The sequence below is a fragment of the Thrips palmi genome, unplaced genomic scaffold (assembly GCF_012932325.1).
Source record: "Thrips palmi isolate BJ-2018 unplaced genomic scaffold, TpBJ-2018v1 HiC_scaffold_12, whole genome shotgun sequence".
In the NCBI taxonomy this organism is placed as follows: Eukaryota; Metazoa; Arthropoda; class Insecta; order Thysanoptera; family Thripidae; genus Thrips; species Thrips palmi.
Window position 1 is genome coordinate 8313703 of NW_023144623.1, and position 67589 is coordinate 8381291.

At 57.5% G+C, this 67589-nt stretch overlaps 6 protein-coding genes across 11 annotated transcripts in view; 4 read left to right on the forward strand and 2 right to left on the reverse strand.

Moving 5' to 3' along the window:
• Nucleotides 1–5328: 5328 nt before the first annotated feature.
• On the forward strand, nt 5329–14750 carry LOC117640150 (ubiquitin carboxyl-terminal hydrolase 47). 5 transcript variants are annotated; one of them, XM_034376422.1, is made up of 24 exons: nt 5329–5480; nt 6803–6868; nt 7150–7361; nt 7442–7682; nt 7918–8040; nt 8204–8379; nt 8463–8637; nt 8736–8857; nt 8927–9120; nt 9213–9477; nt 9562–9789; nt 9897–10064; nt 10191–10370; nt 10454–10658; nt 10737–10963; nt 11056–11179; nt 11270–11489; nt 11583–11745; nt 11819–12178; nt 12282–12397; nt 12487–12733; nt 12810–12964; nt 13047–13133; nt 13213–14750. In XM_034376422.1, the coding sequence occupies exons 3-24, from the start codon at nt 7173–7175 to the stop codon at nt 13352–13354; spliced, it is 4107 nt and encodes a 1368-aa protein (XP_034232313.1). In that variant the 5' UTR covers nt 5329–5480; nt 6803–6868; nt 7150–7172; the 3' UTR covers nt 13355–14750. The 5 variants fall into 5 exon arrangements, with proteins under 5 accessions (XP_034232313.1, XP_034232317.1, XP_034232315.1 ...); XM_034376423.1 differs by having other exon boundaries at nt 5351–5480; nt 6776–6868; XM_034376425.1 differs by lacking the exon at nt 5329–5480 and adding an exon at nt 6663–6681.
• Nucleotides 14751–16507: 1757 nt separating this feature from the next.
• Nucleotides 16508–21343, forward strand: LOC117640706 (tubulin beta chain-like). 2 transcript variants are annotated; one of them, XM_034377522.1, is made up of 8 exons: nt 16508–16831; nt 19261–19336; nt 19443–19551; nt 19831–20057; nt 20144–20272; nt 20338–20787; nt 20921–21138; nt 21208–21343. In XM_034377522.1, exons 1-8 carry the CDS (start codon nt 16797–16799, stop codon nt 21341–21343), a joined length of 1380 nt encoding a protein of 459 aa, XP_034233413.1. In that variant the 5' UTR covers nt 16508–16796. The 2 variants fall into 2 exon arrangements, with proteins under 2 accessions (XP_034233413.1, XP_034233414.1); XM_034377523.1 differs by lacking the exon at nt 16508–16831 and having other exon boundaries at nt 19249–19336.
• Nucleotides 21344–25017: 3674 nt separating this feature from the next.
• On the reverse strand, nt 25018–28021 carry LOC117640707 (tubulin beta chain-like). Its single transcript, XM_034377524.1, has 6 exons — nt 27786–28021; nt 27017–27125; nt 26622–26848; nt 26406–26534; nt 25658–26325; nt 25018–25579 (listed from the first exon to the last, which is right to left on the reverse strand). The coding sequence occupies exons 1-6, from the start codon at nt 27840–27842 to the stop codon at nt 25432–25434; spliced, it is 1338 nt and encodes a 445-aa protein (XP_034233415.1). The 5' UTR covers nt 27843–28021; the 3' UTR covers nt 25018–25431.
• A 2363-nt stretch (nt 28022–30384) lies between these two features.
• On the forward strand, nt 30385–34178 carry LOC117640516 (antifreeze protein Maxi-like). The gene is made up of 4 exons (XM_034377037.1): nt 30385–30388; nt 30778–30848; nt 32793–32954; nt 33046–34178. The coding sequence occupies exons 1-4, from the start codon at nt 30385–30387 to the stop codon at nt 33910–33912; spliced, it is 1104 nt and encodes a 367-aa protein (XP_034232928.1). The 3' UTR covers nt 33913–34178.
• Nucleotides 34179–35055: 877 nt separating this feature from the next.
• On the reverse strand, nt 35056–38170 carry LOC117640079 (uncharacterized transmembrane protein DDB_G0289901-like). The gene is made up of 3 exons (XM_034376310.1): nt 38011–38170; nt 36060–37923; nt 35056–35975 (listed from the first exon to the last, which is right to left on the reverse strand). Exons 1-3 carry the CDS (start codon nt 38062–38064, stop codon nt 35101–35103), a joined length of 2793 nt encoding a protein of 930 aa, XP_034232201.1. The 5' UTR covers nt 38065–38170; the 3' UTR covers nt 35056–35100.
• Nucleotides 38171–66062: 27892 nt separating this feature from the next.
• The window catches only part of LOC117640291 (discoidin domain-containing receptor 2-like), a 61980-nt gene continuing 60453 nt past the window's right edge, over nt 66063–67589 (forward strand). The window contains exon 1 of the mRNA XM_034376659.1: nt 66063–66474. The gene's annotated coding sequence lies outside the window, so the exon portion shown is untranslated. The remainder of the gene's footprint in view (nt 66475–67589) is intronic.

Consider the following 67589-nt stretch of genomic DNA (forward strand, 5'->3'; position numbering starts at 1 on the left):
GGCAAAAAGTAACGCGTCGCGAAAACAACTTGGAAACATTAAAAAAAATAATTAAATTTGGCTCGCGATTGGCGCGGCAAAGTGTGATTGTGCGTGATTGCTGATGGGATTCACACAACACGTCCATCATCTCGGACATCTCGGACGCGGTGCGAACCGCCACGGAGGCGGAAGTGCACACTGATTTCGTCGCTCTGTCTCTCTCGCACCTGTACGGGACGCCCCGCGAGTGCGAGAGAGACAGAGCGTACGACTCCCGGAATCAGTCTGCTGCGTCCTGCGAATAACGATCATTATTGGGCACGGCCGGCCGGTGAGCCGTGTCGCGAGGAAGCGAGGAAGTGACACTCCACTGCCGCACCGCCACCGCCGCACCGCTTGGCCTGGCTTGGGTGCGATGCAGTCACCGCCGCCCCCTTTTCCGGGCGGTTGCAACCACCAGAACCCCCGCTGTCTGTCTGTCTGTCTGTCTGTCTGTCTGTCTGTCTGTCTGTCTGTGTGTCTGAGTGTCTGGCTGTGTGTCTGAGTGTCTGTCTGTCTGTCTGTCCGTCCGTCCGTCCGCTGGCATTTCCAACAAAAACGAGGAAGAATGCCCCCGCCGCGGTGACCGCACGAGGCCGGCCGCCTACAGAGTAGCGCGCGCCGGCCGCGCTGCGGATAGTCAAGGCCTCCGCTATTTACACCGCAGTGCGCGCGGCGGGCGGCGCGCGGACTGCAGGGCAGCGGGACTGCAGCGCGTAGCGGCGTAGCGTGCACTGACAGAAAAAAAAGTACGGAAAAAGAACGGAACGTGCTTGGTCGATTTTTTTTACCTGGACCGTCCGTGCCATACGGAGGTTCCGAACCGGTTTACATGCGGACTACGTACGGAGAGCCATTTCCCCTTTCCGAACCCCATATTTTTCATACATGTTTCGCACCAAAATAACGATTTTTGTTTTTTGCTGTGTGCCGCAGCGAGGCAAGCGAAACGCACGAGTGTGTCCAACAATTGCAACAATTGCGATCCGTACGGGTCGCGTAAAGAGCTTCACCTTCTCTGTCCGCCTGCCGCTGCTGTAATGAATGGCATCCCATTGAGAGAGACAAAGCGAAGGAGAGAGAGAGAGAGAGATCGCGGCAGAGGTACCGCAGCCGATCAAGATAATTACAGCCAGCCGCACACCACACACATTAGTTAACCCGCAAAATTACAATCCACCATCGGTGAGTATGCGATTACCGAGCAAAGGCAAGCACAAGAACGGTCTGCCCGTAGATGGCGCACGATTGGCTACGGCTTGGATTGGACGCCGTGGGCGCTCTAGGTGAGCCCAAATCCCTTGTCTGGCAGCGATCCTTCCACGGCGTTACATGGCGCGGCCGAGACAATGATGCTGTGTGCATATGCGTGCAGAGCATTGCAGCGCCAACCCGGCGACAGGATCGTCATCCCAGCACCCCGGCACGCCAACCGCCACTTTCACTCAGGACACCACACTGTGTAAACCGGGCCGCTGGCATCGAGCGATGTTTTCAGGTTCGGTTGGAGCCTAGAGGAGGAATCACGTGTTTGCTCTGCCGAATGCAGCGTAGCGCGGTGCCGCGCTGCCTGGTGAGTTGCACGCAGGGCGGGGCGCCGCCGGAAAATTGCATCAAAAACGGGGCTCTCGGGGGCGCCGGGCCGCGCCGGGCCGCCACTGGAGGACCGTTGCGACGGCCCTGAAATTAGGACTCCCTCTGAAGGCGGCGCCCTGTGGTTGGCGCCTTGCTTGCTGTGCTGCGCGGCCCCTCGGATCTAGGTCGCGGTCCGCAGTCCGTGGGGCGCAGCGCGCAGGGCTCAGGGCGCCCGGGGGTGCCTTTGCCGCCATTCGGCCATTCGGCATGGGGGCCGCGTGCGGTGGCCGCGGCGGTGGCCTCCCCGCTGGCCTCGTTTCGGACCTCCAGGGCGCCGAGGCCGCGGCCCGGCCACCCCTCCAGTGTGGGTCAGCAGGGGAGCCGTTGAGGTAAGGGTCGGCAGTCGCCCAGTCGCCCAGGGGGAGATAAGGATCGAAAATTACACCCGGCGCCCTAATCCATCTCTACATGCGAGACGGAGTGGCGCGCTGCGCGCACGTCTCCAGCAGGGGGCCCTCCCTGACCACGACAACGCACTCTCTCTCTCGCACTCATGGCGCAGCCCGTCGGGCCCCGTAGGTGCGAGGGAGAGAGACAGCGGCGAAGCGCTCTGCTCGGAATGAGCCTGCAGGGCCTCCAGGGCGCGCGTGACGGCGGCCGCCTTGCGTCGCCGGCGTGGCCGGGCAGCACCTCGCCGTGGTGGTGTCACCGCGCTTCCGGCCTCTTTCTCTTTCTCCCCGTGCGACGCGGAACGCCCGCGGAACGCCCGCGGAACGCCGCTGCCTGGAATAAACGCCCCGCCCCGCCCCGCCCCGCCCCGCCCCGCCGATGACGACGCCGCCGTTACGCCGAGCAGGGGCTTAAATTCCGTGAAACAACGGCAGCGACGTCGGCGACAATGGAGTGCCGTATTCAGGGGACGACGACGACAACGACAAACATTTTCGTTTTTTTTAAATTTTAATACCGAAAAATCTTGCTCTTAAAAAACCCACAAAGGCATTTGTCTACCTCGGCTCGGCTCCACCCCGAAACAACAACAACAACAACAACAGCGGCGACTGGGAAATAAATCAAAGGAAGGGTTGGCGAGCAAACAACGGCCGCGAGGGGCGCTGCGGTCGTTAGCGCGCCGTTACAGTGCCGTGCCGCGTGCCGCCATGGCGCCGCGGCGCCCGAACGGTATTTAGAAAGAAATACAAATTACAGCTCGGCTCTGCCACGCTGCTGCGCCGTGCTGCGCCGCGCGGCCGGGGGCGTCGGCCAGGCAGAACAGAGCCGGGGCGTCATCAAAATCATCGTCGCGATGGTCCTGTCTCTCTCGCACCCGCGGAGCGCCCCCTAGGGCTGCGAGGGAGGCAGCGCCGGGAGGGGGCGTCCTCTGTGGGTCCTCCGGGCAGGTCCTCCGGGGCGCTGTGTGGTCTCAGCAGGTGTCTGCACGGCCCGGCACGGCCGGCCACTCCAGCCGCCTCGCGCGGTGTGGCGCAGTGTGGTGGTCACACTTCGTGGTTCCCAACAAAAGCAGTCCCCCCCCCCTCACCGCGCGGTGACGTCACTGACGCAACAGTACGGCGGCAGCCCACTATGCACGGCGGGGCCTCCGTCTGCACTGTGTCGCCGTCGGCATGCCGTCGGCGTCCCCGGCCGGTAAAACACCTCTTCCTCGACGCGGCGAGGCAGGCAAGGCAGGCAAGGCCGGGGAATGACCCCAGCGCCGCAGATTCCGAGCGGCGCCCCATGAGTGCGAGAGAGACAGAGCGACGCGACGAGGGCTCTGTTATTCCGAATCGAGCTGCAGGCCTCGTGACGTCATGGGTTCGGACTCGCCCCCGCCCGCCCGGCGCCGAGCGTCCACTGCCGTGCTTTACACCCCCTCCCTCCCTTTTCTCTGGCTGGGGTTGAAAGTTTCCTCGTCCATGCACCCCTAGATGCAGGCGGCGCGATACCGTTTTAATACCGCACGCAGCCGTCCGACCACGCCGAGGGGGGTCTTGACCTGCCGGCCCGACGGGCCCGACCCCGCCCATTTCCTCGGCCATGCCTCGGCCATGCCTCGGCGCGGAGTGGCGGAGTGGCGCACCGAGAGGGTCTTGAACCCTTGAACTTGCGGCTCGCGGTGCGGGTCGAGCATGCCGCCGCTCGACGCCAACCCCAACAACCGCCCTTGCCCGATAAAACCCTGGGCGCCAAACGCCTCCACGTCTCTACGTAAAAAATTATTCAAACTGTTTCCAGTGTCGCGGACGCCTGGCCGCCTGGCGTAGCCTTATCGGCGACCTTCGAGGCTGATGCCGCTGCTGCAAGCCGGGCGGCTCTACGCGTTAAGGTGCCGGGCGGCGGGCCAGGGCGCGCGCGCTCGGCGGTCCGTGAGAACAACAAGAAGTGGATGCGGCTGGACGAGGCGGGAGTGCGCGCGGACCTCACAAGGAAGCCCTCTGTATTCTGCTCGGCCAAGCAGCACAGGACTGCGCCATGACTGCATCGGCACGGGGCCGAGCACGCCGAGCCGGGCTGGGGGCTGAAGAACGATCCCACACTGCCGGGGAGGACGTTGGCCAGCGGCAGGCAGCAAGCACGGTCGGTGTGTTGTTGATTGCCTCGGAATCAATCGAAGTGTTTGCCTGGCCGAGATTGAAGACCGAGGGCTCACTGCGCTTGCTGCTCGCTAGCTGCTCGCTAGCTGCTCGCTGGCCTGTTTGCCGGGCGAAGCAGCGAAGCGTGGTTCGAGGTTCGAGGGAAGCTCCGTGGCGATGGCGTGGCGAGCCTCACGGACATGCAGTGTCGTCTTGTTGCTCTGTCTCTCTCGCACTCACGGTGCGTCCCACAGGGGTGCGAGAGAGACAGAGCGGCCCCAAGAAAGGCGAGCGATGCGCGATTCTTTCGGAAACTAGTCCGCACGCCACCGTGGGGGACTGACGGGGAGCAAATATTTGCGCGGATGGAGAGGGAAAGAGAGCGCCTGCAAGCGCCGGCAGTGACCGGGCCTGGCCGAGGGCCTGGACGACCACGGCGTACTCACCGCTCTGGACGAACGCGATCCTCGAGGACCTCGTCGAGGACGTCGTCGAGGACCCCCTGTCTCTAGCACGGCCCGATCACAAGCACGGCCTCGTTGGCGTCCTCGGTGGTAATCCAGTCCGGTCGCATCACTGCTGCGCTGCTGCGCCACTACGATGGCGGTCGGGCCGGGGCTGCACCCACCGCACGCACGCGTCGTCGGGCGGTACGTTCTTCGCGGGGTGCGCGGCGCGTAGCGGAGCGCGTGGCGGCCGGCGGTCGGACTCGGAGCGGAGCCTGCTTCGCGTAGCTTCGCGCTTCGGCCGCGGAAGAGTGGCGAGTGGCGGCTTTTCCTGGCGCTCCGGCGCTCCAGCGGCGGCGGCTAGCGGCGGCAGGGCGTCCGGGGCGCCGGGCCGTGGTGGGGACGCCCTGGACGGGACGCCCCCTCCCCCACTTCCACTTCGCCCACGGCGCGGTCTAGGTAGGTCTAGGCGGGGCCAGAGCCGTCAGCCTGCAGTCAGACTGCCGCGGCCTGGCACCCACCCGCACCCACCCGACGCTTCTGGACTTTCAATTAACCGTTTTCCTGGAAGATGCTGTATGGACGAAGAGGCGAACGCCTTCTGAGTTTGAACGGATGGGCGCGAAGACCGGGTCTCCAGATGAGCCAATCACAGCGCCGGGAACCCTAGCCTCGCCGCTGGGTGCGACGCTTGAACTGCAATGTTGCTCCAAGTGGGGATTCGGGCCGCCCCCTCTCATCCATGTTCACTGGTGCACTGCTGCTGTTAGCTGGTTTTGTCACGACAATAACAATGTATTTCTCTCCCTAGAAATCTAAATCCCGAGGACAGATTTCGATTTTCAGAAACTGTCAATAGACTCAGGTAACCGAACGAATCCAAATGTCGAAACATTTTCACGATGTTTTGGTATGCGTCAAGAACTTTGTGGCATTCCCGGTCGTCTAAGCTTAACCTTTACCATAATTATATTGTCTTTCCTTGATGTTTCTTGCTTTTACTGACGACAAAAGACACCCGTTGTGTTTTCATTTGATACTTATTTATTCAAGAAATTGCACTATCACTTCTCTGTCTTGAAAATTGATATGATTCATTCAACTTTCATTTGAAAATTAGAATAGAAAACACATCAAGAAACAGATCAATTTAACTTAAGTCTGCCTCGTTATTTCGATATTATGAATGATTTAATTTCTTTCCCAACTGAAGCAGTCTGAATACCTGCTTAAGAAAATCTTAGATGGACTGGGTTTGTCAGTTCACTATCAAGCTTTCGATACGATACACCTATTACTTTTATCTTACTTGCTCACTGGCACCTAATTCTAACATAATTTGAATACTGCCGAATATTTTTCATTCCATTTTTGAACATTGTAAAAACTAAAGAACTGAGTTGGCATTGCGCTGTTTGGTTCCTGCCTATAAATGGGGTACAGGCCCAGGCTAAATTAAAAATATTGAGGAAGTGGTTTGCTGCCAAGTAGAAGCAGGAAGATGGAAAGGAGAATGGTGATGTCACTGCTCACAAAAAGACAGGAAAATTTTATTGGTAGCTCTCTTAAATAATTCTAGTCTCACCCTTAATTTTTTGAACATTCAGTGCTCTTAATCTCTTTCTTGGTAACAATTTTTTTGACTTCATTTTTCCCTCTTTCCCTTATTTCTTCTCCCTCTCTCTCTCTCCCTTTCTCTTTCTGTCTCTCTGTCTTTCTCTGTGTGTCTCTCTTCCTCTCCACCATCACTTCTATTCTATTTTTAGAATATCCTTCCTCCTGCACATGTATGTCTACTATTTAACATAGTTTTGTTCAAGTTAAAGGTATCATCAATACCAATTAAATCAAATTTTCAGGAATAAAAGGGGGAAGCCTTTACAATTTAGAGGTAGTTCGATTATTTAGTACATTGTTGGAGGGTACAGTAGAGCAGGATCAAGACTGTTTTGTAGATTCTATTTTTAGACTTTTGGTGTTAGTCCAAGATGCCCCCACTTCCCTCAGAGCTCTCCCCTCTGGTTGGCTGCAAGCCTTCCGTCTGTGTAAATCTCAGTTGTGCAGATGTGGGTGTTGAATTTTTTTCAATTGTAGAATTAAACCTGAAACATATTCAAACAAACTCCAAGTTCATCACAGTTCTCTGTAACATTTTGGTAGGGAAAACTTTTTACTGTGTGTTATTAGGTTTGAAGGTGTCATATGAATCTCATCTTTTGGGGGAGGACATGTTACTACGCTGAAATACCTGAGGTAAACATTTAAAATTTTACCACATTTTCCCATGACATTTTCTGCAACTATATGCATTTCACAACACTCGATTGTAACTCATATTCACTTACATTTCATCTGCATTTATAGAAAAAGGATTTTGCCCCTTTTATGAAGTCAAGACCTTTTGTAAAATTAGTTCATGCAGGAAATGCTTTAATAACTATATATCAAGCTTGACTTAAGATTGGAGCTTCTGTAAAAATCCTCAATGTAGTTAAACCGTTAATTTGTTGAAATTTGTTTCTCTGTTAACTAAGGAAACTAACGCTACCATTTCATAATGGTACTACTTTTGGAAGATGATCCTGCCATCATCAGGGTCATGGATGAGATGCCTGAGGGCTCTTGCGATAAGAAATCCTACTCGCTGCCGCCATCCTCATCAGTTCAAGAACTGTACACTACTGTTATGAATGGATGTGATTATAGTCCTGACTCTTGCACTTTATTGGTTACGAATGATCATGTGGTAAGAATAGTATCCTTTTGTTTCTTCCCAGTATGTCCTCATGCAATTACCAACATTAACACTTTATTCTTTACGAAAAGGAGTTTGAAGTCAAGAGAGATGATGAGCAAAGTTTGAAAGACGCAGGTCTCTCATTGGGATCTTCTAAACAAAACATTTTAAAGATAGTCCCACGTGAATCTACAACACCTCCATCCATCGTTATCAGCTTGGCAAACAAAGGGGAAGATAGTAATGACGCTAATGCAGATATTGTAAATGGCAGACAGACTAATTCTTTGAGGGCGAGGACGAGGATGAAGATGAGAGAGAGTGACAGAAGTGAGTATGATATGATCTCCTGAATGTAAAGCTGTTTGCTGTGTGTAGAAAATGTTTGTCTTGGCCCTAGTTAACCAGTTAACCATGACTAATGTTAAAATAAAAACATGTACATACATTTGCATGTGTGGTGGTTTGTTTTTTCTGTAATGTCTTTCTGAAACCCAAGCTTTTGTCTCACTTGTATGTGTAAGCGTGTGCTGCTTGTAACACCCTTGTGATTTCTTTTCTGCAGGCTTTTCTGCAGGTTGTAGAAGAATATTAGAAATGAGATACCTTGAAAGTCATACAAATGTTCCTGCTCGAGACAAATTGCTAGCTACAAATGTTTCTTCTTCTTGTAGCAATTGGAGCACAGGTACAAGGCTCTGTAGATCTTTCTGTTTTGTCTAGTTTTGGTGTAGAACCATTGCTTGGAATGTGTGCTGCTTTTGATTAATAATTCCTATTTCAGAAAAGTTCCTTGTGCCTTGTCCAACTACAGTAGTATGATAAATTTTTCTTCTACATTTGTGTTTCAGGTTACGTCGGTTTAGTCAATCAAGCTATGACATGTTACTTAAACAGTTTGCTCCAAGCCTTGTTCATGACTCCCGAGTTTCGCAACTCACTTTACAAATGGGAATTTATTGGATCTCCTGAAGAAACTCCTAAGTCTATACCATTTCAACTTCAAAAGCTGTTTTTAAGTCTTCAGGTAACTTTGTCTGAATGTATGATTATTTATTTTTACTTCTCCATCTGTTCCGAACCACTTTTTCCCCTTATGCTCCTTTATAGACATCTTCTCGCAGTGCTGTAGAGACAAGCAAATTGACTAGAAGCTTTGGTTGGGATGCCAGTGATTCATGGCAACAGCATGACATTCAAGAACTGTGCCGAGTAATGTTTGATGCTTTAGAACAGAAGTTTAAAGATACAGATCAAGCCGATTTCATCAACAATCTCTATCAGGGTTAGATAAGAGTTGATATATTTGTAGTGAGCTATTTTTTGTTTTGTTTTCTTGAGTATCATTTTCTAACAAATTTTACTTTTTGTATAATCTTCCAGGCAAACTAATTGACTATGTCACATGCTTAGAGTGTAAAACTGAGAAAACTCGTATTGATACTTTCTTAGATATACCTCTGCCAGTCCGTCCATTTGGCAGCACTGTTGCATACAACAGTGTGGTGAGTGACTTAAGTATTTAAATATACATTACAGTTGAAAAGAAAGTCCAGCAACATTTCTTTTTACAGGCAGAAGCTATGCATGCTTTTATCCAGCCAGAAATTTTAGATGGTAATAACCAGTACTTTTGTGAAACATGCAACAAAAAGTGTGATGCTCATAAAGGCTTGAAGTTTTCCCACTTCCCATACATTTTAACTCTTCACCTGAAGCGGTTTGACTTTGATTATAATGCAATGACTCGTATCAAGCTAACTGACAGGTATGTGGGTAAAATTCAGTTTTCAGTCTCAAAGAATGTTCTCAGATCTGTTTTTCTTTTTTTCAAACCTGCAATGCTTGTATTGATTTCAGGGTGGAATTTCCTAATTTCTTAAATATTAATGGATACCTTTGTGAGGAAGCAAGGACTTTGCTTGTCAAACAAGAGTCAACCGTTTTAGAGCAGCCTCCAAGCCCAGTCAATGATGAAGATTCAAGCGACCGTTCAGTGAAAGGGGATGACACAAGCACCACAGATAGTGCATCCACAGTTGAGGATGAAGGGTGCCAGGCAGCAGGGACTTTGCATGGATCAACAAGTGGCAGCAATAGCAGTGGCAGCAATGTAGACATGCAGGTACAATTGAGTGGAATGTAAGAATGGTTAAAGAATGCACTCAAGGTATATTTACAGTGTATCCTAACAAAAGCCACTTCACAGGACTTTGATGAAGGAATTGACCTAAGAAATGGAACCAATCAAGATGACAATGAAAACAACCGACGTCAGACAGAAGGAAGTTCATCTGGACCACCTGGACCTTATGTTTATGAATTATTTGCTATAATGATTCATTCTGGCAGTGCTTCTGGTGGCCACTATTATGTTTACATCAAAGATTTTGAAAAGGATAAATGGTTTTGTTTTGATGACCAATCTGTTACCAGAGTGAGTACCAAGTCAATACAGTGTGTAGACACAGGTTACTATTCAATTTGACATTCTCACTTTTGCTTTTTGTTTTTTGCTGTTGTTTTAAATTTTTAAACTCAAAGATAACAAATGAAGACATATCTATGACATATGGTGGTGGAAGCCATCGTTCATACTATTCCGGGGCCCATAGCTCAAGCACCAATGCATATATGTTAATGTATCGTCAAATTGACAAGAAAAGGAATCAATCAGCAATGTTAATTGATGAGTTTCCCCCTCACATTAAGGTACAGTAATTCTGATTTCAAGTGCACAATACTTGCACAAAACAATACTTGTTTTCTTCTGATGCACTTCTAACTATTAGTATTATTTTCATATACATTTTTGTATATGTAAATTTTTTTAAATAGGCCCTAGTGGAAAAAATGCAGAAGGATGAGGAAGAGGAAAAAATGTACCGTGAACGAGATAAAGATCGATTGAAAATAAAGGTGTTCTGTTTCAAGCCTGGGGAAAAGACCAGATCTGAGACTAAGTTAGTCATTGATGGCGACACTACTCTTGCTGATGCAACTGCCATAGCCCATCAAGTATGTTTGCATACATGTCATCATAAACATAATGTCTTGACATTAATACCAAACACTTGTACAAATTGACAATTTTGTTTCAGTTATTTTCGTTAGAGAGTGTGGTTCCTCTGGAACAGTGTCGCCTTGTTAGCTATGACAATGTAAATGAAGCCATAGACATTAGCTTTGATGGTCAAGACGGAGAAACAATGAATTCTATCTACTTAAGCATGCCCCCATGTGCCCAAAGCTTGTTTCTTGAAATAAGGGACCCTGACTCTCAATTTGAGCCTTACTGCTCAGGAGGTATGGAAATCAAGCTTCATGTGGTTAAGTACCTGATTTTTCTGTTATATGCATTTCTTGTGTTTGTATCCCCTTAAGGTGTCAGTGTGAAAGTTCATAAGGTGGACATAGGTATGAAGGAAGTTGCTCTGCCTGTTGAAGTACGGGTGAATAAGAGTTCATTTGCGGAGATGAAGAAAAAGATAGCAAGAGCTCTGAAACTCTCTTCAAACATCAAAGTCATGGTAGAAGAGTATGGGAGAGGCCTTGTTGAATTAAATTATGAGGACTCCTTTCAGAATTCTAATTTCTATTTGACGAACAAGGTAAGAATTTTTCTGTTTCTTGTTTCTTCCTTTCTCAAAGTATAATAAAAATATTGTTTCCATGTGATTATTGACTTTCCCGTTTTCTACAGGTCTTTGTTGCTGAGATACCAGAGCATGAAGCTGAATCAGATTTCTTGGAAAAGTTAACGGCCATCATTGAAGGATACAGCAACACAATCACCTTTTATTGCACATTGCCTAATACTGACAAAGGTAAGGAGTGAAATGTTTATCACATTATCATTTCCATGAAAACGAAAATCATTTGTACTTAATTGTTTGCTCTCTTTCTTTTTCCCAAAGAGAGTTTGGCAAAGCTGGGAATCACTCCGATGTCAGGAACAGAGGAATGCAGAACTCTAAAGTGCGAGGCATCAGGCGACTCAAACGGAGTGAACAAAGGCGTGTCTCGGGGAACCTCTCCTCAACTTCCCCCATTAGAAGGTGAAGAAGAATGCCAAGGGGCCACAGGATTCAGTGACCAAAGTACCAGTGAAGACAGCAGCCTCACAGACAGTGACAGGTCCATCTCATTTCTATTTTTAATATTTTTTGTTCCTTTTTTTAAATCTAGATGGCATGGGCTGATTATTGGTTTCCTTGTATTGTGCTCTAGGACTATTGTTGGTGATGAAGCTGACTACTGTCTAGCTGAGCTCTCTTCTTCCAGCAATTCGCCACCAGGATCAGATCAAGCCTGTGTGTCGTCTCCTGAAGATAAAGATCTACCACCTTTAGTTAGAATGAGAAAGCCAGAGAAATTGTCCACTACACAGCTGGTATGTATGTTGTTATTAAAGTTAATTCTTAATAAAATCCATTTTTATTTAAGTAATTTTCTTGTTTTAACAGGATAATGGTTATATTAGTGATGAAGAACTTTGGAATGGTGATCAGTATCAAATTAAAATCTTTCCCTGCAACCCTGATAAGCATGACAACCAAAATGTTGTTGGCATTGTTGCGGACCATCGTATGGTGTTGGGCACAGTACGATCTGCCTTAGCTCGTCACATGGGTGTATCTCCTGAATCTGTCAAACTTTTCCGCCATCTTCCAAGGAGCAAAGACTGGATTCGATACGCCTCTCTGAATTTAGGTTTGCCTTTAACTTCCCTTCGTGACGAAGAGAACTTGATTGTACATTTGGAGAGAGCTCTCAAGAAAGGCGAATATCGGGGAAAAGTGTATCAGCTGTTAGCTGATGATGAGGTATATTTTTACACAACCACAATATACTTTTGTATTTTTAAGCAAGTGATCTTGGGTTGTAAATTTTCTATCTCACACTTGTGTGACAATTTTCTTGTTTTAGGCTGTCAAATTTTTGTGTGATTGGATTGTTGCCAAAGACATGCTTGTTGGGGAAGCTAAAAAGGAGATATTGGATGAACTCAAGAAAAAACATGATTTAGACATTCCCTTTGACAGGTAAGAATAATGCATTTTCTCCTGTGATTTCTGGTAGCTCTTTTTTTTTATAAAATACCTAATGGAATGTTTTTTATCATCAATTTTAGGTGTAGATTGCGTGGCAAGAAGTGGAAGGACCCTGGAAAAATTTATCTGGATTCTCAATCATTTCAAGACCTCCAATTCGATTCCAACTGGGAAATGTTTTTGCAAGAGTTGGACGAGCCAGAAAATGTCACAAGTACAACTCAGGTCACTGTAATGTTGAAGAGGTTCAGCATTACAGGTCGATCTGTTGATGATTTCCATGAAATCACTATTCAGAGTCCTTCATTTAGTGAACTTAAAGAAATTGTAAGTGTACACTATAATAAATTGGAATTTTATTCAATAAAATTAATGATGATCTAATTGTTTTATTTTCATACAGGTTAGTGACATTAGTGGTATTCCATTAGAATCCTTACAATTTGCATGCCCTTCAGGGAGCTTCCCATTTATGCAGTGCCAAACCAAACAAAGAGAAATCAAGTGGGATTGTGAATATTACAGCAAATTAGAAGATGGAATTGTTTTGTACTACAGGTGAGGAATGGGAAAGATCTAAATCAAAACTCTGGATATTTTTTTTCTTTTGCATAATACAATATGCTTATTCTTATTGCAGAAACAAAGATGAGGATGGTACCTCCAATACATTCACCGATGGTGTATCCTCCAACAGTTGTGTGAGAATGCTCTGCAGGAAAAAGAGGTGCTTAAAGTTTTATGTTGGTTTGATATACATTTGATACACAGTTGATACACAGTTTGAGTCTCTGTTCTCTTTTCAGGAACAAGGATGATGCAGTTTCTTCTGACTCAAGAGAAGCGGGTTTACGTAAAAAGACCGATAAGTATAGGAGGGATGGAAATGCACTTAGAATTGTTGTTAGCCCAACTCCATCTAAAGAAACTTCAGGACTAGCTGAGTAATTCATTATATTTTACTTTGTGTTAAAAGAATTTGTTTTATCCTTCTCAAAACTTTTTTAACTGTCCCAGGCTCACGGTCTTTTGTTTTTCCTACAGTTTAAACAGTTCTGTGCATTTATCAGTATTTTTTCATCCAAATAGCCTAACATATCTTTATTTCCTGCACTTGTAATGGCACAGTGTAATCACCTTAAATGCTGTGTTGCTTGTTCCTTCGTTTCCTTGTGATATATATGGTCATGATGTTGTTATGCATTTGTCAGTTCCTATTGGAAAGTTTTGTTAAGCAATGAAACTCATTTATTTAAAACATTTTCCCTGTCCCTTTGAGTGGTTCTTCTCCTTTCTCTCCCATCGCCCAATATTTTTTTTTTCTTTTTGTGAAGTATGTATTAATTCTGTGGATTGGTAAGATCATGATCAGTATTAATTTCTCAGTTTCTCTCTATCCTGTATTAACTCAGTGTAGGTTTCACAGGTAGGAGGCAAGTACTGTTCCTGCTTGACATGTTACCACAATTCTCTTAATACTGTCTTATTGTTTTGTCTATTTGTCACATCAATAATACTAATGAGTGATTTATGTTAACGTTTATGTATCATTGTGATTTTCAACTGATGTGTGTGCTGTGATGTGAGTAATAACTATGCATTGTCTAGTGCACTTCTGTCTTAAGCATTTTGTGTAAGATTTTGTTTGTGCTTTACATCTTGTTGACCTTCAGAAGTCAGTGAGAAACAAAACTAGTCGTTCTTTGCATTAATTGTAAGTTAAGAAGATGTTTTTAACTAATCAAACGAAATAATAGTCTTTCACAGTGTAATAGAAGTCAATCGATCACCTAACATATCTTTAATGATTGAGGTAAACATCAGTTAAGTTTTACTTGTGCTTCTTGATGGACGCAGAAGCTTTGTCCAGTAAAGACCTGATATTTTTTGATTGCATTTGTTGTGCACCCTTGTTACTCTTTGACTACTGTCTAACTTACAGACTGACTATTTATATGGTTAATGCTAAGTTTGCCATTTACCATTTTGTTCGGTAATTGGTCATAATCCAAATTGACTGGGATCCATAATATCCTGTTGGCAAAGTTCAATTGTTCCTTGAGATCTGATTCACATCACTATCTACCTACAATAATATTTAAACAATTTGGCTTGCGATTCCGTGCTGTACATATCAGATTATGTGAATGATCAAGACACTAGCATCATAAGAGAAACAGTAGACTCTGCTGTTAGAAAATGTTGGAGGCACAATTTTAGAAGAATGTCCAACTTCTGTCGCTGACTTAAATGAGTTGCTACATTATTTTCTGTGAAAAGATTCAATATGTCGTGATATTTTACTGTCCTCTGTAAATAAATAAAGTATGTATTTCCTTGTTCATTACGCTTCTTTAAAACTTACCTACCCGCTTCTCGTACATGGAGATATCAAAATTGGCTTAGCCCTGCCACCAGATGATGTGGGATCGATGGCCTGGGCCGACCCGACTCTCCACCTCTGGGGGAAGTTCCGTCCATGGTTCCGTCTTGCGCAGCCGGGCGGGCGCACCTTCCCTCGACCCGAGGGCCGAACGGGCCGAGCGGGCCGAGAGGAGGGGGTTGATCGTAAAGCCTAATTAGGAACTTCACCGCCAGCAGCGCTAGCAGCGCGGTGCCGGGCCGTGGCGGCGTCCTCGTGGTGGCCTTCAAGCACTTCAAGGCGGGGCCTGGGGCCTACAGTGCAGGACTGTGGACCACGCAACGGCTGTGTCGGTCAGGTCATCGCATTGCCGCCGTGTTTCCATTTCACCGAAGCTTTATGACAGTTATGCAGCCCGGAAAAAAAAAGCACAGCTGACACGTCATTATCTGCGGCATTATTTCTTTATGTTTTTGCGTGAGTGTCTTTCCGCGGGATGGGTCAAGGCCCACAAGCCCACCACGTGTGGAGAGTAGAGGCAGGGAGCTGGCATGTGCCTGGGCCCCGACAAGCCCCAAGCCTCGGGGCAGGCTGTCTCAGGCCAGCCCCGGACAGACCACAGAGGTGTCATCCCTGTGCACTTTACTCACACGCACGCACACACACACACACACGCACACACACACCTCCGGAAGCGCCACCACGCCCCACCACGCCCCCACGGACAGGGCCGTTGCCTTAAAAGCAAGACGCTGTGTGGCACATCTCGTAAACACTTGAAGGGGAGTATATTAATAAAGGGGCGGGGAAAAGAGGAGGGGGGGGGGCGCGCTTGCTAATGGACAGTCGTGTGTTTACACCGCTTCCCTCTCTCACTCTCTCACGCTGGCGAGCGACGCTACACGACGCCGTAAAGTGTCTCACCTGGTCCCACCGAGCCGTACCGAGCTGGGCCGTGCCAACGGTGTCGCAAAGGCAGCCGCAACCGGCACTCTGGAAAAAAAAAGAAAGAAAGAGAAGAAGAATGGGAGACGCTGGGCGGCAACGAGGAGGCCGACGGGTTGCCTACCCGCGCAGGCGCTCAGCGCGCCCGCCGGCCGCCGGGTCGGCCGCACGGGGACGGCCGTGTGCGGCGTGGTGCCTACCCGGGCGCGGTCGGGCGTTCGGCGAGTCGCTGTCTCCCTCACACTCACGGCCTCACGGGGCGAGTCGTGAAGGTGCGAGAGAGACGGAGCGAGGAGACGTCTGGAGGCTGCGCCGCTTGGCGCCGCTGCGGTGTCGTTGCCATAGAGTCGCTGAACGTTGTTGCGCGGTTCGGGAGGCATGCTCGCTCGGTCCGACCCGAGTGCAGAGAAGCTGGCGGGGGCGGCGGCCTGTGCGTCCCAGGGCCGGGCCTTGCCTTGCCTTGCCGCGCCTTGCCTTGCCGCCATTCCGAGGCGGGGCTGTTGTAACGGCGGTTGCCTGCAAATTGGATTGTGTAGCGGCGGCCGTGGCGTGGCGCGGCGCAGGAGGACGACCTGAGGCGAAGGCGGCTGGGCTTGCCTGCCCGCCCGTTGTGGTAGGGGTTTGACCTCGGGGGTCTTGGGGATCTGGAGAACGGACGGCCCGCGCTGCCGTGCTGCCCCGCGGGACGGGGGCCAGCGGCATGGCCAGGGGCCAGCACCCCTCCGGCCTCCACATTCGAGTGCTGGTGGACTTGAACGAAGCCTCCGTCCCGGTTCAATCTATTGACACCTGCCTGCCACCGGAACCAGAGCAAGGAGAGCGCTCTGCGCCCGCTGGGAGACACACACACAGACCCCGCCCCTCCACACACAAACACACACACTCACACAAAAAGGCCTTTTTCGGTTTCAATCTGGCACACCTGGGCGGCGGGAGTCAATTCGCTTCAACACGGACACAGGCACACTTGTTCACGCTCCGCGCCCCAACCTGCTGTTCAATAATAAATGAGGCCGGGGCAAAAGCACACTCACACACAAAGAAAGCGAAACAACAGCAACAAAAAAGAGGTTTGTTGCAGGAATGCGTACTTGGGAACGATTCGACAGCAAACAAACGCGTTGTGATATTCCACTGTTTTTATTCGCAAATTCCGGAAGAAGAGAAAAAGGCGGGGGCAAGATGGCAACTCAGAGAGGGAGAGCGGACAGTGCGATAGCCCGTCAGGTGGTCGGCCCGCTTTTGTCCGCTTCGCTTTGAGGCCACCAAGGCACCAAGGGCGACGGAGCACCTCTTAATAACAATTTTATAGGGGGCGTGTGACCCGTATTAAATTTGTCGCGGACATGGGGCGGCTGGCCGACCGGCTGGCTGCGGGGCAACCTCCGACACAAGAGGAAAAGAAACCAACAGAAACAACAAGTTTCAAGAACACGAACAACAAGGGGTTGGGACGTCTCGGCGGAAGGTCCACGCAGCAGGTGGCGCGCGCCGTCTCTCTCTCTCTCTCTCTCTCTCTCTCTCTCTCTCTCTCTCTCTCTCTCTCTCTCTCTCTCTCCTCTCTCTATACTTACTCATATATTATATATATTATATATATATTATATATATATATATATGAGAAGAGAGAGAGAGAGAGAGAGAGAGAGAGGAGAGAGAGAGAGAGAGAGAGAGGGAGAGAGAAAGAGAGAGCAGAGCAAACGGCATTAGCGGCAACCACCCTTCCATTTGTTGCTGGAAGATGGATGGGCGTCTGTGGACGTCTCCCACCCCCGCCCCACCCCCGCCACAGCCACCACCAGTGCCTCTCCTCAGCTCTCCTCTCATGCACAGCCACAACACAAAAAAGGCGAAAGGAAAAAGAAAAGGTTCTGACGGGGTTTGAACCCGCACCCTTACGAATTAACCATTCTCGTCCTCGTCTGCCCGGTGGTCCAGTGGTCGCGGAGACGGCCTTGAGGTTGCGGCGAGGGAGTGTGAGGGCCGCCGGGGAAGGCGGGCGGCGAGGCGGCGGGCATGGCGGCGGCTCTCCCCTGATTCATTAGTGCGTGCGAGAGAGACAACCTCACGGCTAATGCACGCGTGCTCCCTCACCGCCCGCAGGCACGCCAGAGCGGGCCAGGGCAGGCGAGGCGGGCCGCGCACAGAGGGAAGCAGAGCAGACCGACCGGAGAAATCCCATTTTTCAATTACCAATTGTGTTCCAGGTGAAACAAAGTGCCGTTTCATTATTTTCCGGCCCTCCCCGGCTGTTTGTTGAAGTTTCATAATTTTATTTTTGCGCGCTTTTTTTTCGTGGCTGACGTTTGGCGGCCTTGGCCCGGAGGTGCATAGCTTGAGGTGCCCTGTCCGGCCCCGGCCCCGCCCCGAACCCTGCCTGCCCCTGCCCCCTGCCACGTCGCACAGCCCGTAAAGCAGCAAAGCACAAACGAAGGCGACTTTTACGGCGAGCGAGGGCGTAATTGGAGTTTAATGCTTGCGTTTCATTGTAACGCAGTGTTACGCCCCGTTTAACGAGAGCCCACCGCGCTCCTGCCCTCTCACTCCCCCGCATTGCCGCTGCAAATGTTTTCTTTCTTTGCCCCCTCCCTTTTTTTTCACGCGCCGCCGGGCCGCCGCCGGCTGGCGAGGACGTCGTGGCGCAGGGGCCGGGCACGCCAGGAAGGCCAGGAATCGGGAAATTACTTTCCGGGGCGATTATTCAAACGGCCTGGACACTTTGAGGTGAGAAATCAGCGAGGCAGAAGAGGGGCCGGCGAGGGGGTGGGGGGAGACACGAGTAGTACGTGTCCTTGGCGTACCCCTTCGGGGCCTCGCCGCGTCTTGGCGTGGTCCTCTCTGGGGCCCGGGGGGGCTGGGGGGGCCTCGGGGGGAGGGCCCCTATGTCGGCACGTCCCGTGGTCTGTTTGCAGGGGACATTTGTCAAAGTGATGTGGCTGTGGCACTGGATGGCCTGGGCTGGGCCGGGCTGCCCCAGGCCCGCTCCACCGCTCCAGGCCCTCCAGGCTCGAGGCAGTCACAGGTGCACAGCACGCCGAGGCGCGCGAGGCGTCGTGACCGAAGCCAAGCGGAGCCAAGCGGAGCCAGGCGAGGCGAATAGCAAGGCGAAGCCTCTAACTGGCAGCTGCGGCTCGCACAGTGGCGTAGTTACGGCAGGTGGGGGGCCAGGCCCAGGCGGCCCGGGCGGGCTGGCGTGCGTGCAGCTGTGGCAGCTGCCTCTGCGCCCCACCTGTGCAGTGCGGCCAATTCCAGACGGCGTCGCTACACTTACACTGCACCCTCTCCCCCCTCCCCCCACCTCGTGCCGGCTGTTTGAAAATTCATACCCGGAGAAACGCGGCGGGCACGACGGCGGGGAAGTCCGGGCGAGGGGAGGCGAGGCGGGTACCGGTAGTCCCGCCCAGGACCGCTGCCACAAAAATACACCGCCTGGCAACAAACGCACTTGCCGCCCCCTGACGACTCCCGCTCTTTCGGCCATACCCATGTTCAAAATTTTAAAGTGAATTTTAACTAAAACCTACATACAAAAGCAACAAAAAAATAGACAACTACGGTTAATTAAGATGCGGGAAATCACTCACATCCAGGTCGGGCAGTGCGGCAACCAGATCGGTTGCAAGGTACGAGTCGCCGAGGCCATGTCACGCCAAGGCCGAGGTCGAGGGTTCGAATCCTGGCGTCGACGAGCAGCGTTTTCCTTGCCCTCTCTCTCCCTCGACATTGCAGTTCTGGGAAGTGATATCCGACGAGCACGGCGTGGACCCCTCGGGCCGGTACTGCGGGGAGTCCCCCCTGCAGCTGGAGCGCATCAACGTCTACTACAACGAGGGCCGCGGTAAGGCGCCTTACTGCCAATGGCGTTCCGTGGCGTTCCGTGGCGTTCCGTGGCGTTCCCTGGCGTTCCGCCGCGCCTCGCGGGCGTTCCGTTAACCCGACCAGAGGAACGCCAGCCATTCCACCGACGGCGCGCTGTGTGCTGTGCGCTGCGCGCCGTGCTTGTCGCGAGACTCACTTTGGGGGAAAAGCCAGGGCAATGCGGTCTCCCTCGAGTACTCGCCGCGCAACTCAAACCGAGTCAAAACGACTGGGTCGGCAAAGTGTTTTTGGAAAGCAGGCTCCAAGTACGTGCCGCGCGCCGTGCTGGTGGACCTGGAGTCCAGCACCATGGACACGTGCCGCTCCGGGCCGTACGGGCAGCTCTTCCGGCCGGACAGCTTCGTGTTCGGCTCCACGAGCGCGGGCAACAACTGGGCCAAGGGCCACTACACCGAGGGCGCCGAGCTCATGGACGCCGTGCTGGACGTGGTGCGTCGCGAGGCCGAGGCCTGCGACCTGCTGCAGGTGCGTGCGTCACGGAGCCCCGTCACGGGGCGCTCCAACGAGGCCGAGGCCGTGACTCAGGGCGAATCACGTCCCGGTCGGCGCAGGGTTTCCAGATGACGCACTCGCTCGGCGGCGGCACGGGCTCCGGCATGGGCACGCTGCTGCTGGCCAAGATCCGGGAGGAGTACCCGGACCGGATCCTCAACACCTTCAGCATCGTGCCGTCGCCGAAGGTCAGTCAGGCCGCCCAAAAAAGTGACGCCGCGAGGTTTTGAACCGAGCGCCCTGTGCTTGCCAGGTGTCGGACACGGTGGTGGAGCCGTACAACTCGGTGCTGTCGGTGCACCAGCTCGTCGAGAACACGGACGAGACCTTCTGCATCGACAACGAGGCGCTGTACGACATCTGCCACCGCACGCTCAAGCTGGGCTGCCCGTCGTACGCCGACCTGAACCACCTCATCTCCGCGGCCATGTCGGGGGTCACCACCTGCCTGCGCTTCCCCGGGCAGCTGAACGCCGACCTGCGCAAGCTGGCCGTCAACATGGTGCCCTTCCCGAGGCTGCACTTCTTCATGCCGGGCTTCGTGCCGCTCACGGCCCGCGGCAGCCAGCAGTACCGGAACGTCACCGTGCCCGAGCTCACGCAGCAGATGTTCGACAGCAAGAACATGATGGCCGCCTGCGACCCCCGCCACGGCCGCTACCTCACCGTCGCCGCAGTCTTCAGGGGCAGGATGTCCATGAAGGTCGTGGAACGTCTGCCGCCTAGTCAGAGCGCCGCGTCTTGTGGCGAGCCTCTGGCACGGCCTCTGGCACGGCCTCTGGCACGGCCTCTGGCAAGGCGGCGCGAGAGTGAGAACTGCAACCCTGCATTGCCAGGAGGTGGACCAGCAGATGCTGAACGTGCAGAACAGGAACAGCCCGTACTTCGTGGAGTGGATCCCCAACAACGTGAAGACCGCCGTGTGCGACATCCCGCCGCGCGGCGTGCGCATGTCCGCCACCTTCATCGGCAACACCACCGCCATCCAGGAGATCTTCAAGCGCATCGGCGAGCAGTTCTCCGCCATGTTCCGGCGCAAGGCCTTCCTGCACTGGTGGGTACCGCGCCGATGTCGCCGTGGTGGCCATCTAGTGCGTCTTCAAGTCGCCTCCCCTGCGCGCAGGTACATCGGGGAGGGCATGGACGAGGCCGAGTTCATCGAGGCGGAGAGCAACATGGGGGACCTGATCGCCGAGTACCAGCAGTACCAGGAGGCCGTGCCCGACGACGAGGACCTGGACGTCGGCGGCAAGGAATAGAGCCTCCCCCTCCCCCTGCCGCAAGGCCCTTTGTCAGACGTGAAGCAGCATTCGTCTTACCATGGACGACATTCCCAGATTTAATTTTCACACTTGGCTGCTCCCTCGGCAAACAGCGTTTTCCCGGTCCCAAATGCTGTCTGCCCGCCCCGGCTCCAGGCCCGGCTCCAGCCTCGGCTCCAGCGGCGTTGTTTGCCAAGGCAGCAGTCGCAGCGCCGCCCGACGGGGCCGACACCATCCAGCAGGCCGATTGCGAACAACAGTGCTTTGTCGTCGCGCTGTCTCTCTCGCACCTAGACTGGGCGCCCCGTGAGTGCGAGAGAGACAGGGCGACGAAATCTTTGTTCGGAGTCAGCGGGCGGAGGCGCAGCGCGCAGACAAGGCGACGGCAAGGAGCGCGTTATTCGCCCTCGACGTCGACGTCGTTCTGCCAATAACGCATCCCGTGAGTCGACGTAACAACGCCGCTCGGACGGAAAAACGAAAACACAAGTATCCGCACACCTGCTAAAAGTAAACAAAACCAGTTTTGCATTTTAATCCCGCTAGTCCCGGCCTCTTGCCGACGCTAAGCACGCCCCGGCCTGGCATGGGCACGGCCCGCCACGGCCCGCCCTGCGGAAGACATCTTTAATAAGCTGAGGGGAAGAAACTGATGGCCGAGGCGAGGGGCGGGGCGGGGCGGGGCGCGCGGGACGAGACGCGGCCCGACGGGTGTCCGCGGGGACGGGGCGCGGCGGGGCGGGGCGGGGTGAGGCGGTGGAGTGGGGCGTGCTGGAACAATACGGACACAGAAAAGTTTGCAAGTTTCGGTCAGAATAAGGCCAGCAGCTTCGGGGAGAGGCGGCGTGGCGGGGGTGGCCGGCGGGGGCGGCCGACGGGTGGAGTACCTGCACACTGCCTGCCATGCGGCGGGGACGGCCGACGGCACGGCGCTGGCTTTGCACTGGGTCAAGGTGGGGCCGCCGCGGGGCACGCCGGGGGAGGAAAGCGAAGAGAGTTAAGACATTATGCAAAAAAATTTTTTTTAAAAAAAAAGAGATACTGTACCTTGGCCGACGTCCGTCACCTGGATGCGCCTGAGGGCGCCGGCCCGGGGACACGACCACGGCGTCGAGGGGCAGCGGGGAAGCGAGAGCGCGGTGAGGCTGGCGTCAAGGGACAACCATCCGGGGGTCGTCTGTTCTCGCCCTCCCCGCCCACACCCCGCCAACGGCTCGGACAACGACCGCCGGACGGGCGGGGCGGGGCGGGGGGGCACGGCGGCGAGGCAGTGTCGGAAGGTCTCGGGGACTCTCGGCGAGCAAGCTAAGGATGACCAGCAGCTACCCCCTCCACTCCGTGACGCCCCAGACCGCCTGCCGCCCGCCTGCCTCCGGGGGTTGCTTCTTTAGGTGACCGCATGACAAACGACCGGGCTGGCGGGGCTGGCCACCCCGAACCGCCGAACCCCGCCGGGCCGAGGGGCGAGAGGTACTGCCAGGTCGTCTAAGTCCAGCTCCCAGAAAATAGAAATAAATAAATTTAATATCCACATTTTTCTTGGTATGAAAACAAGACAGTTCGAACGCTAAGGGTCGAATAGGATGATTTGAGATGTCAAGGATTGAGACCGCTTGACCGTCGGCCACACAGGTTAAGTCCTCAGCCAGCCTATGATGTGGAGAGTTCGGGCTGAAGATCGGCACACCATACACCTGTACGACGGAACTTGCCTACAACCTAGTTACTACGCTAACCTAGGTCGCCACCGCGAGCGTGCGGCGGCTCGGCGCGCGCAGCGCCATCTCGCGGTGACTCGCGGAACCTCGTCCGCGCGCGAGGCCAGTTTGAGCGGTGACAGGGTGTTCGGTGAGCGACCTCAGGACTGTCAGGCGCCACACTGTCTTGACGCAACATTTGACAGTGGAGCAACAGCAGAGGGCTTTGGCGTCCCCCGGACTCAGCATCATTCATCTCGAGCAGCTGGTGCAGCTTTTCTGGTGACGGTGCGCCCGTTGCTACCATCTCAGTGCAGTAATCTGGCTTACCACCACCGCGCGCGTCTGTGTGTGTGTGTGTGTGCGTGTCTGTGGTGGTTCATCCTCTCCGGAGGGCTGCCGAGTCTCTCCCAAATGACGAGGTGATGGTAACAGCAGTAAGTGACACACACGCACGCACACACACACTCACATCCAGGCAGCGCGCGCACACCGCACGCTCCAGACACCAGCCCGCTCTGGTTACAAACTGGGTGTAAAGTCTGACGCACCGCAAGTCGTGTTGCTTGCGCGGGTTTGCCGACAGCGGACGGATTCCGAGAGTCGTCGCTCTGTCTCTCTTGCACTCATGGGGCGCTTCGTATTGGTGCGAGAGAGACAGAGCGACGGAAACCTCCGACGTCCCCAAAGGCACGCGGACACACCGGGGGTGCTTCCAGCAGCTTCCAGCAGCTTCCAGCAGCTTCCAGCCAGGACGCTACTCACGCGACCTTCTTCGCTGCCCCATCAAAGATTTTATCGCTGCTCCATACTCGTGAGAGTAGTGCGAGTGTGAGGGTGTGTGTGCGCGTGTGAGACTAATGTGTGTGTTTGTCACTTGCTGCGTCGTCGCCCCGTCATTTGGAGCAGATTCAGCCCCCGAGCCCCTATCCACGCCCCCCGGCAAGCACACAGATCCTCGGGACGTACGCGAGTAGGGAGAGGGAGAGAGAGGGAGAGGGAAAGAGAGGGAGAGAGAGGGGGGGGGGGAGCGAGCGCCCTGTTTGCTCTACATTATCTGCGGGGTAATTTGTTGCCTGTGTTTGTTTTTATCCGCTCACGGCGACAAGCAGGCAAGCAGGCCGACTGGCGTGAGCGCGCGATCCGATTCCGAATCCACTGCAAGTCACATTCACATTACGGGGAAACGCGCGGGCAGGCATCGAAAAGAACACAAAGACATCGTTGTTGGGGTTGAAGGCAGGCGCGTTGCGGTGAGTCTGCACGACAGTGGAGCGGTGCCGCGTCATTTCGATTCTCGGGAAGCCGGCGCTGCATTCTGAAACCGAACCGCGGCAGAGGCATGCGATGCGCGCTCGTCCCGTCCGCGTTCCGAGTATGTCAACAATTACAATTGTGATTCCGCGAAACCGCCACACACAGGAGCACCGGCGCTTTTCCGCGATTTCCACCCGCGCGTTCCATCGACGCCGCGGCGTTCCGAAACTACCCCCTTCCCTCCCCCTCTAATAGTGGCGGGCGACCTTTCCAAATTGGTTCCCGGGACGGCGTCTCCGCCTTCCAGTGCCCCGCCGCCTCGCGTTCGCGCCACTGCTATTACTCGACGCGCCCCGAAGGCGAAGCGCCGAGCGGGAACCCAAAGGCCGAAGCGCCCGAAGGGGCCGAAGGTCGGGAAAACGTGAGACAATTACTTTTCGCGCATGAATTGCAACTGGAGACCGTGGTGCTACTTCCGCCTCTCTCTCTCTCTCCAACATTAAATCCATTCATTTCATCCGAGACTAAGAGCCCCGGCCGGATTGTCGGGCCCCTCTCGGCTAATGTGCGGCCTGGATAATAAATGACAACTCCCCACAAGAAGTTTTCGCCAATTCCAGGAGAATGAGCGACTCGGGGGGCAATTTTCTCTTGAGCCAATATTTGCGCGCGACGAAGTGGGGGGGGGGGGGCAACCAGAAAACAGAGGGGCGAACATGCGAGACTGGTCTTACTTTATTAAAGACACAATGGCAGTGGAAAAGCCCGAACACACGACGGAGACCGACACAAAGTAAACACGACGACAGGGAAAAAAAAAATTTCGCGAGGAGAATTGTTCAACTTAGGCCTAAGAAATTATTCAAGTCACGTGAGCGGCTGAAGCAGCCCCGGACGCACAGTACAGTTAAGACGACGACAAAATACACACAAAAAACATAACAGGGTTCAGTGAATCACATGTCACAGTACATACACTCGAAAGTAAAATACACCTAGCCTAAATTAAAACTTAAAACGACGCATAATTAAAGGTTAAAACGGCCCGGAATCCCACCGCCCAGATTCCTCGAGCTAATAGTCAAAAGACCCTAAACCTAACAGGACACTAGTGGATTCCAATAAAAGGGTCTACTCCTCTTCCTCCTCCTCCTCCTCTTCTTCCGTCTCGTAGGTCTCCGCCGTGGCCTCCTGGTACTGCTGGTACTCCGCCACCAGGTCGTTGAGGTTGGACTCGGCCTCTGTGAACTCCATCTCGTCCATACCCTCACCCGTGTACCTGCAACAAGAATTTTTAGAAAATTAACAAACGGCCAAAATGTTGACAGCCCTTCGGGCAACTGCCCCTGGGACTCACCAGTGCAGGAAGGCCTTCCGCCTGAACATGGCGGTGAACTGCTCCGAGATGCGGTAGAACAGCTCCATGATGGCGGTCGAGTTGCCCATGAAGGTGGCCGCCATCTTGAGGCCGCGCGGCGGGATGTCGCACACGGCGGTCTTCACGTTGTTCGGCACCCACTCGATGAAGTACGAGCTGTTCTTCAGCTGGATGTTGAGCATCTGCTCGTCCACCTCCTTCATGGACATCCTGCCCCTGAAGACGGCGGCGACGGTGAGGTAGCGGCCGTGGCGGGGGTCGCAGGCGGCCATCATGTTCTTGCTGTCGAAGAGCTGCTGCGTGAGCTCGGGCACGGTGATGGCGCGGTACTGCTGGCTGCCTCGGGAGGTGAGCGGCGCGAAGCCCGGCAGGAAGAAGTGCAGCCGTGGGAAGGGCACCATATTGACGGCCAGCTTGCGCAGGTCGGCGTTCAGCTGCCCGGGGAAGCGCAGGCAGGTGGTGACGCCCGACATGGTGGCGGACACCAGGTGGTTCAGGTCGCCGTAGGTGGGCGTGGTGAGCTTGAGCGTTCGCAGGCAGATGTCGTACAAGGCCTCGTTGTCGATGCAGAAGGTCTCGTCAGTGTTCTCCACGAGCTGGTGCACCGACAGCGTCGCGTTGTACGGCTCCACCACCGTGTCAGAGACCTGAAAAGAAACAACAGCAAGTTGAACACTTCGGCTGCTGGCAGCGGCTTGCGCTGTGGCCGAGGAGGCTGTGGCCTCACCTTGGGGCTGGGCACGATGCTGAAGGTGGCCATGATGCGGTCGGGGTACTCCTCGCGGATCTTGCTGATGATGAGCGTGCCCATGCCGGAGCCCGTGCCGCCGCCGAGCGAGTGCGTCATCTGGAAACCCTGCGGGAACCAGACCCTTGCGTTACACTACGCGCTCAACAGAACCCTAAAAAAGCAATTAAAAATTAAAAAATAAAACGGCTTTACCTGCAGGCAGTCGCAGCCCTCGGCCTCCTTGCGCAGCACGTCCAGGACGGACTCCATGAGCTCGGCGCCCTCCGTGTAGTGGCCCTTGGCCCAGTTGTTGCCCGCGCCGCTCTGGCCGAAGATGAAGTTGTCGGGCCGGAAGATCTGCCCGAACGGCCCCGAGCGCACCGAGTCCAGCGTGCCGGGCTCCAGGTCCACCATGAGGGCGCGCGGGACGTACTTGCCGCCTGCAGCAGCGACGACACAGCGTCACGACAAACTCATGCATGGCAATGGCGGCGGCGGTCAGGGCCGCGCAGAAGTGCAGCGCGCGAATTCTCATACCTCTGTCCCTCTCGCACCTCTGCGGCGCGCCCAAGAGTGCGAGAGAGACAGAGGAACGAGTTGCAACGTACCCGTCGCCTCGTTGTAGTACACGTTGATGCGCTCCAGCTGCAGGTCCGAGTCGCCGTGGTACGTGCCGGTGGGGTCGATTCCATGCTCGTCGGAGATCACTTCCCAGAACTGAGAGAGAGAGAGAGAGAGAGAGAAGAAGCGATACAGTACTGAAATCCCGTGCAGCGCCGCGCGGTCGTTCCGAGAACCGCCGCCACAGCGCGCGTGCGGCGCTGGGGCCGCGGTTTGGCCTCAACAATGCGGCAGACCGATTCCGAGCTCTGCTTGCTTGGCTCTGCTCTCTGCTCTCGTCGTTCTGTCTCTTTCGCGCTCATGAGGTGTGCCGCAAGGGTGCAAGAGAGACAGAGCGACGAGCAGTGCGCGGAATGAGCCTGCAGGGGGCGGCATGTCGAGAGGGTCAAGAAAACGGGCCGGTTATTCGATTGCACAGAAACAAATGGCAGAAAAAAACCCAGAAAAAGACCACAACACGACTGGGAATCAGAAAAGAAAAGGACCTGCACAGAAACAAAGCAACGGAAAGCGTTTCTGCTTCAGTGAGTGATGCTTCTGTCGGGAGTCGAACCGCGGCCAGGTGGAAACGCAACATCAAAACAAAACCCCCAACTATTTTTTAAAAATTGAAAACATGCCACTCATAAACTTTTGTGGATGATTTCGCCATCCGCTCGCCCACGAGGCTACACTCAAAACGATGCGGCATCATAACCCACAACCTTTCATCCGAAAGGGTAATGAAAATAAAAGTCCTCACTGAGAATTACTTACTTTGGATCCGATCTGGTTCCCGCACTGGCCGCTCTGGATGTGCACGATCTCCCTCATCGTCAATAACACTTGCCGACAATCACACGACCAAACAAGCTCTGCCGCGTAACTCGGAAACAGACTGCCTCTGGCGGACGCTCGCTGCCGACTGTTGGACTTTGTTGGGTCAGCGCGGAACCAAACTACCGCCGTTGTCGTGGCGACCAGGACCGGCGCCCTGTGCCAAAAATGGGAACGTGTCGCTGGCCCCGCCGCGACCACCACCACGACGGGGGCGACGGCCTCCTCCCCGTGTTGCTGCGTTTAAGGTTTTTCCCTCGGCGAGGAGGGCGAGCTTGGCGTCTATGAAGCCTGGTTAAATGATTGATTAGTTTATTAATGATTCCGCGTGATAAATGAAGGCGGTGCGGCGCCAAAATAAATAATGTGGCAAGGCGGGGCGGCGTCCGAAAGGTCCGAAACCCCGCCGCGGCGTCTTTGGCTTCTGCTGCGGCGCGGTGCGGCGTGGTGCCGGCGGCCGGCCCGTTCGCACGCGGCCCGTTCGCACGCGGCCCGTTCGCACGCGGCCCGCCAGACCGGGACTCAGCCAGACGTGACGTCGCCGCCGCGGGGCCTCGCCAGTTTAAGCGCAACCTTTCGGGAAAATGGGGAAAAGCGGGCTGCTGCGCTGTCTCTCTCGCACTCACGGGGCGTGCCGCGCGCCCAGCAATCAGCCTGCAGGGCGGCCGTCAACAGCAGCGTAACTGCCGCGCGACTCCGGAAGCTCTGTCTCTCTCGCACTCACGGCGCTGCCCGCAAGAGTGCGAGAGAGACAGAGCGAGGGGCCGCTGCGGCGTGCCGTGCGGCGTGCCGCCGTCATACGACACTCCTGGCACAATGGGGAGCGGCGGAAAGGGCGAAAAAAAGGGGCGGTTCGTGCCCGACTGTCCGGGATTTGGCAGAGAGAAAAGAATCGTCAGGAGCGGCGGCAAGGCGCGGCAAAGCGCGGCAAAGAGGTGAAGGGGGACGGAGTGGGACGGAGGCGCAGAAATTCGTTTGCTCGAGAAGAAAGGAGCATGATTCTCGGGGCGGCGGGGCGGCGGGGAGACGAGCACCGCACCGTTAAAAGCTCGCCCAAAGTAAACTGTTCTGAACGGCGCGGCCGGCCCACCGGCCTTAGGGGCGCGCTGCCCCCTCGCCCCCCCCCCTTTCCGTGAAATACTACCGCCTTCGCGCCACGCGCCCCTACCGGCCCTGCGTACTTCGCAGCCCGACCGCCCCCGAGACCGCCCTTCTAATGATGTGGCATGATGCTAAAATCTACTCCAAATTCATTAACGTCTCGGTCCACTCGTTAGCCAAATTGCGTTGCCTTGCCGTGCTGCGATGCTGCCTTGCCTGCTGCCGTTGCGGTTAATTGAAGTAGAGATGTTACCGCCGCCTCCCCCAAAAAGAAAAAAAGAAAAAGAAAATGCGCGGGAGGTGGAGTTGAACCCACGAACTGGACGTAACGCAGTGATAGGTGGAATGCAGCGGTACAGTAAAATGCGCAGCCGGACAGGTTGTCTGTCCGTGTCTGCCGCTGCCTTCACTTTACCATCCTCTGTCGCTCTCGCTCTGCCTCTGGTGGCAGAGCTCTCCAGAGTTGGGGCGGCTGGGTGGCTGAATCATCCCTTGCTGCCACTACCAGTGTTGCCAGTGCCCTACCGCTGGTATCGTTTTCGTCACGGCTCGCTGCGTTTCGAAAAGCTGTCCACGGCACGGCGCGCCGCGCCTGCCAAAGTATTTATCATGACTTGCGTCTGGATCGGCCGCCTTAAAACTGCTGAGAATTAAGCGAGGGTGGCCCCGGCCCTTCTCTCTGTCACAGTGGATTATTCCCCCTCCCTCCGCAGGGCCTGCTCGGCCTCCGCGGCCTCCACGACGGCCTCCCCAGGAAGGCGCGCCGCCCGCACTTTCCGTAAAACGGTTTCTTTAAAAGTTATCACCAAATGGACCGCGCCGCCGCCGAGCCGACAACTTGGACGCGTTGTCTCGCCGCCCATGTAATCGTCGCGCGCTTTTCCGCGGTTTCAATTTTTGCCGCGTCACCGGTCTGCCTGTCTGTCTGCCTGCCCGTCCGTCCGCTCGCCCGCAGACACGTGGCGGAAGGCCGGGCGGCGTCTCCTTCAACTGGAGGGCAAGCAGGCAAGCAGCAGGCCAGGGATGCTTTTGTTGTGGTGCTGGCGCTGCCGCTGCGCACCGCTCCGCACCGCTCTGCCCGTCGACTGGTTCCGAGAGTCGTTTTCGTCGCTCTGTCTCTCTCGCAACTGTACGGGACGCCCCACGAGTGCGAGAGAGACAGAGCGATGAGTCCGCCGACCGCGGCGCGGTGCGGCGCGGCCTCGGCCCGCCACTCAGCCCCCGCCTCATTCCTCGGCCATTGTCTCGGCCATCGGCGTTCATTTGCATCCGTGCACAATACCAGCACCTCGGCGAGGCGAGGCACTTCTAGTGCTCCTGCCTGCGGCCTGCGGCCTTCTGCCTGCGTGTCGCCCCAGCCTTTCTGCTTCCGTCAACGCCAAAAAGACGCCTGTTTTACTTTTTATCAAGTTTTTTCTTTCCCCCAGCGGTTCCAGTGATGCGTAAACGGGAGATGATAGGCCGTGCTAATTGTTGGCCCGTTGGTCGACGGGGCGGCACGGTAGGGCGCGGTGCGCGAGGGACAGGGGGCGTGGCGGGGCTTGGCGGGGCGGGGCGGGGCGGGGCGGGGCGTGCGGGTCGCGGCTGCTGATGCCGTGCTGCTGCTTCTGCTGTTCGGTTGGGTAGGTAGCACTGGAGCGTCCCTGCGCCACAAAGACGGCCCCACCGCCCCGCCCCGCACCCACCGCGGGGGCAAGGGTCGTATTGCCCAGCCCAGGCAGGCGGGCAGGCAGGCAGCAGCCCCGGGGCCCGAGGGGAAACAATTATTTTGTGTCAGAACAACATCGTCGGTCGGTTGGCTGGCTGGGTAAGCAAAGGGGCGGAACATTAGGATGTCCATGCTCGCTGCTCGCCGTGCTCGCCGTGCTCGCCGCCGCGGCGGTGGTCGAGCAGCTCGCCGTGGCGGGGCAACACGCTGCAGCAGACTCTGTCTCTCTCGCACTCACAGCGCGTCCCGTGCAGGTGCGAGAGAGACAGAGCGACGACTGTCGGAATCAGTCTGCTGCGGAAGCGAGCTGAAGCCCGGCGGCGCGGCGCGTCTCAAAACTTTTTCCACCGCCGCCGCCGTGCCGGACAAGACCCCTGCCGTCTTGGAGAGTCGGCAGCGTCTGGTGCGCGCTGGCCTATTACCGCTAGTTTGCTATGGCGAGGTGGAGAAAAAGTGCTAAATAGGGAAAGTGAGGTCGAGCGAGCAGCGAGTCGAACCAAATCTCGAAATGCCTGACGCCAGACTGCGGAATGAGAAGTCAGCGGCTGCGCTTGTTTACTAGTGTGGTGAATGGTCGGCAGAGTTCTGAGAAGTTGGCGCCACACGTAAAAAAAGAATTTGTTGTGACAACGAAAATGTATGTTGATTTTGGGATAGCTAAAAAAAGTTGTTGGGCGTACTATCAATTCGTTGTCAGAACGAACATTTCGTTCTGACAACGAACTATATCGTCAGGAGTACTAAACATAATAAAAATGAATGTTTGTGCTCCTGACGAATAATTTGTCGTGAGAGCAAAGTGTTCGTTCTCACAACAAATTTATAGTACGTCTAACAACTTTTTTTTTGCTATCCCAAAATCAACATACATTTTCGTTGTCACAACAAATTCTTTTTTTCCGTGCACTGCCTGCGGCGAAAAGACAAAGACACCTCCGGGGCCGGAAGTCGAATTACGACGTCAAACTATCGGATCATTTCCGCTGATGCTGCTTCAGGGAGACGGGTATTTTGGAGGTGTAGTGCCCACATGTGAGTACTCGCGTCTATATTCATGTCGATATTCACGTCTACGTGAGAGGTGTTTCCAGTGGGCCAGCACCCCGTACTGGAGGCGACCCTTCGAGCCCCCGACGGCCGGGGACGCAGCACGCGGACGGGGCGGTCCGCCGGGTTGCCTAGCCGCTCGTTCACAGGCGCGCTGGGCTCGCGCTGGGGCGTGGGAAGCGGAGGAAGGGCCGGCAGCAGGCTGGTCCCGAACGAGAGAGCTTCGTCGCTCTGTCTCTCTCGCACCCCTGCGAGACACCCCACGAGTGCGAGGAGGACAGAGCGACATCGTTCGGAAAGGGCCTGCTGGCGGTAATCGAATTACCGCGCTCGCACGCTATGGGGGCTTGGTGCGGCCCGGCGGTCACGCAGACCGTGCGGCGGGGCGGCCAAACAACCAGGATGGCGATGGCGGTTCTTTTTACGGGTTACTCGACGGCGTGCCGAAGGTATCTCCATTTCGGCGGGCGAAACTGCGACGCCGTCTCGCCGCCGCCCGCGGCGTCGTCAAAAATTGATCTGGGAGGGTTCGGCCTTCGGGCGGGTTGTTTGAATATCGCGCGGTACGTGTTGGTGTAAAACGCGCGGGCGGGGGCGCATCGGCGCGGTCGTCGCGGAGGTGCGCTTTACAGCGCGCAGCCCTAAAACCGGAACGCCGAAGTGGTCGGCAAATGACGGCGGGCGCTGGGCGGGCACCACGACGGGCACCATGACGGGCGCCTCGCAGGCGGTGCTCCTGGTCGCACCACCGCAAATAATGACACGGCAGTCTCGAAAACGAACGGCACCTTGCTGCCGATGCGCCGCAGAGTCAACAGCGGCTAGTTTGGCGACGTAGGCGCCACGGCGTGTTCCTATGGGTTCCGATGCAATGAGTGACGGGGGCGTCGTCGCCCCTCTCCGTCGCACCTCCAGCGGCCCGGGATGGCAGACAAAGACACGAGCTTTGGGCTGCCCAGCCGATGCGCATGTGGCGGACGAAACACGGAACCAGTGCACGTCTTGCGACAATAGTGTGTTTTCATATGGTGCGGCACCCACGTCACCGGCTCGAGGCGCTTCCCTGGGAACACCTGTGTCCTTGACGCGGTGCGCGCCCCGAGGTGGCGCTCCTGCGGCCAGCTTCATCACTGAGGCCTTGCGGCGTATATAAGCAGCAGGGCGCCTCCCCGACGGTACGTTGCACTTCCAACCGTCCCACTACAATGGCCGCCAAGTTCGTCGCTCTCGCCCTCGTGGCTCTGTTCGCCGGCGTGAGTAGAGCAGCCCGCTGTCGCAGGGCGAGATCGCTTTGTCTCTCCGACTAACTTTGCGGATTTTGATGTCTCTGTTTTTCCTCGGCAGGCGAACGCCCAGCTGTCTGCGACCGCTGGTTCCACCAACATGTTCAGAAGCCTCGCCCAGTTCGGCAAGAACTCCGCTGCCCGCCTGGCCGCTGACGGCGCCAGAAACCTGGCTGCCATCGGTAACCTGGCCTCCACCGGAGTCAACGCCGCCGAGGACATCATCAACGCCGGCGTGGGCGTCAGCAGTGGCATCGCCAGCACCGTCAACCAGCTCGCCTACAACGGCGCCGTCAACGCCGCCAACGCCGCCCGCCAGGTGGCCAACATCAAGCAGGGAGTCCTCGAGACCGGCATCCGCGTCGCCGCCGACGCCGCCCAGACCGGCCTGAACATCGCCGCCCGCGGAGTGAACCTCGCCAAGTCCGCCGCCGAGAACGCCTTGGCCCTGGGAGCCAACCTCTCCAACGCCGTCCTCGACGCCACCTCCATCGCCGCCAACCGCGCCGCCAACATCGGCTCCAACGTCGTGGCCGCCAAGGGGAACCTCGCAAACCGCGCCATCAGTGCCACCGAGAACGTCGCCACCAGGGTGGGAACCTCCATCGACGGCGCCATCAACTCCGCCTCCAACTCCATCCAGGGCCTCGTCTCCGACGCCTCCGCCGGCATCAACAGCGGCATCAACTCCGCCGTCAACGCCGGTGTCAACGCTCTTAACAACCTGGCCGTCAACGCTATCAACGCCGCCAACACCGCCGAGGTCGCCGCCGCCGACGCCACCGCTGCCGCCGCCGCTGCCGCTACCGCCGCTGCCAACACCGCCGAGGTCGCCGCCGCCGACGCCACCGCTGCCGCCGCCGCTGCCGCTACCGCCGCTGCCAACACCGCGGCCGACGCTAGCCTCAACCTGTCCGTCACCGTCTAAGCGTTACATGAAGCGCGCAGTGGGCTGAGGGAGGCCGACGCTCCGTTTCTGAATAGAGTGTGTCCTGGTGGCAGGAGGTTCTTCATGTCATAAAGGTCCTTTCTCTTCCATCAAGATGGGCGGAGGAAGTAGTCTTTTCTGGCAGGAAGTACGTCCTTCTGGGGCAGATCCTCTTAAAGGAGCATGAGTGGAAGCTCGACCAGTTGAAACGTTCTACGATCACGACGTTTAATCCGATGGAATAAAAGACAACACACAACCCTGGATACCAGTCTTTTTTACATTTATTTCTCACCATTTTACCCTCTGTTTACGAAAGAAAGGAGATGCAGCCAACAAAAAACTAAAAGTGGATGAAGTGCAGTCAACCTGACATGAAATAGAAAAGAGATTTTTTTTGCCCATGAAGCAAAGTGTCTGTAATCACAATACTGACATATTATTGACGGACGTATACAAAATATTGAATACAAAATTTAATGAAAATGTAAGAAGAAAATGGGTGCGTTTTATTGTTGAGAGAGTAAGATAAAGAGAGGGTTTGGTTGAGAGCTTTTTGTTTTCGCGGCGTTGGTTTGTGCACCGCTGTGGTACCCCCGATCGGCAGACTACTGAAGCGACCACGTCTCAAACCCTTTCGGCCATGGGTCATTCCGAAAACACGCACATTGGTGCTGATATTTGTTGGTCGTACTTCGTCAGTTGAGCTGCTTGACACATACCTCCTTTTGTTCCTCACCTACAGTCGTCATAAAACAAATGACCTAAGGATGGATTTCCATTTTCTTTTGAGCGGCAGAACCAACAGATCGAAATGATTCTCATTATTCTCCACGCGCGCCGTACATGCGCAGCGGAAACGCGAAGGCAAATATTAAAATTGCTGTTCCAATGTTTGGGTAGTGGCTCCTTAGCAACAGCGCGTGGCTCGCGGCGAACCAGGCACATCACGCGATTAGTGAGAAGCAGCACACACAGGTGCACTGTGTTTGATATTGTTTTGTCCGTGTTTGCACACCGCACCGGCGGTGCGGCGCGGAAATCTTTGCGTTTCCCCGAGACTGCCTGACTTGGGGGGCGACTTTTGGGTGGTGCCATGGACGCGACCAGGTACGACAATAAATTAATTTATTACAAAAATGGTGTTAAGGTCTAGATGGAAGGTTTATTGGAAAGTACCGCTGCGGCTTACTGGCCGAGGCTGACGCTGAAGGAGCCCAGGGGGCCGCGCACGTTGAGGGCCGCGTCGCCGGACACCCTGAGGGAGTCCCTGGCGGCGCCGAGGGCGGACAGCGGGTTGCGCAGGATGCTGGTGGCGCCCCTGGCTGAGTTGACGGCGTTGCCGATCATGCCGGACAAGGCGCCGCCCGCGGAGTGCGCGGCGTTGCCGGCCATGTTGAGGGCGGACGACACGAGGTTGGCGTTGGCCCTGGCGAGGCCGGACACGCCGTCGAGGACGCGGTTGCCGACGTTGCCGCTCAGCTCCAAGCCGGCGGAGGCCATGTTGGCGGCGGTGTCCACGGCGCTGCGGGCGAGGTTGGCGGCGCCGGTGGTGGCGGCCTGGAGTCCGCCCTGCACGCGGCCGCCCACCTGGCGGCTGCGGCTCACGAGCCCCTCGGTCATGCGGGTGGCCAAGTCCACGCCGCCCTGGGCCAGGCGGGTCGCGGCGTTGACGCCGCTGAGGGATGCGCTGATGCCGCCCTGGAGGGCTCCGTTGACGCCGTCAGCGACGCGGCCTCGCAGGGAGTTGCCGCTGTTGACGCGGTCGGCCACGCCGTCGCGCACCTGCTGGGTGAAACCGCCCTGGTAGTCGGCCGACACGGACAGCCCGCCGATCCTGAAGCCGACGCCGCGGCTGGAGGAGCTGTCGCTGCTGCTGGTGGTGCTGGAGGTGGTGCTGGAGACGCTGGAGGTGCGGCGGCTGGAGAGGCGCTGGCGGAGGCCGGCGGTGCGCTGCTGGCTGGAGGCGCTGGCGGTCGCGGCCGGGGAGGACGCCGACGCACTTAGGCTGAGGTCGCCGAGGAGCGATTCGCCGCGGCGGACGGTCTCGGACGCACTGGGGGCTGCACAGGTAAATTGCAAATTAGCTACCTTTACAAAGGAATAAAACTTAAATCACAAGCAAAAATTGAATGGCATCGGCAAACCTGTTTGGCTGGCGCCCAGTCTGGAGGAGAGTCCGAAGCCACTGGAGCGTTCTTCTTCTTGACCGCTGCTGCTCGCCCTGAAGCTGAGGCCGAGCCCGTTGCCGCCCTGCCTGGAGTTGCTGGCACTGCTGCCGGAGTTTCCGTTGACGTTGAGGCCGAAGCTGCTGCCGAGCCTGTTCTGGGCCCTCTGGCTAATGCTCTCAGAGCTTCCAGAGTTGCCGTTGCCGTTGACGTTGAGGGCAAGGCCGAGCCTGCTCTGCGCCCTCTCGCTGGCACTGGGGCTTCCAGAGCTTCCAGAGTTGCCGTTGGCGTTGACGTTGAGGGCAAGGCCGAGCCTGCTCTGCGCCCTCTCGCTGGCACTGGGGCTTCCAGAGCTTCCAGAGTTGCCGTTGGCGTTGGCGTTCAGCCCAAAGCGTCCACCCAGCCTGTTACCGAATCCCCACCTGGAGTTGCCGGAGTTGCCGGAGTTGCCGGAGCTTCCGGAGTTGCCGTTGATGTTGAGTCCGAATCGGCTAGCCAGTCCACCCTGCCTGGAGCCGGCGGAGCTATCGCTGTCGGAGTTACTGTTGGCGTTGAGTCCAAGGCCCAGCCTGCTCTGGCCGAGGCCGAAGCCGAAGCGGCGGCCAGTGCTAGAGGCGGTGCTGGAGGCGGTGTTGGAGCCGCTACCTGAAAGGTTCAGTTCGGCTTCACCGTTGTTGCGAGACGCCTGGGCGCCCTGTCCGCTGGCACCGAAACGGAGGCCGAAGCCGGAACGAGCGGAGCCGGAACCGGATCCGTTGCCATTAATGTCAAGACCGGAACCGAGCTGTGAGCCGGAAGAGGAGCCGGAACGGCGACCGTTGATGCCAAGTCCAAAACGGGAACGCAGAGAGCCGGAGTTTGAACCGGAGCCGGACTCAGATTTAGAGCCTGAACCGGACGCGTTGATACCGAGTCCCAGACGGCCGGAGCCAGAGGCGGCTTCCACGGACTTGGCGCTCTTGTCGGAGGCGACTTCGAGGCTCTTCTTGGCCTCGGCGGCCTTGCTGACCTTCGAGCTACCCCGTTTCCCCAGGATGCCGTTAACGTCGATCTTCACGTCGGCCTTGTCGTCCAGACCGTGGAGCGTCTTCATCAGGTTCATGATTTCACCCTTCTCGTCAGAAGAGCTCTTGGAGCGACGCCTGCTGCTCTTGCTGCTGCTGGCCTTGGCGTTGACGTCGAGGTTGGCGCTGCCGGATCCACCGAGGTGAGCTTCGGCGTTTTTCTTAAGGTTGGCCTTGCCGTTGAGGTGAGCTTCGGCGTTTTTCTTAAGGTTGGCCTTGCCGTTGAGGTGTGCCTCGGCGTTTTTCTTAAGGTTGGCCTTGCTGTTGAGGTGTGCTTCGGCATTTTTCTTGAGGTTGGCCTTGCCGTTGAGGTGTGCCTCGGCGTTTTTCTTGAGGTTGGCCTTGCCATTGAGGTGTGCGTCGGCGTCGAAGTGAGCGTCAGCCTTGCCCTTGAGATCGGCCTTGCCGTTGAGGTGAGCGTCGGCGTTGAGGTTGGCCTTGCCGTTGAGGTGTGCGTCGGCGTTGCTTTGGAGGTTGGCCTTACCGTTGAGGTGTGCGTCGGCGTTGCCCTGCAGGTTGGCCTTGCCGTTGAGGTGAGCGTCGGCGTTGGCGTTGAGGTTGGCGTTTGCGTTGGCGTTGGCACTAGCCCTGCCGGCGGCGCCCAGGCGGTGCGCGCTGCCGATGGTCCTGAACCTGTCGTGGACACTGGCGGCGGAGATGCCGGGGATGTGCCTCCTGGCGCGCAGGGGGTGCTTGTCGGCGGCCCCGTCCAGGAACTCGAAGTCGGTCACGTCGACGGACTCGACGGACGCCTTCTGCGCCTGGGACTCGCCATGGACCTGGAAAGGAGAAGCCGAGAACGTGACCGCATTGACTCGAACAGCGGAAGCGAAACTCGAAAACGAAAGTGGAGGTTGGAGACTCACGCTGGCTAGTAGGAAAGCTCCGAGGAGCGCGGCAAACAAAAGTCTGCTCACCATGTTGGCTGGCAAGTGCTACTGCAGAAGTCAGCCCGCGGCCCGCGCCTTATTTATACGCGAGGCCCAGCCAAGGTGTGCAAACGGTGTAAACCCGCGCCTGCCTACGCGTCACCGCCAGATGGCGCGGCGGTCGCACATCGCACCCCGTCACTGTTTGCCCCCGAGCCTCTCCGATGAACGCGACGCGACGCGGGGGCTGCAGCGCCGCGCCCACCAACGACGCCCCGCGGTCGGGGCTAAGCGATCGACAACAAAAGCACGGCTCCAAATCGTGTTTTCGAATTTTGACCGGGGCTGCATGGCAGCCCGCGCGCGTCTGGCGCGGCCGGCCAAGCTGTGTGTGCACTGTGACGCGGCCGCGTTCAGCGAACGGGCTTTTTCCCAACGGCCGTTTCGTCGCGCTGTCTCTGTCGCACTCGTGGGAGGGCCGCGGAGCGCGAGAGAGACGGAGCGACGAATCGGCTCGTCGGAATCTCTCGTCAGGTCGCCGCGCGCGCAAGAAGGCCGACTGAAATGAATGAGGCACGTTTTGACGTTCGAAAGCCGCGCGCGGTGACTAACACTTCGTTAGCACTGCGAGGAAGTCGGCGTCATTATTTTATTCTTGGTTTCCCGATCCCCGTCATTGCGCTTATCAATGCCCGGGCACGCAGCGCGGCGCGGCGCAGAACTTTCCAGAAACGGCGTGGTTTCCGCCTCAAGTTGTCTGACGCCACGGCGGGGGGCTCGGCGAGTCGTTTTCTGACAAATTAAGGAAGGATCATTTGAAAAGCCGCGGGGCGAGTCTGAAACGACCCTGGTGTAGGTAAAAGCAAAAGCACAAAAAATGATCAGTGCTTCGTTCATTTGGACTTTTTGCGCGACCGCGACCGTTTTTGATTCGAGGCTACCCGTGTGTTGCCTATAGTGTTGCAATCATCTGACGAAAGTTACTACAGTCACCGTGAAAGGAAAAACAGCTGTGACAGTGAGCGTGTGGATTTGATGACGGCTGAGAGGGAAAAGGGAGGGGGGCTTTCCCCCAGGCGACGCTAAGAGGCTCACGATGAGGAGTTTTGCAGGGCCGGCCGCGTGGCCGACGCCTCAGCTCGTAAGTTATGGAACAAAATGGGGCGAGCAAGGCGAGCAGGACGAGCAGGGAAGGGCGTCCAAAAGTTGGTGCTCCATCGGCTGGGAGGGCGGCGTGGCGTGGCGCGGCGTGCCGGCATCAGCCTCCCAGAGTGGGGACAGGGAGGGCAAGAAGGAGACACTTCCAGTGCCACGGAAGGTGCGCACAGCGTAGGGCACGGCACGACTCGTTTCAATTTCGAAAAACCATTTTGGCATTCACCATGTGAGAACCATCGAGAAACTTTGTCGACGAATTTCGGTTTCGTTTTCACGTCGAGGTTTTCTGTCCGTGTCCCACGCTCTTTCGCGTTGGCGCCAACAACGGCCGGGGTGGGTGCGTCTCGCTGCGCGGGCCTCGCTCCTCGCTCTCGTGCACCACATCTTTTGATCCGCGCAGTGAGTAGCGCCTCAGAGCGCCGTCTCCGGCCGTCTCCGCGCGACAGTCGCTTTTAATCAGCGAACGCCTTTTGTCGCGAGCTGACTTTGGAACCGCCGCTCCGTCTCTCTCGCACCCCACCGCGCCGCGCCCTGAGTGCGAGAGAGACAGGGCGCCGCCCCGCCGCCGTGAGTTATCGCCCGCAAAGTGCGTTCCGGGCTCTGCGGGCGAATCGTTAGCGCGGCGCGCGTCAACCGGCTGGCTTGGCGTCGATACCCCACGCCGGGCGCGCGCGCGGGGTAGCGGCGGACGCCCGGCAGGCAGACAGACAGACAGACAGGAGGCCCACCGGGTTGCCTACCGCCCGGGCTGACCCGGCGGAGGGGCCGCGCGGGGCTCTCGCTCGGCTCGCTCGCGCCGCTATCTGTTGCATCTTCCGGGACGCACACCACCACGCACACACGCTCGCGTAAAAACACACACACACACACACACACACACACACATGCACGTACACGCACGCGCACACACAAACACAGCTTCTTTCTCCGTGGCGCCGCCTCGGTATTGGAACAAGTTCCCCGCCCAACTTGCATGAGTGCCCCGGCGCCGCTTCGCCGCTTCGCCGCTTCGCCGCTCGGCCGCTTGGCCGCCGCTTTCTAAAGCCAAAGCCCGGGCGCACTTTTTAATTAGCGCTAGCGCGACGTATATTGCGGCACGAAACTAGTGCGGCCGCCTCGCCCGCCGCTCCCGGACGAAAAAGCGCTTTGTTCGAAACAGCGGAGCGTCGGCATGGTGGCCGGGGCGACGTCGCCGTAAAAAAATGGCCACTCCCTTTACACATGCAGGCGCACCGCGGCGCCGCGGCGGCAGGGCGAGGCGCAGCGAGCAGCGAGGACCGCGCCGAGATGAGTTGGTTAAACTTTGAGGGCGGCTTGACCTGGCCGTGGCGTGGCGTGGCGGGGGCGGGGCGTGGCTGAGCCTCGCGGAAGGGGGCCGTTTTAATAAAATAAGACGACGCCGCGTGCGTGGAGGGGGCGGCCATAAAGCAGCCGGCTAAATAAACAATAGGCCAGTTAGGGAAGGACGCGAACCGAACGTGCCCGGGGTCGGCGAGGCCGCCGAGGCCGCCGAGGCCGTGGGGCTGGTCGGTGGAGCCCCGGGTATTTACCCCCGGCCTACTTCCCTTCCTGGGTGCCTGACACTGCCTGCGGCCTGCGGGTAAAATGCGGCGCAGAACGAAAAGAGGCTTTCCGGGATAATCCCGGACTGCAGGGACACGGCGTGGCGCGCGGCGCCAAGGAAGGCGCCGTAATGGCCCCTGCGAGTGTGGCGCGGGGCGCGTGTGTCTGAAATATCGGTCTGGCTGGCGGCCTGGTCGGCCCGGGGCGCTACTTACACGCGGGACGTGCTGTGTAGGGTGATTAACTCTATCTTTCCTGTTTCTGTCTGTCTGTCTGTCTGTCTGTCTGTCTGTCTGTCTGTCTGTCTGTCTGTCTGTCTGTCTGTCTATCTGCCTGTCTGCCTGTTCGGCGTCGGTCCGCGCGTCCACCGCGACGGACAAGCTGCTTACCCTCTTGGCCGTCTCCACGAGTGCCTTTCACCACTACTTACCGAGTGGCGCCGCAAGCCGCAAGCCGCGAGCTTCGGGAAGCTTCGGGAAGCTCGGCCGCGCTGACCGCACCACTTCGGGTCACGCGGTCCGGCCGGCCGGACGTCGAACGCGCCCGACGGAGAGTGTTGGAGGAAATGTGCTCGAAGCCAAGTTGGTCGCCGAGCCACTTATGTAGGCCCGGATTACTCCGAGTCTAAGTGGCAGAGCGGCATGGCACGCCAGCCAGCGCCAAGGCCCGGCCCGTTCGAGGGGCTTGGGCTTCGGGCTTCTACTAGTGGCGCAATGCGCGCAGAGGCAGCGAAGCGGCAGCGCGGTGGCGGAGTGGACCACTAGTGCACGATACACACACACACACACACACACACACACAATGAGCGCAAACACGCGGAATTGGATCTATTATACTCCGTTGTCCACGTGGAATGGGACCCCGCGGGTAAACAATTTGGTGCTCGCGCACTGCGCATGCTCAATTTATGGCACACATGTATTTTTTTGGTGGTAAGGGGGGGGGGGTGAAGAAAGGGAAGGGGATAGCAGGGACAAAATAACTTTATCAACATTTAATAAACACGTGTGTTTTCCGCGCGTTAAGAGGAATGGCGGTGAGCCTCTAATGGTAATGGCAATGTGAAGTCTGCAACGCGTAGCAGGCTAGCGGGTTGCCTATGCTCGACTCTGCGGGCGCACAGCCCGGCACCGCCAGGGACCAGCAGGGCTGCCTTGGTTGGAAGCAGTGTCGGATCCAGAGCCGGCCTGGGGAAGGGGCAAGGCAGCACTCCTTGCCTACGCACAGGGGGCTTTTTGCCCACCTTTCAGGCGGCCATAATTCAATCTGAACTTGCTCCGCGCTTTTATGTTTGGCGCAGAAATGGAGGATTCTAGGATCACCCGGTCCGAATGCATAAAAACGAGATGAGGCCCTCTGCCATGGAGTGCCGTTTGCTTGCCGAAAGGCGGGGCGGGGCGGGGTGGGGCGGGGCGGGGCAGCCGGCCTTCCTTGCAGTGGGCCGCCCCGCCACCCTCGGCCGGCCGTGTCATCGGGGTGACGCACTTGGATGCGATAGCGGGCGTGGCGGACCGTGGCGGGGCGGGGCGGGGCGCGGCGGGGCGGGGCGCGGCGGGGCGGGGTGAAGCAGTAAGGCGACAGGCGTGCATCTTCTCGGAGTCGGTGAAGTTGAAACGGACTGCGTGATCATAGAGGTTGGGTGGAGCGCGCCCCAGACGACCTCCCCCCCCCACCATCCACGTCCCCGAGCAGGGCGTGAAGCAGAGCGCCACTCCTAATTCATCCTTTATCTTCTGGCTGCGGAAGACGACGCTGTGCATCCATCTCAATTCTCTCTTTTCTATTGTTTTTTAGCAGATGATACCTTCACACTTGAAACATACTTAAAACTACTATACACATGAAGGTGTCAGCGTGCTTTTACTCTCGAGTCCAGAAACGAAGCGCGTAGGAAACCAAACGAGTATAAACCGAGAAATTTGAAAGGGAAAAGAAAAAATTTGAACTCTACACCCCCTCCCCAGTCTTAATGGGGAGGCCTCCTGCTTTACTTCGGTGTTCGGGATGGGAACCGGTGCTATCAGGTACCTGGGGTTAATCCCGTCAGCGACCCAAGCGTTCGCCGGGGGACCCAGTAGGACCCCAAAGCTCAGGCAGCTGGGTGAGAGCACCCAGTACGAAGCTCTTAGAGGGGCGGGACGTAGAGTGAGACGACAGAGAGACAGAGAGAGACTCAGACAGAGAAGAGGTTTGGTGGGAGCTTCTTGTTTTCGTAGGGTTGGTTGTGTACCCCATGGTACCCCCACTGTCCGGCGCTCCCGTACCGAACATACAGCGTTTTAGGCCAGCTTCAAAGGACTTATCATCGCCTCCCCGACAAGTCAAGGAGGCACCACCCGCAACCACACACCGGGTGGTCTGGATTGATGGATCAAATACGCCATCGCTCCAGTGCCGAGGCCAACCCGCCGAAGCGGATTGCTTTTTAGACACCCACAGCGGAGTGGCCAGGTGAATGTGACTCTGACCACTACGCTATCACGCTTGTACGTCTGGCAGCGTGTTGGACGACGGGTTTGAGTTGCAGTGGGAGGAAGGCGGTCGAAAAATGTAATGAAATGATGGGATTCGATCCCCGGACCCCGCCATCGGGATCGCACGACCTTACGCTCTCGGCCACCACGGCCCATGATGAGGGGATCGGCGTGAGTTGGGTTCTTGACGCAACAGGACTCGACCGACCTGGTCAAAATTTCGCAAGAAGTTGGGGGAGTCGAACCGCCGACCCTAGCACTGAGAACCGACGCCTCTACTCCCTGGACCACCACGTCCCATGCTCGGAGTGGGCTCACGTTTACGGGTTTGAACCGCACTGGGTGAGGCAGTAAAATTAAATGGAAATATTTGTTAGGAGTCGAACCTCCGGCATGTGGGCCTGTTGCACACGGCTCCGCTCTCATGGCCTCGAACCACCACCCTTAGGATAGCAAGTCGAAAAAACTTTTGTGACGCTGGTATTCGAACGCCGGCCTGCGTTAACTCGATCCCACGTCTCTAACCTCTCGGCTATCACAGCAGTTGTAAAACGCGATGGATCATCTGCTTTCATTAACGTTCGTTGAATGAGATTTTTTAGGTTCAAAACGCGATTCGAAACGGGCTGGGCACGACAACTCGGGGGGCTGAGCCGTGCCGTGCCGTGCCGGGGATGAGGGAAGTCCTATTAGGAATCTCGCTCGCGCTGCAAATGCCGACGGGGAGGGGAGGGGGTAATATGACCACGACAGTGGTATGCGTGCTCCATGCACGGGTATCTAGGTATGCCGTGGGCGTGGCGTGGGCAATGCCGAGGGGGGAGGGCAGGGACTAGTCTGTGCGCGCGGAGCGACGCGAAGCGGGTGGGGGTAACCGAGACCGAGGTGACGACGGCGTCCTCCACCGCCACTTCCCACGTGTCACGGACGTCGGGGCCGTCGGCGTCGAGGACGACGGTGGTGAGGTGGGAGTGCGACAGGCCCGACCCGACGGGGTGCACGTCGGCGTCGGCGCCACGGCCAACTGGTGGCGGCAGTGTGGCGGCAGCAGCGTAGCAGCGGCCGTGTTTGCGGGCGTAATCACCCGCAGGCACAGCAGGCTGCCTCCGAACAGCGCTCTGTCCCTCTCGCACTCGCGGCACGCCGCGGAGGGGTGCGATCGAGACAGAGGACGCGGTTCGGAATCAACCTGCAGCCGGTGGCGGTAAACATTTGACTGCACACTGATTCCGAGAGTCGTTCCCTGCCTTTCTCGCACCCATTCGCGACGGCCCGCGAGTGCGGGAGAGACAGAGCGACGAAAACGACTCTCGGAATCAGTGTGCAGCAGCACGTGGCGCGGCACTGCGCTCGCACCGCGCCCGCGTGTGATTTAGGGCGGCGTGCGCGAGCGTGCTCTCCAGCAGGTGCTCCTTGACTTGCCGCTGGAGCGGCCCGGCTCGGCGGGCTGCGCGTCTAGGTAACGCGATCCGCCCCGAGGTGCGGCTTCGGCTCGGCTCGGCACGGCTCGGCTCCGCTCGGCTCAACTCCGCTCCGCTCGTCGCGGCTCGGCTGCTCTAATTGTCACACGGGCACCCCTCTTTGTCACATTATACTGGCTGAGCCCCACCACCAAAGACCTTGCCAACATTTCCCCCTTGTGTGCCCCCCGTCCCGTCTCCCACATGTACTACAATCTTATTCGCTCACATATGTCGGCCAGAAGTGGGTACACTGCAGCGTCCAGGGACAGCAGTCGGAATGTTCGGCTCGACAGGCAGGCAGACAGACAGACAGATAGATAGATAGACAGACAGACAGACAGACAGACAGACAGACGGACAGACGGGCCAGCACGGCGGGATCGCGGCATGGACGAGAATTTTTCCGGCGAGGATGCGCGCGGAATGTGCGAACAACAAGAAGGGCGGGAACAACAAGAGAACGCGCGCTGCAAAATAAATCCGGGGCCGAAACGGCGAAAATCCGTTGCGAAAAGTGGTCATTCCGCGGAGACGGGGCGGCGGGGCGGGCCGGTACAATGCAAGACAGATGAATGGCAGTCGTGCCAATAGCCGCGAGAAGAGGCGGCGGCGGGCGCGGATAAATGTTGCCTCGTAAAACCGGGGAATTCATATCGACAGGTTGGCAGGCCTGCTGCATTAGTTCCTCGCAGGCCGCCAGATAGCGCCACGCGGCGCTGCGGGGCGCTTCCGAACTCTCTGTCTCTGTCGCTGTCACAGGGCGTGGGTGCGAGAGAGACAGAGGGCTCGGTGGAGGGGCAGCCCGCTGCAGACGACGCTCCTCTGGCCGGAACTCTCCGGCAAGGTATTCCGTTTGAAGGCGCGCAACCGCTCCTCCGCGCCGTCACTGGAAAAGGCGGCGGGCGAGGCGCAGTGGGCTTACTCCGTCTAGTCCGACTCCGTCTCCGTCGGGCCAAGTATGCTCAAGGGATGTCCAGCGGGACGGCCCTGAGCCCCCGCGGCCCAGCGGCCCAGCGCCTCTCCAGGCCAAAGGGGCCTAGCTGAGATTCTCTTCAGAAATATGCCGGATTCCTGGCCTCGGCGCGGCACGGCACGCCGGCCTGGCCGGCCTGGCCGCTGCAGCCTGCTGATTCGTGGCCGGTGGGCCGAACTAATCGCTGGGCCAAGTTGGGCGAGGCCTGGCCCAGGCCTGGCGAGGCGGGGAGCCGGCCGAAGTGGCAGGCCGTGTGCACATTGGGGTTCAGGATGCCCAGGATAATACGGTGGGCCGCTCTGTTTCCAACTTTATCATATGCGGCTCGGCTCTCGGGGACCTGTTGCCAGGCCCAGGCCCCGGCCCCGGCCCCGTGGCGGGGCAGGCCTGGAGGAGGCCCTGCCGAGGGGGAGCGGGGCGCGGAGCGGGGGCAGCCGCCGTACGCCCCCAGCCGGAAAACGCGCCCCGCCTGGAAAAGGAGTCCCTGCCACCTTGTAATATCAAAGGTGCGCTGTCTCTCTCGCACTCGTGGGGCGCCCCGTGGCGGCGTGAGAGAGACGGAGCTGCTCCGTTGGGCGGTGCGGTTGCTTGTCTTGCTCTGATACACTCTTTCCTGCCACACTGCCCCTGAAAAAAAATCTACCGTGGACGCTCTCGGGGAGGGGTGGGGGAAGTCGTCTCGGGGCAGCGACTGCCGTGGACAGGTGAAGAGCATAGACCCCGATTCAAACAAAACAAAAAAAAAAAAAAAAGAAAAAAAACACAGGCTGTTTAGTGCGAACGACGAGTTCCGAACGGATTCTACCACGCAGCACTCACGCCAGCCAACCCAACGCGTTGTTTCTCCTTGCACGAGTTAGGTTGGCCGCCCTGTTTGGCGCGATTTCGCGCCCACCGCGCCACTTGACCGCACGCCGCGCAATCGGCCAAGTTGGCAACTTTGGTAAACAAAGGTGCGCCGACCTAATGCGGTTGGAACGCGGAGCCGTGACCCGGCGGGGTGCTGCGAAAGCATGCGCGGTACCAACCTTGCCGCAAGACTACACAATTTAATCTAAAATCCCTTCAATGTGGACCTAAAAAAGGAGCAACAGCAACAACAACGAAAACAACAGGAACCAACGTCTTCCCCGCCGTCCTACATCTTGCTTATTCCGGTCTTAATTTCCTCCGTCCAATGCTGCCAACGGCTGCCCCTGGGCTGCCCCGTCGTCCCCCGGGGAGCACGAGTATAAATTGGCTTTGTTATTATTATAAGCCGCGCAGTGCTGCCACTACTCGCAACGCGAATCGCAACCACCACCCCCGCGTCGTTGAGGTCAGGCTGGGCACGCCGGCCTGGCACGCCACGCCACCGGGAAACAGGCGTTCATTACACCGTGAGGCCACGACGCCGACCTCGACGAGGGCCTCGACGTGCACCTCCTGCACCGCGACGGCATTTTTGTGACGTGTCCGGCCCAGGGAACCGGAAGAAAGTTGATCTCGTGTGTGTGTGTGTGTGTGTGCGTGTGTGTGTGTGTGTGTGTGTGTGTGTGTCCCTCCGTGTGTCGCAGGACCTCGATATTGTTTTGTCGTCCGCACGCATTGTGCGTGCGTTTATATAGGTGCGCGAGAGTGTGCGTGAGTCCCTGACTCTCTCTCTCTCTCTCTCTCTCTCTCTCTCTCTCTCTCTCTCTCTCCCTCTGTGTGTGCGTGTGTGTGTGTGTGTGTGTGTGTGTGTGCCCGTTTTTCCATCACCGGAATGTTGGCGGCGGCAGGCACGCCGCCCAGCAGGACTACCAACATAACGCAATGACACGCCAGCCAGCATCGCGACGCGCGCGCGGTACAGGGGGGAGAGGAAGATATGGAACTCGAATGAAACGAAGGAAAAAAAAAACATAATAAAACCGTAGAAATAATTCAGGAACCGTGTTTGGTGGGGCGCCTGTCATATATAAGCGCATTTTTTGCCTGCAAGAAGCACGGCGGGTTGCAACGCGCCAGGCAGGGGCAGGAGGACGTCAAAGGTAGCGCGAGGGTCATTGAATGATGTGTGCAGTAGGGGAAGCGCGTCGAAAATGTAAAAAAAGAAAAACAAACGAAATAAAATGGGTCGCCTGCTCATTGGCCGCCTGGAAGGCTGGAAGGCTCCCTGGAAGGCTCCCTGGAAGGCGGCGAGGCTCCATGGCACGCCTTCACGCTTCTCCCCAGTGTAATAGCCGCCAAACAAATTCGCCGTTGTCAGCTCTAATTCGGGCCACTTAATATGCACCCCGCGGAGCCGCGCGGAGCTACGCGAGGCGAGCAGGCGCCTCCAAGACGGCCGGCAACTTTGTGTATATACTTGTTACGGCGGAGGTGGTCGGGCGGGGCGGGGCGGGCCGCGGCACCTTGCGGACTGGTTATTGGCGCCCGCCACTTCCGGTCGCTGTTGCGCGGCTTGGCGGCTAATCCGATAGTTTAGCCAGTAGTTGCCGTCCCCGCCGCCACGGCGACCGAGGGGGCGCTGCGCGCGCTGCGGCGCGGCGGTGTGATGATGGATGACGAAGAGGTGGCCCCGCCTGCCCCGCCTGCCCCGCCTGGCCTGCCTGGCCCTGCATTGTGGGGGCAGGCACTCTGCCACTCTGCGGGCTTGATTCCGAGATTCGTCGCTCTGTCTCTCTCGCGCCGGTACGGCACGCCCCGTGAGTGCGAGAGGGACAGAGCGACGAAAGCGACTCTTCTCGGAATCAGTTCGCGTCGACGCGCCTCATCTGCCGAGCGGAGATTTGGAGGCAGCATCATCGGGTGAATTGCAGATGCGGCGGTTGCGGCGGTGCTGAAAGCGGCTGAAAGCCCGGGGGGTGGGGGGCACTCGACACCCAGCACAGCAAGGCCGTGACCGACCAGGCCCACTCGCGGCCTACCCTCCGAAACAACAGCGTCCACTGCTTCAAATCTCTAGTTTTGCAGCGATTCTAAATCGGCAAGGTTACTCGGTGTGCGTGTGCAGAGTGAGGACCACAGGCGTGAAACCGGTAGCGCGCCCCGCCTCGAAGCTCCCCGTCTGCAAGCACACCGGAAGTCCGCCCGGAAGTGAGCCCCGGGAATGCATTAATGTAAATGCCCGCGCAAATGAGTCCGAGATGGCGGCGACCTTCGCCGGGCCGGGGATCAAAAACTGCCAAAAATAAGGCAATCTCAGCGGGGCGGGGGTGGCGGGTGGCGCATGCAGCGGCCTGTCTTGCATATCCGCCGTCCGAAAGTCAACTTTACAATTCAATTTAACTTTCGGGGGCGTGGCGGGGCACGGCGTGGCGGGCCGGGGCGCGTGCGAGCCATATTGTATTGCAAATGGAAACAATCACCGTGAGGCCGGGCCGGGCCGGGCCGGGCTGATCCGCGGACCGCTTTTGTCCCGCGTTCAAACTCAATTTACCCTCTTCTCAAAATATTTTGCCCGGACACAATTCATTTTTTTTCTCCGCCGCGGCGGCTCGTCTCTTCGCGCTGCGAGTTTAGCGATGCCTCCCTCCCCGTCAATCCGCCGCCCTGACTGTCCCCGTCTCTCTCGCACCCTTGCGGGACGACCCGCGAGAGAGACAGAGTCGCCACCAGCGCGATAATGCGGCACACACGCTGGCAATGAAGGGGTGATCATCTCTTTCAACGCGGAGAGTGAAATTGAAAACCAAGCACGCTATGCAGCGGTGCACGCCGCCGCCTCCAGACGCACCGCCCCACCCCGCGCGTCCATATCCGACTGCATATTAATATGTATAGATATTTATTAGCCGGTGGGGTGGCTGGCCTGGCTGGCCTGGCCGGGGCGGCTCTGGATGGGCTGGACCCCATGGGACCCCGGCGGGTTCCCGGTCGGTCCCGGGGACTGGGGACCCCACCGCCATAGTCCCGGCAGGCTCTCCGCCCACCGGCCCCGCCTCCGCCACCTGTGGTGGTGTATATGGGGCCTTGTTACCGGTTTGTGCACGGGGGCTGCTGCCGCTGCCGCGCACATCAAACTAATTAATTTATTTGCCTGGAAAAGCGGCATTTTATTACGACGGCGCGCCCCGGAAAACTATTTTAATATAAAGGTGTGCGTTACGGCGAATTATTATCATGGCCCGACATTTATCGGAGGCAATGCGTCCGCGGAGTGCTCTACCAGTAACAACAATAACAACAACAACAACAACAACATAGTTGAAACCGGTTCGAAAGGGCGAATTCCCTGTATCGCGTCACCACACATGCCACAGTCCGCCGAAAGGATGCTCCATCGGCCCAGCGGGCCAGCAAAACGAGCCGCCCTGTTTTTTTCGATTTGTTTGAAAAAGCAAAGTGAGGCATGAATGGGACACGGGAGTGACGTGTGCGGTCGCTTCGGCCAGCGAATGCACTATACTGACTGGACTGGCCTTATTGGCGGCCACTGGGCTCTTTGTGGCCGGGAACAATATCGCTGTGTGTGTGTGTGTGTGTGCGCTGCATTCCAGCCAATGCCACGGTGTACGTCACACGGACGCGCCGACTCCACCACCATCAGCGCCATCCCGGTTCGACAAAGCAGCCAGCAGGTTACAATATAACAATAACGATATTGGACGGGTCACTGGGGAGCGGAGCGCGGAGCCGATGATTGGCGTTGTCATGGCGACGCATAAGCCCTGCCGGACCTGCGGGGCCGCAGCCGACCACACACGCGAAGTGGTGTGGTGACCGCACTGCGCCGCACTGCGCCGCACTGCGTCAGGCCGGCCAATCGTCTCTCAGCGAAAATCATTATTTCCGACGCGGGCCAGACTGTGCGCACGTTGGCTGCCATGCACGCGGCCTGCTATTTGCGGGTACACTACTAATCCCATCCTCCCTCCCCCTCCCCTCAATCCACCTGCCCGCCGCCGCCGCCACTACATCCCTCTGTTGTTGCATTATCGTGTTGCAATGCGTTGCATCGGCGCTGGAATGTAACATGCATCGTCACACAAAGCATTCCCCGCGCTCCCTCGCCACTCCCCGCCCCTCGCTCTGCCGCTCCGAAACAGCACCGGAATTAATTGCGATCAGTAAGGACCTAACGACACCGCGCCGTCAACAACAACAAAAACAACATCAAACTTATCAGTGTGACGTCAGGACGATTACTGCACGCTTTTTCAAACCTCACCGAATGTAAGGACGCTTACGTTCTCTTGATAAATATGTGAGTGTCTCGTGTGTGAGAGTCGGAGGTAGTGGAAATGGTGGTGGGCTCCAGGTGCTGGACACGCCACTAAAACACAGCACTGTGACACGGAATAGCTGATGCGTAGTGGCTGATGCTTGCTGCTGCCGCCGGGCCCAGCAGTCTGCCTCGCAGTCTGCCTGGCAGAGCGACCTGCTGTACTGTATTCCCTTTTCGTTCCATCGGCTCAGAAAAAACGTCGTCCCGCAACTGCACAACGCGTCTCGAGTTTTTGAAACGGTTTCGTATTGGTCGTTGGGACGGTCGGACCAAAAACAGAGCCCGACAGAAAATACTTTCCTCCGAAATGTCGCAGGCCGGAAAGGTAAGGCGGCAGACGAGTGACCACGGCCGCTGGATAGGTGGCGTAGGTTGACTGGACTGCATACCTGACCGGCCGGCCGGCCCGGAGTTTCGCGGAGAATTTGTAGCATTTCACTGCAGCGGCTGACGAATGCGAATGCTTCCAGTGTTATTGGGGTGGTTTGCGGGGGCGGGACGGGCGGAAGAAATAAAGGGTAGGCCGCTGGAGGCCGCCTGAGGCTCTCTTCGCCATTTGTCAAAGCTCCTTGCCTCTCGCCGCGAACTTGCAAGAAAACAGCGTTGCAATCCGGTGCAATCCATCAATAACTGTGTGCAGCCCGAGTGCAGCTGTGCTCGCTGATTAATCGCAGTGTGATAACAATGCCGCGGTAATTTATTTTCTTTCTCCCGGCGACCCTCCTGCCCTCCGGCACTTCGGGCTCGCCCCCGAGACCGTCATGCTGGTGGTGGCCGTCGGTATGTGGCAGGGCCGGTAGGGCTACGAGACCGAGTCCGAGGGGGGCCCAAACTGGCTGCCTGTAACACTGTACGTCCCATACTACTGAGGCTTTCGGAGGCGTCCTCATCGGGCGGCCCACCGCTGTCTCTCCTCGGTGTGATACGCATTCTCGCTTCACGGCCTTCATGGCCATCACGGGGTGCGCCAGCAGCGTGGAAACGGACGCCTAGCACCGCCCGGCCATGGCCCGGCGCTCCGCCCGCCGGGAGTCTCCCCTTGTTCCTGTGAAGTATTACGCGGTGTCGGGGGCAGCTGCTGCTGCTACGGTGCGCGCCGGCCCGGCGTTCCCTTCCACCCCAACGAGCTGCTGATTCAGAATGTGACCGCTAGAGTGCGAAAATTACCCCTTGACCGCTCTCCGGCGCGCAGCTGCTGCAGACTTGCGCGCCGGGTATTCATTGTGTTTTCAGCGGCACTGCTCCCTGTTTTGTCGGGGGAAATGTTTCGCCTGTGCAAACACTCAATTAGACGGGGTTGCCTCGGGAAAGGATGTAGAGCCGGCCTGATTGAGACAGATGGGCCGAGCCGTAAGTAGCTGGGCGGTAGCCTCGCGCGAGGGCGCAAGTAGCCTCGCACGAGGGCGCGGCGCCGCGCGAAGCGTGAAGCGCGGGACGGGGGAAATATGGGTGTTGGGAGAAGGCTGGTGCTTTATGTTACCTGCGCTGCAGCCCGGCAACTAAGGGCCTCTGGGCGGTAGTGACCCGCTGGGCGGTAGTGACCCGCTGGGCGGTAGTGACCCGCTGGGCGGTAGTGACCCGCCCCAACGACGTGGCGGTCCGGGCGTCCGGGTCGAAGAGGGTCGCGTCCATCTGGGCCGCACTCCACAGCTCGAGAGCACCGGCCTCACCTCAGGACGACGGCGGCTGCTCCGCGCTGCTCCGCCATGCATGCGTAGGGCAGCCCCCGCCCCGCCCCGCCCCGCCCCGCCCCGCCCGGTCTCCGCAGCGTCCCGAAGTGGGTCAAGCAGCCGGTCGGGTGGCGCGGGCGCCGTGCGGGCGGGCAGACCCGCAGCGCTCCGGTGCGCGGTGCGCGGGGCTGCGGCCTACCCCCGAGGCGCCCGCCGCCAACAACAACAAGTACAACCAGCAGCCCGCCACAGCGCACCGCTGTCTAATGGCTGGCAATCACGGGCCGGTCTGGCTGAGCTGGCAGCGCCCTGGCCGCCCAGCCCGAGCTGGCAGCAGCAGCGCACGTGCAAGTGACTGGGTCACGTGACGGGAATCGGGCCGTCGTCTGCTCATCTTGACGTGGCCCCAGTGGCCGCCTCTGCCACCCCGTTGTGGCCGCTGCGGGCTGGACCCGAATCGGCCTCTGTCTCTCTCGCACCCCTGTGGGATTCCCCTCGAGTGCGAGAGACACATAGCGATGCTAGCTGCCCGGCTGCTGCCCGCCCTGATTGATGGTTCCACGCCTCCCTCATCGACGTCCGGACGGTCCGGCATGACGCGTGCCTTCCAGCCATTTCTTAACGCGTTTGCGGTCCGTGTGTTGAATGGCTGGATGGCTCCCCCCAAACGCTCTCCTTTTTTCTTCAAAATAAATTTCCCGCCTTTTTTTCTTCAGGAAAGCGCGTGTGGGCCTCGCCGGCCTTGCCCTACCTCCATTGCGACAGTGTTGCTGGAGGCTGGATCGCCCGGAGTGGCCTCCAGGACGAGAGTGGCGCGCCTTGTACGGTCCAAGGGGAGGGGAGGGGGAGGAAGACTTTTGCCGCAGCTGCTGCGGAGTATAGTGTAGTGGCGAGGGCGGGCACCGCGCGGCCACGCGGAGAGAGAGGGTGGGACACTCGCAGGGGAAATCAAAATAAGTACAATACTTGTAGCAAGTCGCCGTGGCGGCCATGCGCGTCGCGGAAAGAGATCAACTAGCGCCGCCAAGACGTCTCCGAACACAGTTGCCAAAACCCCGAAAAAAGAACTGAAGAAAAGAAACAACATCAAAGAGAGTTCTCAACAAAAGGAAGCACCCACAATTGCATCCCCAATAGTGTACTATCCGTTTGCAGTGCAGCTGCGAGGTGGACCGGGCCGCTGGTGCCGGATTGATCCACTTAGCAGTAAGCCCGCGCGGCCCCACATTAGCAGATTGCCACAGGCCTTCACTGCGCGTGTGGCAAGCCTGCAGGCCCCGTAGGACTCCTCGTTCCGAGTCGCCGAGTAACAAAATAAAAGCCAAAGCTCGAGTCGGCGAATGGATGGCTTCAAGTCTGCGTCCCAAGGTACGTCGCCGCGAAGAGCAAAGCATTCACCTGGAGGCCCGCTGGGGCCCACTGGTGAAACAAAGGCATAAAAATTATGCCCCTAAAGGGCGTAAACGATTTACGCCCTTAAAGGGCATAAATCGTTAATGCCTTTGGGAAGGGCATTAAAATTTTGCTTGAAATTCCTATACCATTTACGCCCTTTCCAAGGGCATAAAACGATTATGCCCTTGCAAAGGCGTAAAAGAGTATTTATGCCCTAAAGGGCGTAATTTTTATGCCTTTGTTTTACCAGTACCCCCATGGGGCACGCGGAGGCGTGCATAAGTTTGGCGGGCAGGGCGACCTGAAAAAAAAAACAACAAAAAACGGGGCATGATTATATTGACTGGCCAACTCGCGAGGGCCGGGCCGCAACAACTTTCATATTTTATAAATATTTTTTTCCCGGCCACGTTGGACACACTGGGCCGGCCGACCTCGCTGCCAACTTTGCGGACGTAATCGCATCATCAAAGCGCGGCGTGGATAAATAGTGGCGCCCCGCCTCGCGCCCCGCCGCCTGATTCGGCGGCCGAACTTTGACAGTCCGCGGGGGGTGATTCAGTTGGCCAGCCTGAAATGGAGCCCCCTTTTTTCTCAATCAACCGGCCCGGTTTCATCTTCTTTCTGACCCATTTCTGTTTTTGTTTTGGTTTTTGTTCGTATTTGGCGGCCCTGCTCGCGGCTCGCTACGGTAGCTCCATCATCATTATTATTACCCCCAACAACTTTGGATGGCCCGCTCCCCAGTGAATGCGATGTCACGCCAGCGATACCAACCTGGGCGAAATAAAAAGCGAGGACGTCCTTGGAAAAACGGGTTTGAGTTATCCGTGACTTTTGGCGCCCTCCAGCCGATGTGACGCTGCTGATACCAACAAAACACAAATAAAAACAGGAGGAATAAATACAAAGTCGCGGAATGTTGGCAAAGTCGTTAGTTTTTGGCGCGCTCCCTAGTACCCGGCGTGACGGCGACACCTGCTGGGTCAAGTTGGGCGGCCCTCAGAAAACACCCGATGTAATTAGTCGGTCCCGTCAAATGGCGCGCGGCTCGGCTCGGCACGGCTCGGTCCCGGCCCGCCCGCACACGGCTCGGCTGCGCTCGGGCCGCCACCTGCTCGGCTCGAACCGTTTCGTTGCCTGCTATACTGCTGCTGGTAATTTCTCCGAACTTCCAGGCCCGCTCACCTTGACAGCTGAACTGTCAGGCGCCGCGCCCACCCTGGTCTCACCTCTCGCGTGTGGGGAGAGAGCGAGAGGAGAGACAGAAAGGGGGAGCGGAAGATGCTGCGTGTCCTCTCATGCTGACACCTGTCGGCTCAACGAGTTTGCCAGAGTGGAAGAATTTCCACCCACAAATACGACTAGTCGTCTGAAATGACGGCTCGCGTGCGTGAGAACTAACACGCCGCCCACACCAACACACTGACACTCGCGCACACGTGGGAAGAGGGGCGAAACACGTGAAACATGAAGCGACTTCCCTGCGCCCCCTCGAGTTCCCTGGCAGATAATTGATAAATCCCTGTCCAGATTTTTCGCGCTCCATTTTCTCAGCAGGTACTCACATTCGTTCCGAATCAATCAAAGATCCAATCTCAAAAACACACACAACAAACCACGGGTTCCAATGAAGAATGAGTTGTTGCCGAAGCACTCGCGCATGTTCCGCGGCGCTCGACGGTGACCCGCGGCGAGGGTATTTGAGCCGCGTGGCCGGATTGCTATTGGTGTCGGACTGTCGGGGCCTGGAATGGTATTTGAGTAACGGAACGAGGAGGTGACGTGGAGGTTTTCCGGGTTGTTTGAGTTGGAGAGGTCTGGGTATGACTGGGCCGGGTAGCTCTGCTGTTGTTGCAGACGGTTGCAGACCGGCCGACCCGGGCCGGCCCCTGCAAATCACCAGCAGCGAACGAAACAATACGGCGTCCGCACGGCCGTCTGGCCATACCGCGCCAACACATGGGGCCAAGAAAAACATCAGGCGTGGAACCATTAGCGCAGGCTGGGGGATGTTTCGAAATCTCGTGCTCACGCGCGAAAAAAAAATGGCGGAAATGCGAACAACTGGCAAAAACACGCTGAGAGCGGAAAGAGCAGCAGGTTGCGTTCATTGCTGGTATTGATTGTGCCAATGGACCCGATGCATGTTGTTTGTGTAGGTATCACGAAGTTTTTTATTCAATTACTTGTTTTGCGTTTGATGGCGTTGTAGTTTAGGGACGCCCCCGCCTCGCCCCGTCTCAGGCGGAGCGATTTGGTTCCGCGACCCTCCCGTTCTGCGCGTTCTGCGCTCGGAGATCCGACAATTACCCGCTATGATCCGCACATGGGCACGGCCTTGGGCACGGCTCCTGTTTGCGTTTCTTTTTAGCCCCATGTGCGGGGCGGGACGGGCTGACTTGCGCCGAAACAAAGACAGGCGGACGGACGGGCAGGCGGGCAGAGACAGACAAAGAGGGCCTCGCGGGGCGCCGCCGCGCGTGTTTCAATAATTATTTTTCGATATCGCTCCACATATTTTTCAAAGCCGTCGGAATAATTCAGGGGATTCCTCGTGTGATGGCGGTATGAGCGGTATTGGCTTACAGCGGCGTGGCTAGGGGGCATCGAAGAATAGTAATGGCAGGGGGAGAGTGGTGTCGGGGCAACCAGGGGAAACCCCGCGGACGTACTCGCCGAGAGGCTGAGCTGTCAAAGCTTTTCATTGCCGGTGGTTTGAAGCGGAGGGGAAGGGAAGGGGTTGGGGAGCGCTAAACTGCGCATCGGGCACCGCGGACCCCGTGGACGAACGTACCGTCACCGCCGATTACCGAAATGAAAAAGGCATGGCATGTACAGCATTCGGCGCAATTAGGACACGCGCTGACAAGTGTGACTGAGCGAGCGGGGTGCAGCGCGTGGCCACGAGCAGGGCCTTCTTCGCCTTATTGGCGGCCGAACGGCTTCGCTGCCTCGCATGCTAGCAGACACGTGCCTACGCAGTTATTGCACCGGGGCACTCTCTGTCTCTCTCGCTCGCGTGGCCACACACCTCGACGTCGGCGCTGTGGCTGGAAGAATGGGATGTCGTTCCAGCGAGCAAGAATGTGTAGTTCAATTGGAAAATCTGAGGTGAAAGATTTTGGTTCCAAGGCAAGGTAGGTTCAGAGGGTGGCGTGAGGGCGGAGGTCAGTTATCGGGATTTTACTCTCACGTTTTCCAGAAACCCTTCACAAGTAGCACCAAAGCTGGGTAAGAGCTTTCACGCAGACCTTCCGGCAGTGTTTCAGTGTACGGGGAAAAGGGACGAGAACACACAGACACACACACACCTCTGCCAGAGGACCTCTCCAGCGGACATGACAGCTGAGGTCGGCCCACAGCACTGTGGTCCCGAAGGACATCGACACAGCCGTTAATTCTTGGTCGTATGTCTTGGGGGTTGTTTTTCGCTTAATGCGACTTAGACACGTGTTTAGCTCTCCTTCGCCCCCACCCCTTTCCAGCTCAAGGAGATTACGGGGAGGTTTTCAATTTGAGCGCTAGTATGGCAGTGGCGGGCAGGGCGGGACGGGACGGGCAGGGTTTATCCGATTATGTCGGTCGCGTTGAGAGTAACTCCAAACATTTCGCTGCCATCAAAGTTGAACGCCCCAAAACGTCCCGCCTCCGCCCTACTCCAACGGGACGCCCCTTTTGACAATCGGCCGGACGCCTCTGCTTATTGACTCAGGCGATGTGCCCTACACTGCGAAAAACGCGGACAAACAAAAAAGGTTTTCCCAAATGAGCGAGAATGAACTAGATGTTTCCCTCGAGGCGCCGGCGAGATGAAAACAAGACGCACAGGGTCTTCTTTCGATCCGATAAGACTTCCTTCATCCTGCTGGCTCTGGATCTTTTTTTTTGCCCGGCGAGGCGGGAGTGCGGGACTACTTATCTCGGAAATGGAATAAAGCAGTCCCTGACCCGGCCAATGATCACTGCATTTCATTTGATTTGATTGACGGAGAGCGCGCGGCGGAAAGACCCGAGCGCCGCCCGAGCGGCACCCGAGCGCCACCCGACGCGAGCCACCCGACCATCCGCCACCCGACCATCCGCCGCCATCCGCCAGCCTCTCGTTCCCCATTTGCATGTCAATGCGGTGACGGATTCCCTTTTAATATCGCGGCGTCGCGGCGCCAATCAACGAGATAAACAGTTTAGCGCCAAAACAACGCCGTTTTCGCGCCGAAACTGTTTGCGTTCCGGCGCCAAAACGGAGACTATCAATTTCGCGCCAAAAATTCTGGCGCCAAAACGGAGGCACCCAGTTTCGCACCGAAACAAAAGCCGTTTTGGCGCCAAAACTGATCGAATTTTTTTTGGCGCGAACCCACAACGCCCGCCACTGTTTGTCGGGCGTATCTTTGCTGCTTTCGCCGCCTTTTCTTGGCCGTAATGAATACAAGTCGTGGGAGATTCGCGGGGCATATTTCATGAGCTCATATTCATGCGAGATGGCCGAGGTGGGGGGAGGGGGCATCAGGTGTACCCACCCCACCCAGCCACGCCACGCGGCCGGGAGTCGTCCTGCCATGGGCGTAGCGAGCGTCGAGCAGCACGGCAGGACATTTGCAAATGTCTTGCAAGTTTGCCGGCGCGAGCGAATCTGTCTGCATGAGGCCCGTTAATGCGACCGGGGATTCGGGCGGGCACGCATCGCGGGATTGGACCGGCATCAGCCGCCACGCCACCGCCCTGCCAAAAATAAAATATCCTCTTGGATATTTTTCTGAAAAAAAAAAATAATACACATATGAAAATGAAGAAAATGGTTAGTTTCGACGTTTTTCTCGTGTAGTGGGTCAACGCGTAAGTCAAGGTTTAGGCGCAGCCGTTGCCTCCCCTTTCCCCCACCCCTCCTCCCGCTTGCCAGTGTGCCAGCGTATGCCGGCATCCCCCCAGGCGCCACAATGACTTGGATTACCCGTGCATCCCGCGACACGCCGCGACACCTCGGAGGGCTTTCCCTGGGCTTTCCCTGGGCTTTCCCTGGGCTTTCCCTCGGCTTTCCCTCCCCTCCCCTGCATTCTTCAAGAAGCGTGCACGCGGCGACGCATCAAACCTTCACGCGTCGAAGAGCCTGCCGAGAGTGACGAGCCCGAGCACTTCTTCTCCTTCTCCTCTTCCTTCTTCTTCTTCTTCTTCCTCTTCTCTTCCTCCTCCTTCCGAGCATTAGGCAGTGTTTTGCTCCGCGGGGAGGCAGGCGTTCGCTCCGCGCTGACGCGAGGACGCGCGGTACCTGGGGGGGGGGGATTTCCGAATAGTCGTTTCGTCGCACTGTCTCCCTCCCACCACTGTGGACCGCACCATGAGTGCAAGAGAGACAGAACTCTCTCGGAATCAGTCTGCTGGTGACTTCCCTCCCGGTGATGTATCGGCTGCGAACTGCCGGGCTTTATACACATAGCGAGACCCGAAGTTCCGCGCGACGCGCAGAAAAGCGAGGAGAGGTGAAGTTTGTGAAAGAAAACCTCCAGGCCTGACGATGTGGCGAGTCTGTTTGGCGTGCTCCACGGAGTGCACGCTGCCTTTTGAATGGCTCGGCTCGGGTTCGATTCCCGCCGCAGCCACCAGGTTCATCCCATTCACCTCGTTTATTACCGCAGCACGAGTGCAGCCGATTCGCATTCCGCCCGTGTTTCTCTCTGTTAACAGTCTCAACTGAGAACTCAAATTTCTGGCGTTAAATGCAGCGGAAACGCGTCGCTGTTTATTGCATCCCGTTCCACTGCCGCCGGATACGCAGCGCGCGGGAATCGCTGGAAAATTACTTTTCGTCCTGTTGGGTTTCTTTTTCTCTGCAGTGCGTTGGAACTTGCGACGTTTCGGAACCGAGACGCCGCGCCGACAAGAAGAAGTCCGTCGCCGCCGTCGTCGGGGGTGACTCCGCGGAGAGGCGCACGCAGTGCCCACTACGTGGATTTAATCCAATGCATTTAAATACACTTTCTTCCACCGGAGCACTCCTCTGAGATGAGAGGGGTGCCGGCACGTATCAGATGGGGTGGGGGAGGGGGAGGCGCGTGGGGTGGGTGACGTGGTGCAGTGGGCGGTGGACGCGGCGGGACGCGGCGGGCAGCATCAGCAGTCACCCCAGCTGCAGCACCGCAACACAAATACTCGTAGTAATAGCCATTGAGCGTCGCCGCGTGGAATGGCAGCACGGCAAGCCGACGGCAGGCCGCTTCCCTCTCTGTCGCACTCACGGGACGCCCCGAGGGAGAGAGAGAGAGAGAGAGAGAGAGAGAGAGAGAGAGGGCTGCAGCCTGCCGGGCCGGGAGGGAGGCTGAACGACCGAGTGACGCAGCGTGTCTCGGCCAGCCTGCCGCGGTGGAGGACGAGGACGCCGCCGCCAAGGCGTCAGCGCCTCACTCTCAATTTTTAATTGAAACTTTTCGCACTCACCGCGATGATGGCCGCGCAGGGGGGAAAGACGGACAGACGTCGCGCGCCTATGCCGGCGGACGGACGGAAACCAATAAAGCTTGTTTTTGTTGTTTGTTGGGCGAGTTTTCCGTGAGAACGGGCTGGAAAAAAAAATGGCGGCGGCGGCGGCCCCTGGTGGGACTCGAACGCACGCCTCCCCGCGCGACGCCCCGCGACTCTCATGTTTCACCGCGCTGCGCTGCGCCGCGCCGCTGCCTGTTGGCCCTGCTGGCGGGGCTGGGGCGGCGGCCGCCTCCCTTCGTTGTTATGACTCGGACAAATGAACCATAAAATAAGAAATTTCATGAAAAGCTAAAACCGCGATGGGGGTGGCTACTGCCGCGGCAAGTGGCGGTAGCATAGGGACCAAGAAAGTGCGCCAGAAAAAAAGATACAATAAGGCGAGGACGGCGTCGGCGACGCCGAGGACGCCGACGACGCGGGCAGCGGGGCTTTCATTAGTATGGCGGGGGTGGGTTCCAGCTCCAGGGCTCCCCGCGGCGGTGGACGTCGCGGCGCCCGCGGAAGGCCGAGCAGTGCCCGGCCGTCTCCAGCCACACGTCCCGACTCCTCAAACCGGAGGCGGCACTGCTAAAGAAAGCGGAAAACCGAATAAAAAGTCGGTATTTTCACTCTTTTTTTTTGCGTCTGATTTATTCGACGGGCGGCGCCGTGTTGAAGGATTGCTATTCTAATGGCTGCCGGATGCGGAATTTATGCTGTTATCCGGGGCGGGGCGGGGCGGGGCGGGGCGGGGCGGGCCAAACCACGCGGAATAACGTGTACACCTGCTACACATCGAGGGGAGCGCCGCCGCCACCGCCGCCAGTGATATGCAGTCGCCTCGCGAGTGATATATCGCCGGCCAGATGCTTGCGACTCCGCTTTGCGTGCTTTGCGACGAGGTCATATTGCCGCCTTTTTGCGGAACAACGCGCAGCAGCGACACAGCGATGACCGCGTTGTTGCTGCACGGCTACACACACCACACACACACACACACACACACACACACACACACAGCGCGCTCCGCCGATGACGTCACGTGGCGACAGAGTGGCGACGAATCGTCTCGTTTGAATTCCAGTGGCGGGGTGGTGGCCGCTTGACCCTCCGGCGTGGCGTGGCGTGGTGCGCGTCCGACACGGTAGTCGCGGGTTCGAATACCGGCCGGGCGCGCGATATTTATGCGTGTAGGGTGAGGGAGGGAACACGCGCGAAAGGGGGAGGGCGGCGGAGAAAAATGCACGGTGCGCCGTGACATGCCCATTGTGGTCAGCCTCCTCCAGCGCCGCCAAGATGAAATGGCGGACTGCCTGCCCGGCGCGAGATTGCTCCGCGCGATATTGATAGTGGTAATAATAATAAGCGGTAATGCCGCGGTGATGGCGCGTGAAAGAGCGGCCATGCATGGCCCGCCACGTCCACGGCCCGCGCTCGGCCCGCTCGCAGTGTGAGGAAAGAAATTAATATGAGGAGCGGCGGAGTCGGGCCAGGGAGCATACCAATGAGAATCCGGCTCACAACACCGCAATAATTCGCCTCATTCATTACGCGAGTGGCAGGCCCGGCCGACAGCGCGACAACACTGCAAGTCGCGTCAAGCGCGCGTCAAGCCGCGGCACTGGTGGGGGCACGGCTCCGGCGCGCGGCGAGGACCAATCAGACATTAATGAAAGGCGCCAGTTTTGAAAAAGCCGGAAAAGTGACGTCAGATGTGAAACAACCGCTCTCTTCGCTGGAAGGTGTGTGGAGCACCAAGGGGTCGAAAGGGGAGACAGTGCTTACAGTGTTGTGCCTCGTGCTTACCCGTCCTCGAGCATGACCCCAGCGGAGGGGGAGGGAGAGCGTGTCATGCGAGCGTCTAATTAATCAGGGGTGAGCGTATTGCTCTGCCTGCCGACTGATGACGCGGAGGGGCGGGGCGTGGCGGGGCGGGGCGGGGGGGGCGGGGCGGGGCGGGGCGGCTCGGGTCCGTAAGAAGCAAGTTACTTGGTTCTGGGTCAACGCGCCGCGTTTCAGTGATGTGCCATCGCCCCGACCCCAGTGCTGCTGTACTGCCACTCTGGCAGTGGAGGTCCCGCTCCCTTTGCGGTCAAATCGGTATGCACTCCAGCTGAGAGGCACTCGTCAATGCAGCGCCACCCCCACCCCGCGGCAGACTGATTCCGAGCTCTGTCTCTCTCGCACCCACCGGGCGGCCCGGAAGGGTGCGAGAGAGGCAGGCGGCGGGCTCCGCCATGCCCTACGCAAGCAGCTTGGCGACTCGTTACGCATTTGGGTTCGAGCGAAGTAGATCGATGGATGCCGTTCGAGTCGCGCTATCGACAAGTGTAGGCCCACGGTCCATGCCCTGCCTCGCTTCTCCAGTGGCTCGGTGGCCCCGGCGGCGTGCACTGCATTTATTGGAAATGTTTTGAATGGCGGCGCATGCTCGGCGACGGCATCTCGCTCCTGCGTGCTCCTCCACTGCAATACGTGTCGGGGTGGCTCGTGCATGCGGTGCCGCTACACTGCCCCCTTGTCCAAGACCGCATACAGCCCGCCGGACGACCGCACAGTGTGCTCGCAGTACAGTGCGCACACGGGCCGCCGCGCCGGCATGCACCCCACCGCGATGCCGCCAATGTTTCACCGCGGTACGAACCGGTCACGGGGAAAAGCCGGCGACGTGCACTACGGCGTCGTCGGGGACCCCGGCAGCCAGGACCCTGATGGCCTCGGGGCGACGTCCGTCGGCCTGCCTCACGGCCTGCTTGCCGTGAGAGCGACGAGCGCGGCGGTCGGCCAGCGGCGGCCTCGGACGCAGACTCGGACGCGGTCTCGGCTAATGGCGGGGGCAGTGCCGTCTCTCTCGCACCCACCGGGCACGCCCGGCACGCCCCGCGAGTGCGAGGGAGACGGAGCGACAACAGGCAGCGAGAGCCGAGTTGTTTGCCGCTAATGGGCTGTGGATGTGTGCATTGATTCCGGCGGGGCAGGGGGCGGGGGGCGGGCGAACGGTGTATACTCCTGTGGTCTCTCCCCTGGCCGCCCCTCGCCCCCTCCAGCCCGCCCCCACCCCCCGCCGTACCTTCCGTTGTTCTAAGAGGGCCGAGCCGGGCAATATGCCGCGGCTGTACATGGTCCCTACCAAGTCCCTTCACCGACTCCCCAAACAACTTTCCCACTCCCACCCCCGCCCTCTTCCCCCCCTCTCTCTCCCTCTCTCACGTGACCCTTCTGCATCCCCTTTTGCTGCTCCACTCGGGGAGAGTCTCTCGGAGAGCAGGCGAGAGGCAATATAGGCGCCCGTTGCTGGGCCACGCTCTCCCTCTTAATCGAATAAACTCGTCCAACCTGGCGTGCCTGCGCGCGCGCGCGCGCGCGCGTGTGTGTGTATGAGTGAGTGCAGTTCAAAATTAAAGTGTACCGCGCCGCCCTGCAAGGCTTTCGGCAAGTGCACCTCACTGTGAATCTGGACGTGGCGCGCCGTGGAGCAGGTCGGTGTCTCTGGACGCCGTTTCGCCTTCCCCCTCCCCTACACCCCATGCAACCCGTGTGTGCCTTTCCGATATTAGTCCATTTCCATACGGCGACTGGAGGCGCTGCCCTCCGCGAGGCTAATTCTGCCGCGCTAGGGGTGCCGCCCGTCCCGGCCCGTCCCGGCCCGGCCAAGCTAGGGGTGCCACCGCAGTGTTTGCCGAACGTGGCCCCGCATGCAGCCTGCTGGCGCAGGGCAGGGCGTGTCGAGGGATTGGCGCGTGCCTTTCATTTTTGGCCGCGATAGCCCGTGAGTGGCTTCGTGGCTGCGCGCGGCAGTCCAAGTGCCAACGGCGCCAACGGGGAGGGGCGGGCGGCAACCCTAACTCGCTGTTTGGCTGGAGTTGATTTTTACTGCCGTGCAAACGACGAGAGGCGAAACTCTGGTTGTTTCCTGCTGGTGCCTCGCCGAGGGCTTATCAGTCAGGCTGGAAGCAGTGAATTTCAGAATTACCGTCTTTGCTGACTTGAGCGCTCATGCATCCAAATTAGTTGCGGTCAAAGGCCTCCCTCGAGCCTGACTGTGATGAAGATCCTACGCTTGATGGCACCCCCTGGTATGGCTGTGACCGCTATGTTTGGGAGCAGTGGTCTCGCAAAAATGGTCAAAAAGTGGAATTTCAGAAAATCCGGTTTGCTGACTTTGAGGGGCACGGGGTCCAATTTAGTTGCGGTCAAAGGCCTCCCTCCACGCCTCACTATTATGAAGACCCCTCTTTCAGCCCCGCCTCGGGAAGGCTATGACCCTGCCAGTTTGGGAGCAGTGGTCTCGCAAAAATGGTCAAAAGGAGCCATGTCAGAAAAGTTCCGTTTTTGCGGACTGGGAGCGGTCGGTGGGTCCAATTTGCCGCGGAAGGCCGCCTCGACGCCTTACTATTAGAAGAGCCGATCTTTCGCTCCGCCGCGGGAAGACGTTTTTACCCTTTGTTTTGGGGGCAGGCCCCCGCGGAAATGGTCAAAAAGGAATGATTCCAGCCAAGTTACCGTTTCTTTCCGACTTTAGCGGACGCATCCATTTAGTCGCGGTCAAAGGTCCCGGGACGCCGACTAAGCAACCCTACACTTCATGCCCCGGGCCCCGCGAAAGCACCCCTGATAGTTCCGGGGGCGGTCTCACAAAAATGGCAAAAGTGAATGAACAGAAAATTACCATTTTAATGATTTCGGAGTCACGCATCCAATTAGTTGCGGTCAAAGGCCTCCCTCGACGCCTCCTATTATGAAGACCCTACTCTTTCATGCCCCGCCTCGGGAAGGCTTTGACCGCTGATAGTTTGGGAGCAGTGGTCTCGCAAAAATGGTCAAAAAGTGAATGAATTTCAGAAAATTACCGATTTTGCTGACTTTGAGCGGTCACTGCATCCAATTTAGCTTGCGGTCAAAGGCCTCCTCGACGCCTTACTATAAGAAGACCCTACTCTTTCATGCCCCGCCTCGGGAAGGCTTTGACCGCTGATAGTTTGGGAGCAGTGGTCTCGCAAAAATGGTCAAAAAGTGAATGAATTTCAGAAAATTACCGTTTTTGCTGACTTTGAGCGGTCACTGCATCCAATTTAGTTGCGGTCAAAGGCCTCCTCGACGCCTTACTATTATGAAGACCCTACTCTTTCATGCCCCGCCTCGGGAAGGCTTTGACCGCTGATAGTTTGGGAGCAGTGGTCTCGCAAAAATGGCCAAAAGTGATTGAATCCCCGAGAGTATGATTGTCATTTCATTGGATGATGTTGATTATTGCTCTGATTACCAACTAGACGTGCAATGATTATCTTGAGTTGGGTACCCCTTGAAGAGATCCGCGCGGGCTGGAACTCTTGTGTTGGCGCGTTCCTGGTAGGTGTTCCAGAGCCTCGCGGGGTGCTTGGCGGCCTGCTTCGCCTGCTTGCAGTGCAGCAGCGCGGCCCGCTGCACGGAGGCTGCGGGGGGCGCGACGTCGCGGCGGGGAAGGACTCCACGCTGCGCTGCGCCACTTCCCCCGGAGCGAGGCAGAGCGGGCAGGGCGAAGCGCCACCGCCAGGCTGCGGCACGGCGACGCCGAGGCGAGCGGCGAGCGGAGCCAGCGAGCCAGCCAGCCAGTGCGCTGCGGAGCTGGGAGCGGTGCGGTCGGGTCGAGCCGAACGCCGCGACGCCGCGCACCGAGTGGGCCGACCCGAGCCGAGCCGAGTTCGCTCGCGAGCGCGCGGGAACGACGCGGACCTAGTGCGGAGCACGCAGACGCCCCCACCGCGGAGCCGGCCTCGCCGGCCTCGTCCAGCGCCCCAGGTTGACGGCAGTCTCGCCGCCCTCCAGGACGCCGTCGTCGTCGTCGTCGTGGTCCCGGTGTGCCGGCGACGCGCCAAGCAGCGCCACAGGTGCACTCCAGCGCCGGCGGCAGCGACAAGCACCCCGTGATTGTCTCCCGGCGGCGGACGATCACAGTGTAGTGCGCGGCAGTGTCGATGAACTGACAGTGCATCATTAAAAGGATTACCCGCGCGGCGCGAAAAAAAAACCCAACGAAAAACAGTGTGGGGTCGGATTGTGTCGTGACTGTTGTGGTTGGCCGGGCCGCCGTTTCGGGAGAGGCGGCACGCCGAAGGAACTCTTCTCCGCTGGCAATGTGAGTCACCTGCGTTTTCACTGACGTTAAAAAAAAAAAGAAAAAACGGGTACCGCAAAGCGTTTCTCCCGCTAGTTGGGTGCGTAGTACGCGTCCCATCAACGTGAGAATGATTCAATTTAACTCTTTTCCGTAAAAACAAACCGATTTGAAATGATCACCGGGTCCCGCCCCCCGCCGGGCCGGCATGGTGACCGAAATTCGAGGTTGGCCTGATCGGAAACGGCGTCGTCGCTCGCTATTTGTCTGCATGAAACTCTCATCTTCTGGCCGGCCGGTGTCACCGTGTGTGTGTGTGTGTGCGCGTGTGTGTGCGTGCATGCGCTTACGCGGCGCCGGGGCCAATACGCTATGCAAATGCAGGCTAATCTTTGTGTCATTACTGGCCGCGGATGAGAGGGAATGCGCCGAATCCGCCGATCATACACACACACACACACACACACACACACACACACACACACACACACACACTCTCGACCGCATATTCGGAAACGGCGCCAAATTCGAATCCATCGCGTCTCCGCCAGGCTATGCCACGCCACCGATAATGCCCGGAATCAGATTCAAGTTACCGCATCGGGCGGCCGGACGCGCCGCGAAGGGCAGCGCATAGGGCAAACCCGGAATCGTTCCTCTTCCCGCAGCTCCACCCCACAGTGGACCAGAAGACCGGTGCAGGCGGCAAAAATTCGAGACGCGTTTTGAGCTCCATAGTCGCTAAATGGGACTCGAACCGATCGTGTGACCCCGCCAATGGATTGCTCTCCGGACGAGGAACCCATTGGTGGGGTCACACGTTCGGTTGGAGTCCCATTTAACGACTCTGGAGCTCGAAGCGCGTTTAGAGTTTCGGCCGACTGCGCCAGTCTTCTGGCACACTGCACCCCGGGGCTGGTAATTACACTAGTACGCACTCTTTTAAAGCGAAGCAAAACACGTCACCCTCTCTGCAGCAGCCAGGCAGCCAGGCAGCCAGCGCGGCGCCAGTCCGTCCGAAAAGTGGCGGGTAAACAGGGGCTGTGTCTTGGGACGGCCTGCCTGCCGCCAACCTCGTCTGCCCGGCGCGTTTCCCTGTTTATCTCGTGCTGTAATTAAGGCCTTTTGCTTGTGTA

Coding starts and splice junctions, on each gene's coding strand:
- LOC117640150 (XM_034376422.1), top strand. CDS start 7,173: ATGGTACTACTTTTGGAAGATGATCCTGCCATCATCAGGGTCATGGAT. Junction 9,121..9,212: donor CGTATCAAGCTAACTGACAG/GTATGTGGGTAA, acceptor TATTGATTTCAG/GGTGGAATTTCCTAATTTCT. Junction 12,734..12,809: donor TTAGTGAACTTAAAGAAATT/GTAAGTGTACAC, acceptor ATTTTCATACAG/GTTAGTGACATTAGTGGTAT.
- LOC117640706 (XM_034377522.1), top strand. CDS start 16,797: ATGCGTACTTGGGAACGATTCGACAGCAAACAAAC. Junction 20,058..20,143: donor AGGCCTGCGACCTGCTGCAG/GTGCGTGCGTCA, acceptor CGGTCGGCGCAG/GGTTTCCAGATGACGCACTC. Junction 21,139..21,207: donor CGCAAGGCCTTCCTGCACTG/GTGGGTACCGCG, acceptor CCCTGCGCGCAG/GTACATCGGGGAGGGCATGG.
- LOC117640707 (XM_034377524.1), bottom strand. CDS start 27,842: ATGAGGGAGATCGTGCACATCCAGAGCGGCCAGTGCGGGAACCAGATC. Junction 27,126..27,785: donor GGAACCAGATCGGATCCAAA/GTAAGTAATTCT, acceptor TCTCTCTCTCAG/TTCTGGGAAGTGATCTCCGA. Junction 25,580..25,657: donor CGGAAGGCCTTCCTGCACTG/GTGAGTCCCAGG, acceptor TTCTTGTTGCAG/GTACACGGGTGAGGGTATGG.
- LOC117640516 (XM_034377037.1), top strand. Junction 30,849..32,792: donor TGGTCGAGCAGCTCGCCGTG/GCGGGGCAACAC, acceptor CCTTGACGCGGT/GCGCGCCCCGAGGTGGCGCT. Junction 32,955..33,045: donor TCGTGGCTCTGTTCGCCGGC/GTGAGTAGAGCA, acceptor TTTCCTCGGCAG/GCGAACGCCCAGCTGTCTGC.
- LOC117640079 (XM_034376310.1), bottom strand. CDS start 38,064: ATGGTGAGCAGACTTTTGTTTGCCGCGCTCCTCGGAGCTTTCCTACTA. Junction 37,924..38,010: donor GAGCTTTCCTACTAGCCAGC/GTGAGTCTCCAA, acceptor TCTCCTTTCCAG/GTCCATGGCGAGTCCCAGGC. Junction 35,976..36,059: donor ACTGGGCGCCAGCCAAACAG/GTTTGCCGATGC, acceptor TTACCTGTGCAG/CCCCCAGTGCGTCCGAGACC.